At 43.6% G+C, this 72,089-nt stretch overlaps 1 protein-coding gene across 1 annotated transcript; it reads left to right on the top strand.

The window, feature by feature from the left end:
* The first annotated feature begins 32,564 nt into the window (after positions 1–32,564).
* Olfm4 (olfactomedin 4) lies at positions 32,565–54,386 on the top strand. The gene is made up of 5 exons (XM_057786415.1): positions 32,565–32,739; positions 38,004–38,156; positions 43,416–43,628; positions 45,613–45,772; positions 52,434–54,386. The coding sequence occupies exons 1-5, from the start codon at positions 32,572–32,574 to the stop codon at positions 53,243–53,245; spliced, it is 1,506 nt and encodes a 501-aa protein (XP_057642398.1). The 5' UTR covers positions 32,565–32,571; the 3' UTR covers positions 53,246–54,386.
* Positions 54,387–72,089: the final 17,703 nt, after the last annotated feature.

The raw sequence follows: 72,089 nt of genomic DNA, 5'->3' as shown, positions 1-72,089 counted from the left end.
TACTCTGAAAATTTAGATGACTTCCAAGGGGTCTGAGCTGGTAGGTATAGGAAACCTGCCCTGGTATAAAGAAATGTTGATGAACACAGTAGGCAGTATAATGGAGCGCTCAGAAAATAACATTTGGGGAGAGTGTCAGGAGTTAGAGAGGTTTGTTGGCTAGTTTTTATGTCAACGTGACATAGGTTAGGGTCTTCTGGGAAGAGGGGCCCTCAACTGAGAAAATGCCTATGTCAAATTGCCTGTAGGCAACAATGTAAGTTATTTTGTTGATTAATGACTGATGCGGGTGGGGGTGGGGAACAGCTCACTGTAGGGTGTGCCTCCCTGGCCAGGTGGTCCTGGGTTATATGAGAAAGAAGGTTGAGGAAGTCATGATGAACAAGCCAGTAAGCAGACCCCTCCATGGTCTCTGCTTCAGTTCCTGCCTCCAGGTTCCTGCCTTGAATTCCTGTCCTGACTTCCCTCAGTGACGGAGCCTGTGACCTAAAAGTTACAAGATGAAACAAACCCTTCCCTCCCCAAGTTGCTTTTTTATATCACAGCAGTAGGAAACTCTGATTTCTAAAATATATAAAGAACTCAAGAAACTAAACATCAAAATTCCAAATAATCCAACTAAAAAACAGAGTACAGTTCTAAACAGAGAATTCTCAACAGAAGAATCAGCGGTAAAATACAATGACATCATGAAATTTGCAGGCAGATGGATGGAACTAGAAGAAATCATCCGGAGTGATGTAACTCATACCCAGAAAGACAAACATGGTATGAACTCACTCATAAGTGGATACTAGATATAAAAGCAAAGGATAGCCAGGCTACAATCCACAAGTCCCAGAGAAGCTAAGTAACAAGGAGGACCATAAAACAGACAAACATGGATTGTCCTAGGAAGGGGAAATAGATAAGGTCTTCTGGGTAAACTGAGGGCGGGGGGGGGCGGAGAAACGGGGAGAAGATAGGGGGATGGGAACATGAGGGAATGGGATGAATGAGGAGGGGGAGGGATGGAGAGGAAGAGCAATGAAAGAAATACCTTGATAGTGAGAGCCATTATGGGGTTAGGGAGAAACTTGGTGCAAGGGAAATTCCCAGGAATCCACAAGGATGACCCCAGCTAAGTCTTCTAGCAGGAGTGGAGCTGGTACCTGAATCCTGTAACAATTTGTAACTACCCTTATTGCCATCATAGAACCTTCATCTAGTAACCTATGGAAGCAGTTGCAAGCCCCAGGCTAAGTTCCTGGAATCCAGCCGAAGAGCGGGAGGAGGGATTATATGAGCAAAGAGGTCAAGAACATGATGGGGAAACCCTCAGAGCAGCTGACCTGAGCTCATGGGGGTTCATGGATACTAAACCAACAGTTAGGGAGCCTGGACTGGACTCTTTACATGTGGATGGTAGTTGTGTGGCAAAGTCTGTTTGTGGAACACCTGGCAGTGGGACCAAGATTTACCACTGAGCTGGGCGGTGGTGGCGCACGCCTTTAATCCCAGCACTTGGGAGGCAGAGGCAGGTGAATCTCTGTGAGTTCGAGACCAGCCTGGTCTACAAGAGCTAGTTCCAGGACAGGCTCCAAAGCCACAGAGAAACCCTGTCTCAAAAAACCAAAAAAAAAAAAAAAAAGATTTACCACTGGTGAATGCACTGCTTTTTTGGAGCCCATTCCCTATGGTGGGATACCTCACTCAGCCCTGACACAGGGGAAATGGATTTGGTACTGCCTCAACTTGATATACCAGGCCTAGTTGACTCCCCATGGGAGGCCTTACCCTCTCTGAGGAGTGGATGGATAGGGGTGGGAGGTGGGGGTGAACAGGAAGAGGGGAGGAAGGGGGAAGCTGCGGTTGGTGTGTAAAATGAATAATAATAAGAAAGAAACCCTAACTAAGGCAAAAGGGTTCTACTTACAATTTCTAAGTCACTGAGTTCCACAACCAAACTCATGTTCCAGATGTTAGTGAGGTGAAAGACAGAAATTCAGGAGCAGTCATAGCAACCCACGACTTGTCTTCCTGTGAACTACCTAACTTTTATCAGAAGTGGGAGATAAGATTTCATGGTGTTCCTGTTGGGGTAGGCAAGGAGACCTCAGTCTCTAAAAATAAAATATCCCTGCTTCGTGATACCTTCTGGGACCATCCTTGGGCCGCCTACGTCACACCAGCTGGACACGAAAGCCACGTTGTGTTCATTTGTTCTGTTCGTTCCTATTTCTAACAGAGCATTGCATCAGCTGGCTTCTGCTTGGCAATCATGCCATGCAGTGATCAAAAATACTTTTCTCTCTTTCACGCTACTATCAGCTAAATTGTTGTACATACTGCCATTCACTCTGAGCTGGAGCACAGGGTTTACGTTTGTCCATCTCACTTCTAATTTTGTTTATGTGTGCTTATAGATGTTGGTAAGCTGGCGCTTCATGCGGTACTTGGTGTTGCTCCTCAGCTGGAACAATCTTCATTTTTGATAAACATGTCTTCTATTTCTTCCACAGTGGTTTTGAACATACCCATCAGGGCCGGCCAATGGGAGGGTTCTGTCGAGTGGTACTGGAAAGTTTGCTTGAACAAGACCTCAGCATTTAATTGTTTCTGTGAATAACTGTCCAGTCAGCTGGGTTTCAGTCACAGACTAGGACTATTTTCCAACATAGTATTTTGCTTTCTTGGTTTTGGAGGAAAAGTGGCTCACTAAAAGTCGGGATCATTATTTAATGGCTGAATTATTCTTTTTCTACCAGATAGTCATATGAATCTGGGGGCTATAAAATCAGAAGTATTTCGATACAGAATCTAGAAGCATGTTGTACATGATGAAGATTTAGCTGTCTTTTTCCATCCTATTGATCTTGACCTTCCAGTCACAGATATGTTCAGTAGTCCATTGTGTAACTCAAACTCTTTATTCAGTTACCAGACTGAATTAGCTAACTTAACTTTTAATTTTTCTCTCTCTCTCTGTCTCTCTCTTTCTCTCTCTGTATGTGTGTGTGTATGTATGTGTGAGTGAGTATGTTTTCCTTAGTAGGCTACAGCCTATGAGTCTTGGCTCCCCATTTCCACTCCTTGGATACTTTGCTCCCTTCATTTGGTCTGACCAGTGTCTACTCTGCTATTGCCTGAAAGCTCACTTCCTTCAGGAAGTCCCACCCACAGAGTCCCTCTGATCTGGGTTTTCTTCTGTGGTGTCACCTGCCACTCAAGTGACCTTGCCCATGGACCATATTCTCTGGACTTGGTTGTAAACTCCTTGAGAGCTGAGGCTGTTCCTGGGTGTATCAGATTCTCAGTGAGCCAGTTCAAGAACAGCAGACCGTGGGCTCACCAAACGGGGACTTTGAAAGTTCTTAAGTTCCTCTGTTAATGTTTGGAGTGTGTTTCTGAGCAAGCATTTGCCTTTGGGGGGTGGGGTGGGACTTCAGATGATTCTGGGGTGCTAGGCTAATACAAAGAGCACCTCACTAGGAACAAGTGGCCCGATCCATATTTGCCAAAAGCCCTGGGAAGTGTGCCTTGCCAGCCCACTTACTTCTCCCAGTCTCCGTGTCTGTATCAGATAAAGAACTGGGACTCTGTAGGGAATAAGCATGGAGTTGGATACACACAGCTTTTGAAGACACTTCATGGCTCAGTATCCTCATTTACAAATTCCCCATTGCTTGGCAACACTCTGATCTGGACTAGGTAAGCCCAGCTCAGTACCAAGGAGGAAAGGTATCAATATATTGAATGTAAGTACACGTCAAGTCATTGATGATGGTGTGTAGCACATTATCCTCTCAACACATCCTACAGAAGGGGGAAGTGGGTCAAGGTTATTTTGCTTGCCCAGTTTTCAAATCAGCTTCCCACAGTGACTCCAAGTTCATGCTTCTCCCATTCACTTTGTAGTTCAGTTGTCCATTGTCTGGCTGGGACCCTTGCACAGAAGCCCTCTGTCCCTCTCCAGGGTTGAGTCTGGCCCTCGGATGTCCTCGGCCTCAGGACAGACACTGGTGCTGATGGAAGGCTCTCTGGCCTGCAGGAGAGAGGTCTGGCAGGGGCTGACTGGCACTGCCAGTGTGGCTGGCTCACAGCCCTGTGCAGCCCTGCTTTCACGTTCTCTCCAGAGTAGGAGGAGCAGGCACAGAGGCATCCGGGCGGTGTGCATGGTTTATAAAAAGCCATCAGGAGCACCATCTTGGGACTGCAGTCATTTATCCGTACTTTTTCCTTGTAAAATGTTACTGACTGTTTTACACAAAGGGCAGTTTATCCTGAATGGGATGTACAGGCATTCAATTCACCTCTACTTTTTGCCAAGTCTGCTTTTTCACCCCCCCCCCCCGCTCTCTTGCTCCTGAAGTTATATATGGTTCTGAGAGAGGAAGCCATTTTCTATCTGAAGGGAAAAAAGGGCTGACGGCTTTAAAGAGAAACCTTCCATCATAGGAAAGAACATTTGGTTGAAGAGATAGTGCCTTTGTTTTTAAAAAATGGAGCCCTGCTTTAGTGGTCTTGTGGTTCTCCGAATCTGACCTGGTTTCTGGTCAGATGTTAGGAATTACTGAGATGATCTCTATCAGCATACCTTGTGAGGGTAAATGGAAGACAGATATGATCAGACCTATTTTTCTAATGGGAAAATTGAAGCCCAAGGAGGTTAAATCACTTGTTTAAGACCACAATGGAAGGGTGCTGGTATAAGCAATTGCCTTAGCAGCTGGGTTAATAACAGGGAAAGGGGAGAAAGCAAAAAAGACTCCTTTTGGCTCATACCCCTCTTCTCCCACCCCGACTCTCTCATGAGCTTCTCCCCAGTCTTTGAAACTGCTCTTTTCGTATGCAATTTGACGGCGAGTTTTGAATTTCCGTGACATTAAGCAGTTGGCTGAAAGTCACAGTTATTGCAAAGTAGGTTTCCAACCCAAACCCTTGTGAGTCCGAACTTGTCTTCTCCCCAGACCCTCCAGCCGCCTTCATTTGTATCCGCTACTCGCCTGCCCTGGCTTTTGCAGAGAATCTAAATATAATAGATTGCTGCTGCAGAATGCCAGGGTATTTTAATTTATAGAAAAGAATAATGGGGTTCAGGTGAATGCCCTCCTCGGTATATTCTCTTTGGAACGAGGCTTAGCTTTATTGGCCTTTCACTTCCCGTTAGTTCTAGCTAAAGTGATTCCGTAATGACATATAAACCCAAACATGAGTAATTGATGGCAGCCTCAGGAGCTGGAGCAGGATAAAACCAGACCGACTCAAGTCTCCAGGGTGAAGAATTAACATTTATTGGTTTAGTGAAATGAATTTATGTTCCAATAAAGCCAGTTACGGACTAGACAGTGATTTAATGAGGTGCCTTTTATAAAAAGAACAACTATGAACTTCTGGGCCTGGGTTAGATTATAACTAATGTGTCACTTGCTAAACCACTATATAGATATATTTGGGAAAAAATTTCCGTGATATTTCCTTAATCCATGAAATTTGGGTTTAACCCATTCTGTCTATAGAATTAGAAACTGAAAGGGAACGCCATCCACATCTCTGATCTCCTGAGCAGCACTTTTGTCCGCCAGTTCCATAAGATCAGGGCTCCAAGTGTATCTGGAAGACTGAAGAAGAAGAGTGGAGACAAGCACCACCATAAAGGAAAAGGAAAGAAATACGGAAACTAGGTAGGCCTGGCGTCCTTTGAGTCTTGGATGTCCTGGTCTACAGAAAGTGGGTGAGGTCAAAGGGCAGAGAAGAAATGCCTTTGGGGTGAGGCTGCAGGCAGAAAAGGATACAGGGGCTTCTGTCTTTTGTCATCGGACAGTCCCTGCTGCCATCATAGGCCAAGGATATTTCTTCTTCCCACTCCTTTCCTTTCTTCTTCGTACAGAGGTAATCGGCTGTGCAGGTTCCAAAGCCCAGTCATTCCAGATTCTTTCATTTGGTGTCCTAGATCTAATCCATCAAGAAATTTCATAGTCTCTCCTTTCAAAATGATATTCAGAGTCTGGCCACATCCCACTGTCTCCACAGTTCCTCCCACGTTCAATTGACCCTTTCTTTGCCCAAGTGACTCAGTAGCATCTTATAATCGATCTGCTCTTGTTTCTGATTCTGCCCTAAACTGTTTCATATATACCTGATCTTCATGCAGTAGCCAAAAGTGGGGATCCTTTTAACAGAATGCATCTGTTAGATTTTCATCAGCATGGCCACATACCTAAGAAAAGCAACTTTTTTTTTTTTTTTTTTTTTTTCGGGAAAGGGTTTCTCTGTAGCTTTGGAGCCTGTCCTGGAACTAGCTCTTGTAGACCAGGCTGGCCTCGAACTCAGAGAGATCAGCCTGCCTCTGCCTCCCAAGTGCTGAGATTAAAGGCGTGCACCACCACAGCCTGACTTGAGAAAAGCAACTTAAAGAATAAATATTTGTTTTGGCTCATGGTCTCAGAGGTGTCAGTCCATCACAACTGAGAATATGTAGCAGAACATAGGAGCTCACTTCATGGCAGCCAGGAAGCAGAAAGATGACAAAGGCCTGCATTAGTTGGTCCTCTCGTTTTAATTACATCCAGGCCTTCAGTTTCTGGATGGTGCCACCCAAATTTTGGATGGCTCTTCACCCTTTAGATAATCCTCCCTGGAAATGCCCAGGTGCCTCTCAATCCAGTCAAGTCAATAGTCCCATTAACCATCACCTCCTTCTTGATTCCAACATGACAGTGACTTCCCATCTCCCGCAGGTGAAAACAGAAACCTACAGGAGAGCCTACCAGCCCTATGTGGCCAGGCCCCTCCCAAACTCCCCACGCTCTGATCTCATACTCTGTCACTACATCCCTGGCTCATTTATACTGCCTCCCTGCTCTTCCAAGGCAGGTTGCACTTCTTCCTCCCCATCGCGTCTGCCTCCTGCATCCCTCTTTTTTCAGATATCATTGTCTCCCACCCTCTCCCCGCTCCGTGTTTTTCCTCACGCCCACCTTCTTAGGGAAGACCTCTCTGTCTTATGTAGAGTGGAAATTCCTCAGCCTCCCAGTTGTCTTGACCTTCTCGCTGCTAGGCTGTCTGCAGAGTAGTGATTACCTTCTAACTGACTTTCTAATCTACACTTGTCACCGTGAATTTTGTCTATCTGTTGGCTGATACGTGCAAACTCTCCAGGGATTGGGATCTGCCTCTTTTGCTTATAGATGCAGCTGCGAAGTCTAGGACAGGGCCTGTCACATAGGAAGTGCTCAGAAGATGTTTGTTGAGTGAATAAATGAACAAAATAGACCAGTCAGCTGAAAGCAATCCTGAGTTTTAATACTAAGGAATAAAAAAGCAGGCATAATTCATTTTTGTTCCCATAGTCTAATCTTTTTTAGCTCAATTTTCATCACAGGTTTCATTTGCTCTTAACTCTGGAAAAGAAGACTTATCAAATTGGCTGGAAGATACATTTTTCTACATCTAGGGAGTTTTGAGATCTTGTAAAAATAATGCCTTCAATGAGATGAAGAGGATTTTCATTGGGATAATTATGACTGAAACCCCTGACTTGATCAGATTGGACACTTTGAATTTGAAATGAGGTCTAACATTATTAGGAGAAATGCAACCTCTCATGATGTCACCATCGATCCTGACAAAATATTTGAGCACCCACTGGCTGCAGAGCCCTGGGGGAAAATTCCTGAACACTTTGAATGCAGAGTGCACACATCTGTGCTGCTACGTGGCCAGATGTGCTAGTTGGGGGAATTTTATGTTCCCAGTGCTTGGAAGCAAGGGTGTCGTATTTCATGCATTTAAATATACTTTGTGAGGAATGCCTCCTAAGTGTAAAACGCGGTCACCAGCGAATAAAGCAAAAAGTGTATTGGTTCAACTAGAAATGTCCTGCAGCGCTTGGGATGATTTAAAGAACATTACCCTCTCAGGCACCGTGTAGACCGCAGTTGTCATCCTAACTCACATCTGTACTGCACCGTGCAGCTTAGAAAGCACTTGCTTGAAATAGACCATCTCGTGCCTGGTTTCTGGGGAAGGTTCGCCAAAAGCCTGGTCTCTGTGGTGCGTAGAGCATGTGGGGTGCAGGCTGTCTGGGGAAGAAGAGGTAGAGGGAGGAGCCTTTAGTTGTGAGGATGCTGTGGTCAAGAGTAGAGATTCCACAGCCAGGCTCTCTGGCGACAGGTCCAGGTCTGCGTTTTGCTTGATGGTGTCTTGACTTTATCAACTGTAGAATGGGCTGAGTCACATTAGGTTTTCACACGCTGTGAGGAGGGGTTGGGAAGTTTATAAATGGAGGGGGCTCCAAAACCCCTCTGGCACCTGGGAAGTTCCCATGCACAGCAGCTGTCTGAGTTAAGAATCAGAGGAGGGCTTGCTTGCCCTTCTTGTCTGATTTTCTTGTCTAATTGTTGGGGGAAAAATTGTCCCTAGCAGTCATTCAGTTGGTTATGTACTTCTTAATATTATAAATGAACAAGACAATATGAAAATCCAGAGCACTTTAATAATAGATACATTTATGTGTCTGTACAGTTTTACCTGCACAGGGTTTTGGAGTTGACAGATTTTGAAGTCCTCATTAAGAATATTTGTGTAGGAGGGAGGCCGCCCCTCCACCAACATATTTGGGTTAGGATACATCAAAGAGCCCAGTTTGAATCATTGCTTATTGGATACTAAGTCTTAGAGACCTCTATCCACACTGGAATGAGTTATTTGATTTTTCATGTCCAGAATATAGGACTCCTGATTTTTCATGTCCAGAATATAGGACTCTAGATGGGCAGAACTCAAGGTAGCCTTGGCATATCCTTCGAGGGACATTTGAGAAGTAACTTCACGCAGGCAGAGAATAGGCAAGCAGTGGAATGGGTGTTTCCAGATGCAGAAATTTGGATGTAATTGACTTTTGGGGGTTACCCGCCCTCCTCATTTCCATGATTCTCCCTTTCTGCCTCCTACCAGGCTCAGTCAGCATCCTTTCTCCTTGGGGACAGTAAGCTGCTGAGAAGCACTGAGAGGGAAAGAGACTTCCCAGGGAAAAAGAAGCAGCTATGAGCAGATCACAGTCGGAACTGGGAAGCCACCTGACAAAGGCAAAGGCACCACAGAGAGAGAGCTATGTAATTGGTTGTCAATATATGTATTTCAAAACACAGTCTCCCGGTATCCAACTTCCCCGGGAGATAAAAAGGAATCTTTCAGTGTGCAAGCTTGTTACGTCTTAAAGAAAACACACGACACATACAAGGACAGAGCAAGAAGGCAGCGTCCCGAGAGCTGCACAGCACACACAGGCTTTCTCTGACACCTTGTCCTGTCACAGATGGGGTGGGGGGTCTTTAGATTTCTGTTTTCTGTCTCTTCCTCTCTTCCAGCTTCCCAAGGTGATGCAACCAGGTCCAGTACTCGGGGCTTTCTGTGGAGACAGCAGCTGTGCAGTTTGGTTATATCCATGTTGCAGAGGAAAATGCTGATTCTCCATGCTTCCTCTGCTGCTGAAAGAGGATAATAATAACAAGAAACATGTCTTCCTTCATCTTAGGGACTCAGCGAGATTAATTAGTTGTTGCCTATGAGGTGTTTGAGACTCTGGCTGAAGGAGATGCTAAGCACCATTTCCAAAGTTAGCTTCTTAACCCATTCTGTAAGAATGAACACTCCCCTCATCTGCCAGGGATTGAGTGGGGTGCTTCCACTCTTCAAAAGCATTGAAAAAGGCTTCAGGATTTGATGATGGAAACAGCTTCATTAGCTCATTTTCTAAAGACATTGAAAAGGGAGAGAAGATGCCTCCCTGATCAAAGTCAAAAGAGCCTCCTCTAGGATTCTTAGCCTAGGGACTGGTGAGAATATATGGGGATATCAAGGCTGAGACCAGGCAGCAAGATACTTGAAACAGGAATTTCTACCCAACACCAAGACAGATGGTGTACCCAATGCTTGGAAGAGTAACTTTCTTTCTTACCTAATCTTTCTAGCTCAGAAGCGGGAAACATTTGGACTCCAGGTTTCCCAATGTGGGGTGAAGACAGATGAGCACGTGGTAATGACTTCCTCCATGGGTGGGTAGCCCTTTGTACAGAGCAGAGTGAGAGTGGATATTCTGGGAAGAACACAGAATAGTCCTGACTCAAGAATCTCTCACCTATTAATTCATTAAATAAGTATTGATTGGTCACCAGCAATTAGCCATAGTCCTGAGGAGGGGGAAACGGATCGAGATGGTGAAAGTCCTTGTCCCCAAGGAATGAGGAAAGACAAGCAATCATCAAGGGAGTAATATGCTCTCCTCACCCTTACCAGAATATGACCTCTACAAACGCGGTTTTGTCTATCTTTTTTTTATTATTTATTTTTTATTTATTTTTTATTAATTAATTTATTTAATTATTAAAGATTTCTGCCTCTTCCCCGCCACCACCTCCCATTCCCTCCCCCTCCCCCAATCAAGTCTTCCTTCCTCCTCAGCCCAAAGAGCAAGCAGGTTTCTCTGCCCTGTGGGAGGTCCAAGGACCACCCACCTCCATCCAGGTCTATTAAGGTGAAAATCAATCATTGTCTACCTTTTTTAAAATCTGTTTTGTTCACTGCTATTTTCCTAGGACCTGAACTACATCCTGAATGCCTGTTACCCATTGCCCAGCAGGTATTTGCTAAATACATGAATAGAGAAGGCAATTTCAGGTGAGGTCAGTGGAAGAAATGAGTCTGAGGTGGTTAAAAGAAGATGAAGTCAGGGTGGATGATCGGACCCCTTGGTCTCTGTTCCTCAGAGCTGCTCACAGCAAACTTTGCAACAAACGGGCAAGAGTTTGGATGAGAGGAATAGATTCTGAGCACAGAAAACCTGTTTAGTAAATACTTCTAATTTACTGAATTGCTTACTTACTTTATTTACTTGTTATTCTCTTTGTGTATAGGCTTGTGTGTGCCACAATATGCATGTTGAAAGTCAGTGAGAAAAGCTTTAAGGAGACATTCTCCCCTTTCCCTTCCATCATGTTCTGGGTATTGAACCCAAATTGTCAGGCAAAGGTCATCCCTCGCTGAGCTGTCTGAGTGATCCCTCTCAATTTATATTTTAAAATCCCTACTGTAGCAACTTGGGGAGAAGAGCTGGAAAGGCAAGCGAAACAGGGTAGGAACTTTTCCTGTGGTCCAAACCAGAGTTCATAAAGGTTGTTGCAGGGAGGCTGGGAAGGTCAGGTTCCAGATGTGTTCCCAAGACAGAACCGGTGGAATTTATTAATGGAAGTAATGTGGAAAGCAAGGAGAGAAGAGGGGAGCCCAACAAGACTCTGGACCATTGGTCTGAGCCCTTAGGTAGATATCAGTGTCTTTGAATTGAGAGGTGAGGATTAGGCTTCTGGAATGCTGGCTTAGAGGTGGGTGGGACTGGCTAACCAGGCAGGGTGAAAGCCTAAAGTTAACTTTTAGGGTCATGTCTTGAGTAATTATCAGGGCATTTTGGTGAGACTTGAGGAGGGATTTCCATATGACAAGGATGGGTGGGGCCCAATCTTTGAAATCAAATATTTAAATGAAAAATTTAAAGCACTTTTTTTTTTGTTGTTGTTCCTTATTATTCTGCATCTGTGTGGCTGTGCGTACGGACTCCAGAGGATGACTTGCAGAAGCTGTTTTATGTTGGTCCTGGGGACCAAACTCAAGTTGTCAGGCATGGCACCAGGCACTTTCTCTCCCTGAGCCATCTCATGCCGGCCTATGGACTCAAAGAATTTGTCGTACTTAGAACCTAAAATATCTTGTCTTAGAGATATTCAAACCATGATTTTAATTGTCTTGTACTTAAAAGGGAAGCAATATTTTCTCTAAATGAAAGCTTAATAGAAGCCCAATATGCGAGATAATTTAATTGTTCTGAGAAGCTCAGGTCTTCTGTATTTGTCTTCCATTTTTTTCCCTTCACGTCTCTCCAGGTGTTCTCACAATAGCAACAAAGACATCTCCCTCCCACTTCCTGCTGGATTGATGCTAGAGAGCCTCTGGGTAGAGATTCATTCTGTTCACTTAAAATATCTCATTTTCCTAAAACGCAAAGCTCACATAGGAAAGCACAGGAGGGCTTTACCGAGCCCCACGCATCTTTAAGACTCCAGTGGAACTCTGTTCACAGGCTTGCTTTGGAGTCAGCTTCTGTGCTGGATCATGATGTTCTGGAATAGGAGGAGCAGAAACCCCGCTGAAAATGGAGGTCATACAGCGGGCCTGCTGTGTTTGCTGGAGCACGCATTGTGTTCATTTTTGCCTTCTAGATTTGCTCCTTGTACCTCATCTTCGGGCAATTCTCAGTACTTTACTCTGCTTTGATGAATCTAGCCGAGATCTTGTATCTTTCCCCATGTTCCTGGGCAATAATTTCATGTCTCTGTTTGTGACAGATACTTTCAAAAGGGCATGGATCCTCTTCCATGTGAGAGGCATATCCTGATGAACAACTGGACTTCGACTCTCCCCTCATTTACTGAGGGAGTACAGGGGGTACCACCTGTCAACAACAGACAGTGAGTCTCTTAGCCTGTTAACATTAGATTCCCAGGCACTGTGATTTTACCCAGGTGGGAAGAGGAAGGCTCCGGGAAATAACTGCTGACTAGGTGGATAGAAGTCATGGCATTTACCCAGCATGTAATCCATTTAAGATTGTGTGCAAGGAGCCAAGGGACCCTGGGGGTTGCACCTGCAGGACTCTGATATGCCTGGAGACCAGCTAAGAGGCCTCCAGAGGAGCCAGAACCCCAGCAGCCATCACCACTGTGACAGCGCTCACTGGAGATCGACACCCACCTGGGTTTAAAACTCTGGCAAACAGGTTGATACCCCAAACCAAGTGACCCCCTCAAACCAGCTGCCCCGAGCTTTAGACTGCTCAGCTAAGAAATAGGATAACAGCAGTCTCATTTATCCCTCGCTGACTTTAAGGATCTCAAACAACTTTCAAACTGTTGCGTAGCGGTCTCGAATAAACAAATCTAAATGTTCCTAGAGGAAGAGTAGCCAGGCAGCTCATAACCATGCTGCTTGGGGAAAGGTGAGGAGGAACAGAATGGTGAGGCCAGTGACAAACTGAAGCGCACACTTCATAAAATTTGGATTTTGCACAACAACATTGGGCCATAGGAAACCTCTGTGGGTTAAAATTTGCCTTTGCATGTAAGTTTTAGATTTTTGGATGCTGTAGAGTAGGGGGCGGGGGAGAAGGGTTAGGCAAGGAGTTTTATAGGATCAATGGTCAATGGTTTTCATTAAGGTGTAAGTATATTATCTGCGATGGAAAACCTATTGATTCTCTTTTGGCCACTGGTGCTAAGTACTTGAAGATAGCAATAAACCCGCCGTGACTGTGATTATGTACTCCTTAGCTTTGATATTGCTGCATGACTTGTACCCTGTCCCAGGCACCTCGCTAGAGACTAGAATTTCAGAGACAGTACAGCCAGGGCTCTTCCCTCAAAAACATTGGAACCTAGGGAGAAAATGTAAGGGCAGGATGGCGTTTATTTGCCCACCTCCTTATACTCAGCGCCCCCAGTGCCCACAGTACACTGGAAACAATAAATAGAAGGGAAGGACAGATGTTGCCACATCCCTCTGCAAGGCAGAAATGCTGACAGTGAGGTGTAGCAGGGACTGTGAGCTTGCTAGAATACTCTAGAAGAGGAAAGAAACCCGGAGGATGAACACATGGCGGGGTGAGATAAGGATGGGGTTTGATGAGGAACAAACAGGTGTTGTTGCGGATCCTTTCTTATCTTCAGAAGGTCTGGGAGACTTGCGGTGTTCAGTCCCCAGCTTGTCCAAGCATCAGGGAAGCTGATAGAGGTCAAGCATCCCCTGAATCAGGGGAGGCACAGCAGGTGGCAGGGCATCTCTTAGGACCCCATGGGACTCTTAGGAACCAACTGGGAAAACTTGGGCTATCTGCCAGCAGGCTAGTGGTTCTCATCAAAGGATGGGGTGGGGGCGTGGGAGATTGCTCCTCGGTTTTACTTGGCTGGTGGAAGGCAGGTGTTCCTGAGCAGGTGTTCCGGAGCTCTGTGAGGTCTGCCGCCACCCGCTTCCTGAGAATCTTGCTTGGTGCGAGTCTCAGACCAAACTTCCTGAGCTTCGCACCCCAATTCCTGACCTGGCACCTGCTGAAGTGAGTTGTTTCATTATCAGCGATAATTTTAATAACCTCGGGATTTTCTGTGGGTAGATTTGCCCCCAGCATCAGTACTGTTCATTGCAGCTCCTATCAATAGCTGTTGGAGCAAGCTGCTTTGCAAAGAAAACAAGGCTTCAATGCTGGGCTCACATCAAGGTCAGAATGTCCCTTGAGAGTCTGGAGGCAAGAATTTCAGCTTGACTTTCATGTGTGTTGGCGACTTTAGTGTTTTTTTTTTTCTTCCTGATTTCCACAGGTTTGCCTCCCATACTTCAGCCTCAGCCAGCACACAGTACATGGGGCCTGGTTTTGTAGGCACTGAGCATGCCCAGTGGCTCCACACCTGGTACTTCTGAGTTCTACAGCTTCTCCCTTAAGCATGCAGGCCTAGACTGGCTAATTTTAAAAGCAGGGAACAACCAGAGTTGACCTTGGGGTTGCTGTGAGGAACTACGGGCTAGCTGAAAGAACACAGGTCTGGAGGCAGGCGGTAATTCCCTTAGTTTCTTCTCTTCTGTTTATCGCGGTGCTATGTGGTCTTGAGTTCCTAACAACATTCTCAAGAGTCTCAGCTTCTCAACTGTTCATTGTATTTAACCGTGCAGACTTCCATTTGGTACAGCAACACCAGTCTTCAGTTCAATTGCTCGAAAATACAATGGTCCATGCAGAGTCTGCACAACCATTTTAACAACAGTCTAGATTGTAGCCTTCAGATTCCATTTTCTCATTCTCTTCTTGTGCTTGGCCCATCCTTAAAGTGTACTATACCTTCGTGAGTATGTAATGGGGCTTTATATGGAATTTTTTTTAGATTACTTAATTTATATTTTTTATAATATTTTATTTATATTTTCACTAATACCTAAAAGTGTCAAACTGTATATATTTATAAGTATTAGGGACTATTGCAATACATATATACTTTGTATAATATTTAAATCATATTAAACACACCTGTCTCCTCCAACACATTATTTCTTTATGGTGAAAACGTTCAAAATCTTCTTGTCTTCGCGATATACATGTTTAGTATCTGTCCTTCCAATGGACCCTAGTACCCATTGATCCATCCTCGGCTCTCTCTCCCCAGCCTCCGGAAACCATTCTGCTCTCTAGCATATAAGGTCACACCAACATTCTAGATGCACTCCAAGTGGTAGTGAGATTATGCAGTGCTGGATGTTGCTGGGCTCTAACGTCTTCCTCGGTGCCACGCCAGTGACATACTCTGGGAGGAAGACGCTAGGGCCCAGTGACACTGGTCTTTCTGTGTGTGGCTTATTTCAGGGAGCACGGTGAGTTGTCACAAAGGGCCCAGCTCCATTCCTTTAATGGCTGAGTAGTCTTCATTGTGTCTGTGTACCCCACTTCTTTGCCTAGTCACCGGGTGATGAGCACCGGGTGGAGCCTTAGGCACTGAGCTACATCCAGACTCTCTACTGTTCTCTGCCTGCTATTACCGTTAGCTGCAAAATGATCATCCTTCTCCCCCAGTCCTCTCTGCCAAAGATGCTTGCCTCAATGGAGTATTGGGAAGAAAGCAATTAAATCGGAGAGAGACAGACCAAAGTGTTAATGACAACCACCCTTTGCCCTTTGCACCTTTGAATGGGAATCCTAAACAATGATAGAGTCACCCTGGTGGCACTTCCGACTGGAGAACAAAGGGAAGCCAGGATTTTAGGCATTGTGAGGAAGGCAATGTTGATAAGGTTGGAGAAGTTGGGTGGTGTTCAGTTGGTCCATCATGTTTGACTGAGTGTAGGTTCCTAAAGTTCCTCTGGTGAACATATGAGTGGAAACCACAACCCTTCCAGGTTTACATGCAAAGAGAAAGGCTTCAGTGCCTACACACTGTTCTTTCAGAGACCTGCGGGATAGAGACCTAGCCTGTTCAAATTATCGTATAGGATTTGCATGGCCCATTGTATTTCCGAAGTTCTTTTTATCCATTAATTAGTTATTCATTTATTTAATGCAGTCTTTAATTGTGTACTTATTCCATCTTGCAAAGGTGGAATTATTCAGAGGAACATCTAAAAGAAATTAACAGTATGACAGAACTTATGATTGTGCTTTAATCTTAAATTAATATCCCCCTTGTTTTCACGTTACCAGGACAATTATCCCAAACGGTAGAAGAAGCAGGAAATTATGTATTGTCCTATGTATGACATTCCCTCCTGGAGTGCGTGCCATTTATCATGGCTTTTTAATCTCCTCCGTGTGCAAGAGAAGATAAAACATCTCAATATTTCAGTGTTTGGAGAAGATTAAAGCAGCAGCAAGCATTCTTGTTTGTTTTGTCCACTCCTTGTGCTGCATCTGAGTGGGTCAGAGTGACCTAGGTGACTTGAATACACTTTCAGAAATGCGGCTGTTGACTTTGTTTCTAGGGACCCTGAAAAACGTGCGTAAGGACCCCTAGCAGGTTTCTATCGATATTTCTTTCTTCCAGTACTTGTTTTTATAGACGGATGTCAGTGTGTGTGACTTAGCTGACCTGAGAGTAAAGACAAAGACGGCCCTTAGACCCCGGCACTGACAGGGGATTTCTTTTATCTTACAAGAGAACTACTGAGATTAGGCCTCAGCCCCCAAACTGAAGTACTGTGCTGCTTTATCTGCTCTCAGAGGAGGTTAGAGGAAGATGCTCTGGGCTCCTGAAACATCCTACTGGACATGTGTCACTCGGGCTTCTCCAGCAAAAGAGGAGAGAGAGAGAGAGAGAGAGAGAGAGAGAGAGAGAGAGAGAGAGAGAGAGAGAATTGTGTGCATATAAAAATATATACACTATTATATATATTTCTCCTCGCTAAAATGTGGTTTCATGTAGCCCAGGCTGTCCTCAAGCATATTGTGTAGCTGAGGCTGGCTTTAAATTCCTAATCTTTCTACTTCTTTTTGGGATAACAAGTGTATACCACCATGTCCTGATAACACACACACACACACACACTCACACACACACACTTATACACTCACACCCACACACTCACACACCCACACATTCACATCTACCCTCCTCTCCCATACTATCCATATCATCTATCTATCTATCTATCTATCTATCTATCTATCTATCTATCTATCATTTATTATCATATCTACTAAAGAAATTTGCTACTGTGACTGGGGCTGGAATAGTCATGATAGTGGGGGCTTCCAACTCATATAATTTGGTGTTATAATCTCGGGTCCAAACATTGCACAATCTAGAGGCAGTGTTCTTTTTTTGGGGAGGTGGGGCTAGGTTTTGCTTTTAATGATTTCAGTTGTGTCGATAATACCTACCTGCATGATGAAGAGGAGTCTGTTAAGTGACCAGAAATTCTAATCATATCTAGGAAGAATCTTACAGCAACATCTTTGACCACACAAATGGGCATTATATCTATCTATGTTGACATATAAACTTGATTTTTGAAGAGACTAAGCACACTTCTGACTGTAGGGTCTTTTTCAGATGACAGGCAGTGAGCCATGAGGTGTGCCTCCTGCTTCAAGTATGCCCTGGGAGCTTGGTTGATTGATAATTTCCTCTGTTGATTGATTCCTTCTTTTGGAGAAAAGCTAAGTGTAGTTTTCATAGGGGTTTTAAGGTCAGTCAAGGTCATTCTCTCCCCCCTGTGTTCCTTCCCCTCGTCTATTACAGCTCTAGCCTCTCACACTTAAGCAGATAGGCTCTTTTCTACAGGAGCGCTCTCTTCTCTGTCTGTCTGTCTGTCTGTCTGTCTGTCTGTCTGTCTCTCTGAGTGTGTGTGAATGTGTGTGTGTGTGTGTGTGTGTAGGCTAGAGGACAACCTTGGGAGTTACCCATAGATGCCCTAACCTTTCCTTTTGTTTTTGTGTTCATTTGAGACAAGGTCTTTCACTGATCTGATGCTTGTTGATTCAGCTAGGCTGGCTGAGTAGCAAGGCCCAGGGATAAGTCTATGTCTACCTTCCCGGTGCTGGGATTGCAAGTATTACTACTATGACTTACCAACTGGGCTATCTCATAGCCTCTACATTCTACATTTTAAAAAGGAAGCTCTTTGAATACTAGTAGAACATACATGCAGGAAGAATGCACACTCATCAGCAAATTCATCACCAGCCTTTTCATGTAACAAGTCCAGATCGTGAAACCACATTGCCCCCTCTATTCTGGCTTGAAGCACCAGATACTTGCTTTACCCTTTAAACATTTTTCATTTTTCTTTTTTCTCCTTCCTTCCTTCCTTCCTTCCTTCCTTCCTTCCTTCCTTCCTTCCTTCCTCCCTCCCTCCCTCCCTCCCTCCCTCCCTCCCTCCCTCCCTCTCTCTCTCTCTCTCTCTCTCTCTCTCTCTCTCTCTCTCTCTCTCTCTCTCTCATAATAAACTAGGCTAGCACGATGTGTTTCTTTCCCCATAGTGTAGTTTTATGTGGAGGAAGACCATGCTGGTGGGTGTCCTGAGTAGGTCTGTCCTTTCCTTCCACTGATTCTTGTAAAGAATAGGAGCTGTTGATTTCTTACACATGGGGCATTGCTCCATATCCAGTTACCCAAGAGATGTTGCAGATCTGCAACTGTGGCTCTGTGGGGAAACTGGGAAGGGGCCCTACTTGATCCTGTGGGCTCAGGGTTTGCAGGAGAGCTGTGGCCTCTGAGCCAGCTGGCTTCAGCCTCCTTCCAGTCCTTTTGGAAGCTCCTCTTATTAATAAGAGAGAGCAATATTACCAATTTATCCTGTAGAGGGATAACTTTGCTTGAATTCTAGCTCCTTGGCAGACTCCCGGGTTTTGGTAATCAGCAACTAGACCCACCTGTCATAGCATCTCAGGGACTGCTTTGTTCTGAGCTATGGCTTTGGGAATCTAGTAGCTGTTTAGTAGGTGTGGTAGATAATCAGTATGTTCCTGATAAGGCAGGATGTTTCCGTGCCAGGGCTCCTATCTGCCCCAGACCCTAAGCGGGCTATTCCCCAAGGTACTAGCCTTGTTGCTCCAGTCCTGTTCAACACTACTCGTGATCACAGATACTAGTTCCCCTTGGACTTCCTGACAATATTCCAGGCCAGCCTGTGTTTCCTCTGCCAGCTGGACCATTTCTCCCTGGGAGCCAGCCGAAACATGTCCCTTGCTTTGTGCTGTCTCCCTCCTGTCATTGTGTGTCTCTTTGCTCAGCTTTTCCAAGCCATCTTTCACCAGTCCCCTCTGTTCTGCTGGCAGAGGCATGTGCTCTGTGCTCTTCCCCTGCCCAGAGACCCTACCCTCCCTCCCTCTGTCTACCTTTGTATTGTTAAAAGCACTCTTTTCTCTCATCCCCTTGTCATTCTCTTCCCCACGGTTGTTTCTGCATCGTCACCCGATATATTTTGGGGTTCATTTTCATTGCTACTAAGAGACCAAGATACAAAGTTTCATCAGTGGGTGTGGCAGCCAGACCCATCTGTGACCCATCCATGACTTCTCACCTCTGCAGAGGCGACGGTTTCTTCAGCTAGACCTATGGGAAACAACCCGTGTCTTGTTTATCTTGTACCCGATGCACGTTACACAACCCATTGTCCTGCCAGGTCTTTCCATTGACCCCAGCAGAAAGTGACATTTGTTCTTCAACTCTACTGTCCTTATGATCCACATAGTTCCTATGTTATGATATGGGTCCTATTCCTTAGAACATGCGATATTATACAAAAAAATGAAAGGAACACTGAAGGTGGTATGAAGGCCAATTGAACCCCTGACTTTGAGATGAGGCGATCCCAAATTATGTTCTTGTGCTTGATGTAATCAATCATAAAGGTCTCTGAACACAGAAAGAAAAGCAGAGGAGTTGGTGTCAGAGTAATACCATAGACAGGAGCCCCCTCCACACAGGCAGGAGACAGAGTCACAAGCTAAGGAAGGCAGTTGGCCTCTAGAAGCTGGGAAATGCAAGACAACAGGTTTCCTTGTCAAGAGACTTCAGAAGGGAATACAGGTGTGACCACATCTTGATTTCTTTTTAACTCAGAGAGACAGGTGTGGAACGTCTGACCTCCAAAGTGGTAAGCCAATATCTCGTATAGTATCTCTTTGTTACAGGGCAATGGGAAAACTAACTAATAAACGCTTCAGATAGCGGCTAGTGCCTACTGTACAATTAGGCACTAAGTATATATTTGCTTTATGGCCTCAGGCCTGGTTCCAAGAAATTTGATAAGAGGGACAAAGCTGACACTTGTGTGTTCTGCTTCCTTGGTCCCCTTTTTCACTGGTGTCTGTGATTGGGGAATGGCTGGAGGGTGCGAGTTTGCATTCTGGCTCCTGACCATTAACTTTTCCTGGAACCAGGAGCCAATTCCTGATTTATTTCAATTACTCTCTGTTAATGATTGGTATTTTAAGACTAGAACCTTCCTGGAGGTATTTGTATTTGAAAGGGGAATAGTGGAGTTAAGACCTCACTGACACAGAGAAGGAAGCCAAAATAGTGGAACATCTGAGTAACAAAGAGCTCTGATTCCAACCAGTTTTTACACCAACAAGGAGCCAGGAGACATTGGTTCCAGATTCACCTTCTTCTGGGCGACATTGGAGAAAGGACATTCATTCTTGGCCCACCTTACAGCTGACTGTACTGAGCCACTGAGCGCCTTGTCTCTGGTGGGTTAGGGGACAGGACAACTGTGACTCTCTTTCTAGTTGTGCCTGTCTTACATGTTTCCTTCATATTCCAACACTCCGGCCTTCCAGACTCCTTGTCTCACTGGCTGAATATCTGGGATGCTCCCATCCTTACTTTCCAAGATGGCCTGAGTTATGGCCAACGACTCCCAAGGCTGTTGGCCATAACCATCTCTGCACCTTCTCTCCTTATCAGAGCTGAGGCTTCTCTTCTCGTGCTTGCCTGGCTTCAGGCAGGCGAGCAGTGCTGGTCCTTGGCCACTGATTTCTGTTCTGGACAATTGTAACACTCCCTTTTCCTCTGCAGGGGGTTAGTTCTTAATCTTCTTGCTTCATCTGCTCCTGTGATTCACTCTGTGACCCGCATCCGATGTGTGGAACAATGGCACACCTCCTCCCTTTTCTGCTCTGACACACCTATGTTCTAAGTGGGCAGTGGGAGGGCCTTGTGGGATCAGGGTCATGATCGGAGCTCTTAGCTCTGCTGCCAGCCAGTAGGTGATCTTAAAGCCCCTCATTCTTTTGCAGTTTCTTTGTTCCCCACTTAAGCAGAAGGGTTTAGAAAATGGGCAATTGAGAAGCCCTATTCAAAATTCCGTAAGAACTCTCATCACCATCGGGAGGTAGCCTCCTCTCTTCACTATGGCTTGCAAAGCCCTTCATGGTTTGGTCCCTCTTCACTCTGAGGTCTTGGTTTTCAGTCTTCTTTAGACTCTGTGGTTTAACAATAACAAGCAAGCAAAGGTCCCAGAGCAGATTGTTTTCTTTCTCAGATATTGCAGACACTGTCCCTTTGTCCTCACCGCTTTCCTGTCCCTCTTTCCGTGTCCAAGTTCTTATGATTGCCGCTTCCTTTGGGGGGGGGCGGGGCTAAGACTTCACTTCCTCAAGTACCTTTCTGACTCCTACTGATCAGAGTTAGTGGGTGTTACTTTCTTACATTCATTCCACTGACATGTTCATTTGACTTAAACTGGCTCCTAATGGTCTGTTTCCTTATCTGAGTCCTCTTTTTAAAAATATTACTTTCATTCTCTGAGAGTTAATATCATTATATCAGTTCTCCCTTTCCTTCCCCCCCTTTCATATACAAATAGAACCTGTTGTATCTATATGATGTTACTTGTATTATGTTGATCATTTGGTATTGGATAATGAATTGGAGTGTTCTTCCCTGGGGGCCTGGTTACCTTTCCCCCATCCACACTAGCGTGTGTATTGTTGTTCCTGCTCAGGTCACGTTTCAGGTCATTTTTAGGCAGTTTTGTTGGTGAGACATTATGGGCATAGCTGCTGACATTCTAGAGGACAGAATCTCATTGGCACTCCCTGTTCCTCTTCTGCTTCCCTCTCCTGCCATGACTCTGGAGTCTTAGGTGCAGTTCTCGTGTGAATGCATATGGACACTCGTACCCGTAGATAAGCATAGTCCTCACTCCTTACTAAGGAAATTTCTCTTTGCTGTGGACAGAGACTGTTACAGGTGGCCACAAGCAATCAACATGCAGAGCTGTGGAGCTCAGCTCCACCTGCGTCCTTTTTATCCCTCAAAGTCCACACGTTTCTTGCTCTGCAAGTAGTGTGTGCCTAGAGCTGCACTGTCTGCTTCAGCCACCACTAGCCAGTGATGACTGCTGGACACTTGCTAGGGCACCGCTAGGCTGAGACCAGCAGGAAGCGCAAAACCTACCCTGGATCTCAAAGACTTGGTAGTGAAAATAAAGTCATTGAATAACCTTATGTTTGCTCTTGAATTTTGACAACTTATTGAAATACGTCTTAGGATATGTGGTTTTAAATAAGACGTATTAGTGACTTTAATCACCTGTTTCATGTGGCCACTTGGAAGTTTAAGACATGTGCAGCTTGCATTTGTGGGTCACATTAGTTTTCTTGATCTCTGCTGGCCTGGAACATACCGTCAGCCATGTCTGCTGAATGAACAGATTAGTGGACGGATCCATGATGTCTGTTCTCCTCCCTCAGCCTCAGCTCAAGTCCTCTGCTCCGTGTGCAACCCCACAGCTCTCTCAGTTGCGCAGTCTGGCTGCTACGGGGTCTGTGGAGCCTCAGGAATGGAGTAACCTTAGATAGAGTGCCCTGTTTTAAGATGAAGGATTCTTTCTTGCAGGCACACTGTACACCCATGTTCACATTTCCACCAAAGTTTAACACGGACTCTGGAGCAGAACTGAACAAACTCCATTCTGAACAGTTACCACATCCTCTGTTGCCACCGGGGTGTTTGTTCTTCCAAGCAGCACAGAAGGACGCTTTGGTGCTGGGAATTCCTCCTTGTGTTTGAACACGAAATCAAACATGATGTACTGATTAGCTTCAGAATCTCCCCACAAATCTTTAACAAACCTCAGGAACAAAGGGCCATCCCCATTTTTCCTCCTCAGGGAGATTGGTCGTAGCTTTCCTTTGTGTATAGAAGTCTCCCCTTTTCTTCATCCTGCCCTTTGTGGGCTGAGTGCATAACTAAGTGGGGTGGGGAAACTTAGCAGACCCTGCCTAATTGTCACCGTAATTCTGATTTCTTGAGGATTTAGTGGTTGCTTTGAATAGGCATGGGTGTAGTAAGGACATGGTATTTGAAGGGTAATAAAGCTCTAATCGAATTCAATAATTCTTTAGCCTAGCTGACATTTTAAAGCCATGTTTTTAGTACACGATAGGTTTTAGTTCTTAAAATCGTACCCAGTATTTATGTAGTGCTCATAAATCCCAATTCTTTTATACAGTATCTCACTTGGTCCTTTTAGCTGGTGCTCTTTTTAAACAAACGTCTTGCCTATCCTTGATGTCCATGGCTTCTTTCACTATTAAGCCCCTCTTTATGTTTCCAGGTCCATCAGACTCTGTTGGCACTGGGCTCGAGAAGGTCACTATGACCGACACGCAACCCCTTCAGGTGTCAATTCTTCCTCCGCAGCTCACTTGACCCAGCTGAGTCATTTGACACAGCTGATTGCTCTCTCCTCCTTGAAATCCTTTCCTCATTTGGCTCCAAGGACGTCACACCTGCCTGGTTTTCTTCTGACCTCACGGGCAACTCCTTTCCGTGCCCTAAGAAGAGAGCTCTGCCCTGCCTGGATTTTTACTCTTGGATTTTCCCGGATTTGAGATATCATGTGTCTTTTCTTTGCTACTGATGCTCATTACTGCTTTCATTGAGTTTTTATCCATGAAATGTCAAAAATTCTTCAATCTTTGTTATAGGCGTAAGTCTCTTATTTCCAGAACCATAGGCAGCACTTACATATTATCTGTGCTTGGATATCTAAATGCCGTGTCCAACCTCACACTCCCAAACAGAGCCTCTGGCCCTCCTCTCTGAACACGCTCCTTTTGTGGCCCCCATTTCAGTTGCCAACTTCCTCCTTCTGTTTGCTGAGTGCAAGTACCTCAGAGTCTCCCTGAATCTTCCCCACCCAGATTACAGTTTTCATCAAGTGTCCCAGCTAGAATAGGACCACGCCCCAGGGTTGTCTCCAGAGCTGATCACCAGGTGCCTGGTCTGAAATCCAATCATCCCTTACCAGGATTAGCTCAGGGGTCCCCACCCCAGTTTCCCACTTTGCTTTCTGCTCAAGACTCTCTCTGATCTCAATGGAGCAGATCCAGCCAAAATGTTAATCAAACTTGCTTCTCTGCTGGAACAGCTTCCACATGCCCAGAACAAGAACCCAAATCCCCACAATGGCGTTAAAGATGGCTGCTGACCTCAGGCCACTCCCCTCCACCTCATTTCATGACCTTGCTGGGCCATTCAGTCCAGGGACACGCCTCTCATGGGTCAGTCCAGGGAGGTGCCTCTCACGGGTGTTGCACTTACTCTTTTGGGAGTACTGTCTCTTCAGACAGCCCCATGTCTTTCTGCTTTTTTCCTCCCTACCACCACTCCAATATCTCCTATTTGTGAAGATGTTCCCTGAGCAGCCTACTTGGACATGTAGCCCCTGCTTACTGCTTTTCCTATCTCCTTCCCCTGTTTTTTTTTTTTTTTTCATTTCCTTTGGTATTTATTTTACTTCCTTAACACGTCTACCAGTGAAGAAGGACGCTAAAAAGAAATCCCACACTAGCTCAGAATTGAGTACAATAAAGGATTATTTATTTAGGGGTGGAATCACAGATCACAGTCCTCTGCATGAATGGGGAACAGGAACTGAATCTAGCAGCTAGAAGAGAGAGGAATTGATGCTTTACATCAGCATTTATAGTATAAGAGGCCACGCCCAAGTGGGCAGGTAACTTAAAGGCTACTGGTTGTAGGATTTCCTACAGCATACCAGATCCATGAAAGCAGAGCTCTTTAGTTCCGTTACCTCTATCCCCCAGAACCTAGAATAACCCCTGGTGTATAGAATACCAAATATTTGTAAGTAAATGATTTTTTAAAAATCAAATCTGCATATTCATATTCTTTTCTCTATTTTATGAATGAAGGGACTGGGAACTCAATAAAATTCAAAACCCATATACATATAAAATGAAACATAGCCAAGCAGAGGCCCATAAAAGTGGAAGCATTTGTCCCAGAGAGAGGAGACAAGGTGTCAGGTCAAGGTGGGATGTAGATGTGAGATGTTGTATTTGGTAATGGTTAATCTAATCACAAGCGAGTTGGAACAAAGCAATATGCTTAAAAATTCAGGTTAGTGTTGTACAAATGCACTTATTTAAAAATAATCTTATAAAATTTTCATGATGACATCAAAGCCGCAGCCATTCTAAGTACAGTAGCAAGATTTGCATACACCAAGAAAATATGAAAGTATGTAATATCATTATAAAGCAACTGAAATGCAAAAATTTTTGCAGTGTGATTAAACCAAAGGAGCCTCGGGCCCAACATCACAGAATTTCTGGGTCATTGAGGTCCTAACAGTGAGTTGTCAATTGTTGCTTGATGGGCACGGATGCCAGTTCCATGTCTCCCTTCTGTCTGATGCTGCTCAATCTGGGTTTTGATGATATGGATTAGAAAATGTTTCAAGTCGAATTTGGAGATTTTTTACTCCTGTAGGAACTTTCTTAATCCTTTCAGAATGAATTAGATTTACCTCAGTCCATTCATATTCCCTTCATGGGCAGGAGGCCTCCAAGTCACCCAGGGCTCCACATCCCAAGGGCTCTCACTTGGTTTAAAGCATCGCTGTCACTGACCTAAATTTCTTAATCATTTTAGGATAGAGGGTTTATATTTTTGATTTTGCTTTGTGTCCTGCCAGAGCCAAGTCATCTCAGTAAATGTTGACTGGGTGAGTGCACGGTGAGAACCAGGATGGAGGAGCCAATATCCTCCAACATAGCCAGAGAGTTCTTAGATAGTTTCGTGAAATTTATTTGTGAAAATTTCCTGCAAATGTTTGGACATTGTTTCATTTAATGATTCATTAACTTTTGCTCCATTTAAATAACAGCTTTAAAACCGACTTCCTGGTGGTGTGGTTTCCCAGAATTTACAAATCTGAAGTTCGGTTATAGACCCTGTTATACCTGGAAGCATGTTTTCACAATATGCTGTTCTCCTGAGGGTAAAGGGGGAAATGCATACACAGATTATTACATTCTTTTTTTTTATAAAAGAAAAATATCTAGTTCAAATCTTAAAGTAATGATTGAATACCCAAGGGCAGATATATTGCTGCACCAAGGGAAGAAATTGAGCTCAGGCTAGCAGCAACTGTGCCTGTCTGGGTGTGTGCTAGCCAGAAAGGCTGAAGTCACATAGCTTAGCTCACCGTGACCATGAGGAGCACTATGTCTGGGGTCCTGAGTTCTTCCTTTCCTCCCCAAAGAAGCCCCAAGCATAGACATGTATGTGAAATCTCTTAATCTTCAGGGAAACAAATAAATTGCGTGTGATTATGTTTGGAGAAATAATTCTTAACCTGATACATTTCCTTGTTCTCACATATCATTGGCATGTTTTACCCTTTTCTCTGACGATAGCCTTTTTGAGAAAAAGGAAAATGTCTGGTGTCATCTTGAGTCTCTTTAGAGATAACTCCCATAGCTTTTAACACTAGTGAAGAAGTTTTAGTTTGAAGCCCAGTGACAGCAAGCCGGCTGGTTAGCTAACTTTCTGTGGGGAGGACATCGGTACAACTCTGGCTCTCTGGTAGCCTCCAGTATCCTGTCCATCATGGTGCATCACCAAGTTTGCTCTTGAGTAGCATTGCCATGGAAATGCAATGTGAACCACACATGCGATAACAAGTTCTTAACAGCTGAGTAAAAAGTAGAGATAGAGGAAACAAATTTTAATAAAACATTTTATTTCACTCCGTGTATCAAACTTATCATTTCAGTATAAGGTCAATGTACAAATATTAATAAGGTAATTTTAGTCCTTTTTCATGCTTGATACTTGAAATTCAATACGTATTTTTATGTCCCCATTTTGCTATCATGTTCAGGTGTTCAAACACCATATACTGCTAGTGGTTACCCTTTTGTGAGGCCCAGGACTGAGATGCTATTTTGCAATTTTCCCTTTTCACCACATTGTCTCGCTTCTAAGCAAATCAAATGCAGGATTTTGACATCTCGATTGGGTTTAGTATTTGTAGACTGTCTGAGTTTTACTAGATAAACCTAAGTGCTGCAGAGTTAGTGGCATATTAACAACAGACCTTCACTCCTCATTTTGGCTGAGATTAGACAACATTTCAAGTTGCATTTGGGGATTTTTTCCTCCTGTAGGAACTTGCCTCACAGAATGAAATAGATTCACCCCAGCACACTCAGATCACCTTCGGGGGCAGGAGGCCTCCCAGTCACACAAGGCCTCACATCTAGAGGCCTCTCGCACTTGGTTGATATCAGGTCAGATTGTGTGGAGGCCTCTTCTGTGTTCTTCAAGGTTTTGATGCATTTTTACATGGTGGAAATGTAAATGTAAATGACCTGTTTGGGCCATTTTTCTTTCTCAATAATGGTATTACTCTCATCATGAAGGCTCCATGCTTATGACTGACTTACCTCTCCAATACCCGCTTCCTAATATCATTATAATTGGGGTTAGAATTTGAACATAAGAGTTTGGGGGGGAACATAAACATTCGGTCCATAGCACAGCTCTTGAGAAGATTTTGCTAGGGAAATGATGGAGACAGAAAAGCTAAAGGCATGCCTTCTAGTTCAGATGTGGAAGGTCTTCCAAAAGTGTAGTGTTCAATGCTCATTCTTCAGCTTGGAGTTATTGGAAGGTGCTTGAAACCTTAAAAGATGAAGCCCAATGGAAACTTTATTGCAGGTTATCCTCAAAGAGTATTGTGAGACAACCGTCTCCTCTATTGCTCTCTAGTGGCAAGGGAGGTGAGCAGCTTCCTCTCCTGTAGGATCCTGCCACAATGTGTTGCCTTCCAACAAGTCCCAAAGCAATGGTGCCCAATGGCTGTGGACTGACACGCTTGAAATCATGAATCTAAAGAATGCTTTCCCCTTTTCAACATGACTATCCCAAGTATTTTGTTATAGCAATGGATATTTGACTAAATCTGGAGACGCTAAAGAGGCTAAATTCTGCATCTCTTGGTGGCTGCATCCCGTGGACCCAGCAAGAATTTGTATCTTTCTCACAGTGAGAAGTATGTATGGTTAGGCATGTGCCATCAACTATGAAGAAAGCAGGTCTTGCTAAGAACTCAGCTGGCTTGGATGTGTGACAAGCAGACCTTTAGCAATGGGGCAAATAAGAATCGAAAACATTTTATTTCTGGTTGGAGAAGTCAATTTACCTGGTCTTTGAGGAAAAAACAGTTCACAGTATTGAAAATGTATGTCAAACTTTAGAACGTAGAGGAACGGAAGTGAAGAAGTATCTCAAGGCAGTCTGAAGGTGGCAAGATGAACTTCAGATCCTTGGGTCCAGATCTCTGGGCAGAGCCCATCCCAGGGTACAGAAATGTGATGTCTCCTTAGTGAGGCGACAGAGTCGTTTCTTGGCTGAAGAAATTCTCCTGAACATCATTGTATCTCATTAGATACACTGAAATATCTCAGTGGAGGATGTGAAGTTCCCCTTTCTCTTAAAGAATAATGAGTAAATGCTGTCAAATCATTTGTGCTTTTACACTTGGTTATTGATATTGCTAAAATTGGATGATTTCTAGGGATGTAATCTATGTCAATCTGTAGTCCAAACCTTGTCTCTGTTGTCTTTGTATGCATGGCACTGTATAGGCATTCTTTTCTGAAATCATCTGATGGTGTGTTTGGTATTTTTTTTTGTTATTTTGTTAAGTTTTTTATGATGGGAGAATTAAATTAAGGTGATATCAATTCAGGTCTTTCTCGTATGTTGCACCTGCGCAGGAAGTACAGCTTTGATGAGAGTTACCCACCGAGTGCATAATAAATAGCAACTCCCAAGCTGTTAGTGCGGTACGCCGTGTTACTGATGTGACTTTCAGTGACCCCACACCGAGTGCATAATAAATAGCAACTTCCAAGCTGTTAGTGCCGTACGCTGTGTTACTGATGTGAATTTCAGTGACCCCACACTATAAGGGAAGTCCAGGTTGGGCTCCATTTTTATAAATAAAACAATGCTCACTTTGCCTCCCTGATAGTTTTCTTGCATTTTTTTTTGGGGGGGGGTGGCTGTCAAATAACAAGAGGCCTGTTGTTTCTTACAACAAAGGTGTGTTCAGAGGAACTGATCAAACTATTGTTACATTGTGGAGGCATCGCAGGCGCTTTTGTGTATTTGAGGTTTCCAAGTAAGTTTGAAAACACGGAGGCATCCAGGAGCAAAGTGGCTTCTAAGCACAATGGGGTGTTGGTTCTTTTGGCTAAGTCACCCCTCTGCTGGGGAGAACTGCTGCCCCTGTTCTGTAGGCTACAACCTCTCTGGCAAGGGGTCTTCCAGAGGACTCACTATAGAAGCTTTCAAAGGTAACCATGGCAACAGGCAACCATTGTTAATGAGATTTTTTTTTTTCCTGACAAGGGACCCAACATGTGTTTTGAAAAAGGGATAAGGAAGGCTCATTATAGGCACAGGCAGAGGCTACCAGCAAAGGAGAGCAGATTTCACCCTTTGTTGTGGTGGAGTCAGGAGGAAGAGGGGACTTGAGGTGGGAGGTGGAGGAATGCCCTCCTCCCTGCACCCATATTGATTGCATTTAATCTGAGTATAGTGAATTGAGAGCACTGGTTTTCTTTCTCACAAATGTCCTATGCTTTCTCTGTCTTGGGCAAAGCACTGAAGAGACTAGACCACTTTGTCAAAAAAGACCAAGGTTGAATTACTTCCAAAAGGGAATAATGAATTTCACAGTCCACATCCTGCTTCAATAGCTCCAGAAAAAAAAATATAGGCTATCTAGTTCAATTTGAATATTAAACTGGCAACATTTATTTTATTATAAATATATCCCAAGTATGCACAGGGCCTACTTATGTTAAAACTAATGCGTTGCTTATTGAATTTTTAACATGAAATTGCGTATAGGGAACAATAAGAGATATGAGCTTAAAAATACATTTCTTATTCTTTGAACAGCTAAGCGTGGGCCATCTGTCTCTGACCCTGATCTTTACCATAGATTTCCACTGAATGGATGCTAGCTGGTTGATGTTTTCGGAAAGCATCTGGTGGTGAATCCCTCTCCTTTCTATGTCTCCCCAGCTGCTTCCAATCCAGTGTCCCATGGAATAGGTGTACGTTGGTCTGAGCAGATACCCGCAGGGGACCCAACAACTGTGTTCCAATGTGGATAGTGGATGGAGACAGCATCATCAGCCTGTGTGATGTGGCAATGTGGACTCTGGACCCGTGGATTGTTCATTCAGTCCTCCTGAGTCAGGGACAGTGTGGCGCTCTGGACCAGGGGAATGGTTTAAGGGGGCTTTGCGGGGCTTTTAATACTTAAAAGAATTAGACTTGCTTTTATTTTGCCCTTTCCTTCTTTCCTCTTTCTTCTCTCTACTGTCGATTCTCCTGCTTATATTCTCCTTGCTGACCCGCTGCCCCTGAGGATGTGAACCGTGTACCAAGGGTTTAAGAATTGATGGCTCACATCAGCACCGTGTTGATTTGGAGAGTATGTGACGCTTGTGAAGGTAAGCTATGAAAGAGCCCCGTAAACCAGGTCTTCCAAATCCTCCTGGGACGAAATTCGGCAGAGTATAGATTCTACCTGGTTTTCCTGTTATAAACTCAATAACCTTACATAATGATCCAGGCTCTGGGGAATTAAACCCCAAACCAGAAGAACCTTGACATTTGTAGAGTACTTTAAAACATAAAGTACCATTCCAGTGAGTTCTAACAATTTAGGAATTGTTAGAACTACAGAGAGGCTAAATGACATGCCCAAGGCCACCAGCTCCTGAGCGAGAGAACTAAGTTTTAATACCTTTATTACATTTAATACATCTAGTGAGCTGCCCGGAGATACAAGTGCCCCCTCACCACCACGACAAATTTTAACTCATGCAAGTTTCCTCAAACCTATATCTGGTTTCCAACTTGATAGTTTCGTGAAGGAAATGGAATCAAAGTGGTCGTTGTGGATGAGACAGTGTGGAGGCTTCAAGAAAACGAAACAAAACAAAACTGCTTTAGGCCTTCTGCCTAGAAGTGACTTCTGGGTGTTCACCCCCATTCTGCTGAATTCAGAGAGAGAGAGAGAGAGAGAGAGAGAGAGAGAGAGAGAGAGCAAAAGAGAGAGCACAAGAGAGAGAGCAGTGCATCTTTCCTTCAGCAGGGAGCAAAGCCGAGGGCACAAAGTTGTGTGTGAAATTGGAGAGATGCAAAGGTAGCTGGAAGCTCAGGGCCAGGTCAGCTGGCTGGCAGAGAAAGCACCCTAGCAGTCTTTATTTATTTATTTTTTTTAAAGATTTATTTATTATGTATACAACATTCTACCTTGATGTACGCCCACACGCCAGAGGAGGGCGCCAGATCTCAGTACAGATGGTTGTGAGCCACCATGTGGTTGCTGGGAATTGAACTCAGGACCTCTGGAAGAGCAGCCAGTGCTCTTAACCTCTGAGCCATCTCTCCAGCCCCCTAGCAGTCTTTACTAGCGTGAAGAGCGACCTGTGAGTTCCAACTACCCAGCTAGCCCACACAGAGTGGGGGCAATGGAAGCCAGAGAAACACTGGGACACTATGGTTGTGCTAGCAGCAATACCCTTTTCCTTTAGAAGGACAGAGTGCAGACTCCTTTGTGGACTTCTGGAGAACCAATTCTTGTGTTGTTGAAAGAACTTGGTACAAGAACAGACAAGACAAGGGGCAGGTCAGATGGCTCTGGGCAGCAGATTCTGGAGAGAAAGGCTTCAGACATCATAGAGGAGAGGCAGTCTCTAAAGTGAGCCCATACCTCACTCACTTCTCTCCTTTCTCTCCTCTTCTCTCTCTCTCTCTGGACTGGGAGTTAACACTCAGAAGTCATTTCTAGGCAGAAGGCCAAGGGTTGCTTTATTTTCTTGGAGCCTCCAAATTGTCTCATCTCAAAGACTACTTTGATTCCATTTCCTTCAAGGAAGTATCAAGTTGAAAACCAGATACTGGTTTGAGGAAATTTGGGTGAGTTAATTTTTGTTGCGGGGGTGTGTGATCTGTATCTTAGGGCAGGTCACAGAGTTGGGTTTGGTGACAAGGTGTAGACAGGATTCAGGTGGCAGATGTCCTGGTCCTCCTAGGGTGGGTCACCTGTTCCCTGGCTGCTTCCTCTTTCTTCACACATGGGGAAATCCCCACTGGGCACTATAAGAAGCCCTGGGCTGTGGGAAGAAGCCAGTATCTTAGGAAAGAAGGCAAGATGAGCTACCGACTTGACTTTCTGCTGGTCCTTTTGCTCTGCCTTGGCGCTGCCGCCACGACTTCAGAGATTCTGAACTCCACCTCTTCCCTGAAGTTGACTACAATAACGCCCCAGGCTATGCTTCCTGGAGCCACATCTTGGGCAGAAGGTGGTACTGTGTCACAGGTGAGGAAGCTGCTGAGTCTGGGTGAGCTATGTTCAGTTCCCTTCCTCTCGCTTTTTGGGGACCTGAATACAATTTCATGGATGACTAGACCTGAGTACTTTCAAGGATTTATGACCCTTTCTGTTCACTGTAGATGCCTGGGAAATGAATTAAAACCCGGGCGAAGTAATTAAATTGTTAGCAGGAGAGACAACATCACACTTTTTCTAGCTAATGCATTTGGGGGAAAGGCGTGTTCTAAAGAGGTTCTCCACTCGGGTCAACCAGTAGGATGGGTAGTGAGGAGAATCTTAAACATCCAGATGCCTTGGTGCTAGCCGGCACAGCTGTTTACAACTCAGACGTTTGCAAAGTCCAGTTGATTCTAATATGTAGCCTGGGATGGGAGCTTTTAGGAATGAAATCCCACGAGAAGCCACTCCAGCAAAATCTGTTCACCTGATTTGGTGCCTAGAGGGAGCCTTTTGGGGGTAAATAATAAACTCCGACATAGCGAGAGTCTCCATGAGGCAGCTGGAGCCCTCTCAGGTCCTCTGCACCTCATTTATAAGGAAGATGGGTCATGGGTCTAAGGACACAGTAAGGTCAGTAAAATGCTTTCTGCAATAGCATGAGGACCTGTGTCTGTGTCTCTACCACCCGCATGAGAAGCCCGGCGAGGCAGCACCCGTCTGCAGCCCCATCACGGGTTGGAGGAGGCAGCACCCATCTGCAACTCCATTACTGATTGGAGGAGGCAAGGACAGGAGGCTTACTTGCTAAGCATTCTAGCCAATCGGTGAGCTCCAGGTTCAGTGACGGGTCTTATCTCAAGAAAACTAGGGTGGCAGGTAGTGGAGAAAGACATCCATACCTCCTCGCCCACGTGCATGGGCACACGCTCACACAAGCACATACACATGTCCGCACACACAGAGAACATGGGCTACAAGAAGAGCAATTATTAGTCTTAGGGAAAAACCATTACATATGGAAATGTTCCAAGGGACCACTAACTTTTTTCAATCTCTTTTTCTATGAGGAATGACTGGGGCTATCTCCAGTGCCAACAACTGCCACCCTGAAATGAGCCGACAAAGGCTCCATGTACTCCGGGGATGGGCCTGGAGAAGCTCCCTGTGTAGAGTGCACAGACTGCCTGATTCTTTGGGGGATGGGGCCTCTTTGGCTTTCCTTTAAGAAAAAAAAAAAAAAAAGAGAGGCATGGAGAAGCAGGTGCCCTCTTCACCTCGGGCCCTTTCTGCAGAAGTGTTCCTCCCAGGCTAGCCTTGTTGCAGTGTGACTTTGCTTGAGGGCTCCTAACTCCATCCAGTGTTCCTCCTGTAGAGCTACCGAAATCATTTCAAGATCCTCTAGCCAGCCACTTTCATGAACTTGAGTGGAAGGATAAATAGGCAAAGGGGAGGGGGAGCCTTCTTTCTGAGTGTTACATTAGCATCATTAAAATGTGCAGACAATGGAAATGTGATGAGCTAATGATTAGGATGGGGCCTAGATGGCTATGACGTCAGAGATATCCAGTGTGTGCTTAACGAATGCTGAGACTAGGTTAATGCATATACAGCTTCTTTAACGGCCGTTCTAGAGATGTTGAATCTGAGGTTTACTATGGGGAGGTCACTAGCTTGAAGTTATTGAACGGAGAGGACTCATCGCCCCAGTTTAGCCTGCTCCTGCTAGTGCAGCTGTTCCAGTTTAACTCATTTCAAAGAAACCTGTTGCGAAAATCATCTCTTTGTATGCTGCTTTCTGTATTTCTGAGGTACAGGAGAAAATTGCTTTTAAAAGGAGAAAGTTCAGAGAGTCACCATCACACACCAGCCCCTCAGTGCCAGAAATCCCATATCGACTCTTATCTTAGGGTACTAAACAATTTCTGGGAGCAATTAGGATGGGTTACCTTTTTCTGTTTTTTTTGGCGAAGTGAGGTCAACAATATCAATTTATTATAAAGCTTCACAACCAATTAAAATTCAGCAGTTGAAGTATTAGACAATAAAATACCAGTGAAGGGACAGAGGAATTTAAAGTGCCCACCCTCTGGTAAGAAGACAAATATTTAAAAGTAAGAACCAGCAGTTAAATTGTACTTACAAGGTTCAATTTCTTTCATCATTTGCTTATCTGCCTGTGGTGAGTGAGAGTCAGCATCACAATTCCAACTTCTTTTTTTACAGTGCACCAGGTGTCAATTCCACTATCAACCTAATTTTCTAGGGCTGGCTGTCAGCTTGATGAGCTTATTGGGAAGAAGTGGAAAACCCTTTTATAACCGTCATTGAGCAAGTTCCAAACGTATCATTTTCTGTACTTTCGGAACGCCGAGTACCATGATTTTATGTCGTGAATCTTTGTGGGCGCTTAGACTTGGCTGCTAATTAGAGCCAATTGCGACCTTACATCACAAATGTGAGTCCCACCGTCTGCTGGCGGGCTCAGAACACCCTGCATGCCTCCAAAGAATCGGCCACTTCCTTTCACAGATCTTGGGAAGGCTTCTCGTGGTCACAGGCAAAGTTGGAGCCACAGTGATCTGTGTGCTCTTGTCATCAGAGTCTGAGTCTGCTGGAAAAGCCCCTAGGGCATTCAGAAAGAAAGCGAGTCTGATTGGGCCAGAATTGGTTTTAATCAGCTTCTAATTCCAGATCACGGGGTATTGTAGACCTTAGTAAATGTTAATTGAACATTATGCCAGGTGAGAACTTAACAGTATAGTCACTTTTGTGGGGGGCACGCCGGGTTCTCCTTGCCCTCCACAAGGGGACTACACATCCCTCCAAAGGCCAAGGGGACAAGCACTTGTCTTTGTGTCTCATTCCCCACATTTCATTCATGTACTTTAAGCGTTCACCGCAGAGAGACTCATCACCATTAGCTTCATTGTCTTTGAATTCCAGGAGCAGAAATATCTCTAATGGGAGACACTGATCAAACTTATGGACCATTTTGATGTCAGCTGAGCACGCTGGGCTGATGATAAGCAGGATGGAGTCCAGAGCACTGGGACAGAGACGTTCAATAGAAGCCGGTGGAATGGCTGGCAGCCGGGCTCATAATTATTTGCTTGTCTTTCAGGTGAACTTCAGGACTGAAAGTTGTTAGCTAGTGGTTCCTAGTTGGTTGTCTAGAGAGTTCTTGGCGATATCTGCTGTTTCCGGAATTGACAGAGCTTCTCTGAGAACCCCGAGAATGGTCCCCCATGTCTTGTGATGCTAATTAACCTCCCCTTGTCAATGCAGTGCAAAATTTTTTTCTTTGCTAGACGGTTATTATGATAAGGTATTTCTTTAAAAGCCTGTAAAAAAAAATCTTGGCATGCCTGTACTAAAATCTATCTTAGATGGAGTAGTAGATCTCAGTTTAGTAGAATCCAACTTTCCAACCACATCTCCGACAGGTTCCTGGTGTATATTGTCAAGTCCTTATTCACTCTTTGCAAAGACCCTTCGCATCTCCACTCTAACCCCTTGCTTGCATGTGCAACATAAACCTGCTGGCTCCTACCCCTCACTCCCTAATTCCTACAGATAGAGGGATCTGATTGGATGAGAAAGGACAGTATCAAGATTTCTCTTGGCATGGAGGGTTGGGAAGGCAGCACAGTGGGTAAAGTACTTGCAAACACAAGGCCTTGAGTTTAGTCCCCCAGGACTCCCAGTTTAAAAGCCAAGTGTGGTAGTGTGGGGTTGTTGGCACAGCGCTGGGGAGCAGGATGAGAAGGATCTCTTAGGCTCACTGGCCAGCATCCTAGCCTATTTGGTGAGTCCAGGCCAATGAGAGACTGTCTCAAAGAAAAAAAAGGCAAATATTGCCCAAGGAATAACAGTTGGTGTTGTCCTCTGGCTTCTAAGTCTTATACACACACACACACACACACACACACACACACACACACACACACACACACAGAGAGAGAGAGAGAGAGAGAGAGAGAGAGTTCATTCTTATAATCTTAGAGAAGCTTAGATTCATTTAAAAAACCATCCACAACCATCACCCTTTGCAAGAGCCTTAATTAGCCCAGAGGTCACTGCCGGACTAAATCGTAATTACAGGAGCATCTGGGCCACGTGTGTTCAGGGGTCATGGAGATCAGTGGAAGGGGCCTGTGTGTGGAGCAGCTCCGCTCAGCGGCAGCCAGCTGATGTGAACTTTGAGACGAGGCTGGAGTCTCTCCAGACTCCGAAAACCCTCTCCTCCTCAGTGTCACAGAGTCCCTTCAGGCTGCTGCTCCATAGGTGAGCTCTGGGCTGGCCTTCAGATGAGATCATTAAAAGGCACAGCCAGTTGGCTGGCAAGGCTCACTCTGCAAGGCAACAGTACTAATGAAAAATGTTAATTGTGCCAGAATCCCCTTGGGGTAGTTCAAAGGGGACAAAAGAAAAACAGAATCTTTCAAACCTGTCATTTTAAAATATGCAGTGGCATCGAAGTGTGAGCCTGAATATCTTACAGAAACTTCAAATATTTTAAAATGACTTTTTTTCCCCTTGCAAGTGTAAGCTGGAGAACTTCTATTTGAGAAATTTGCAAGAAACCTCTAAACTTATACACCATTCAATTTTTGAGCAAGTAGATGACTTGTTTCCATTTGGAGAAATGTGAGTTTTTGTAATTTCCCAGCTGAAAAGAGGATTTGAATTCTCACTGGAATCTTTACCACGGTCCACAAACCTTCACGGTTTCTTTATTCTAATTGGGATGAACTGGGCTGGGAAAAGTGTGTGTGTGTGTATGCATGCATGCCATGCGTGCATGTATGTGCACGTGTGTGTGCACTTGTGAAGTCTAGTAGAAGGAAGGATAAAGTGACCTCACCCAATTACCTGTCACGTGGCAGAAACTCAGCGCTCATCACTTGCCTTCTTCAGTGAGGATATCCAAATTTCATAGAGGAGAAAACAGACTTAAGGGGGTGTCACATCCAGCAAATGGAGGAACAGAAAGATCTTCCAATTTAGGAGTCTCTCAAACTTAGTCCTCTTGGCCCCTTTTTAGTTCCCTTTCTTTGCACAAAGATAATGGTGATTTCTTTAAGACTCCTCAAGCACGGAGAATCTTGCTTTGGATGTAAGCTGCGGACAGAGGCTTAGCCAGCAGGTGGAGATGGGGTTGGCTCGTCTCTGTGACATTGTTTATTGATGTGTGGGACTATACTCGTTGCTTCCAGCCACTGTTTTGCCAACCCAGTTTCTGTCATTCCTGTTGCCTAAAAGGTTCTTTTCCTAGCTTATCACTGACATTCGTTGTTTATTATTTACAGCCATTTTCCAGTTTCCTGGGCTCTGTGGACAAGCATGGGACCTGCCAGTGTTCCGTTTCCCTGCCGGACACCACCTTTCCCGCTGACAGAGTGGAGCGCTTAGAGTTCACGGCTCACAACCTTTCTCAGAAGTTTGAGAGAGAGTTTTCAAAGGTAAGGGTTTTCTTTTCAAACAGTACCTTGATTTGTAGTAAATCTCTGAGCTCCTCTTAGTAGAGGGTGAGAACCCAGGAAGACTGGGATGGAAGTTTGGCACACTGTGGAAGAAGTTAGTGCAGGACTCTGGTCCCCATACAGTGGGAAAGCTGGAAACCCTCTGGCCCTATTACTTGGATTGCTTCGTGGTTTCTTCTCGTCGGTTCTCATGTATCCTTCGGGCTTTGCCTAGTTTCCTCTCCCCTCTCCTTCACCCTCTTCAGTTCTATTTTCTTTCCCTGTCACTCTTTTCTTCAATTCTTGTTCATTCTTGTTTCTATTGGTTTCCTGTTCACTTTGGCGTAATCCTTCCTCTTGTTCATCCTTCTGAATTTTTCTTTCTCTTACTTTTTGATTCTTTTTATTGTTCTGTTGTATTGGTTTTCTCTCACCTTTAGATAGCTCTTTCCTCCCCCTCTTTCTTTTCTCCTTCGAATATTCTGTTTCCTGTTCTCCATTTTCCTTCCCTCTCTTACTTTCTTTCCCTAATTTAATGATACATATATTTAAATCTGTATAATTTCCTCCCCACTCTCACTTGATGTTATTTTTGGTTGTTAGAGCAGGAGCATTTCATTCCACGCCATTCCATTCCATGTGTCTCCCATAAGACTCAAAGTTGAAGGCTTCTTTGGCAATTTGAATGAAGATTAATGGGTCTCTCCGGCTTGGGGGAAACCCTGGCTTGAACCTTCTGGTCTCTGCTCTGCGTAGCCAGAGGAATTCATTCTAAAGGAGTTGTCTTTCTCGGAGCCTGCTGGAGTCAAGTGACTTGCCATTCCAATTTCAACCCCTTCCAGCTTTTTAGCCAAGCTACAAATCAATTAGAAAGGCTCCTGTTTTATGCCCAGGTGAAGTCCAGGCTAGAATATAATCACATTATGCATTATTTAATACAACCCCATTAATTTACAAGGAGTTCTGACTTTACGGCAGCCTTCCAAATAAGTTTTCCTGAGCAATTTAAGCATAGCCACCTCAACCTCCAATGTAGTTATCCTTTCAGACAAAAAATATATGCTGAACCTGAGACCCTGCTTTCGATCTGAATTGGTAGATAAATAATCTAAGTTAAAATGAGTGGCCAGTGAAAATGTGTTTGACTACTCCAGGAACCTGGCTTCTTAAGGAATAAAATGTCCTTGAATTAATCAGCAGAAAAGGCATAGCACTAAATTATAAATTCCAGTCATTAATATTCATAGCCTTATTCCCGCATAATCAAGTAGAGATAAGAAGTTATGCATAAAAACATAACAAGTAGTGGAAAATCCTAGGTAAAGGTCTTTTTCAGTTGGAGTCATTTGCTTTGAAATCGTGGAAACCACTGATTTGCGAGTCAACTTTGTTGGTAGGAGCGTGAAGGGCAGTTTGAAACCTCAAGCTGCCCCAGAGAAAGCACATGGCTTGCCAGGTTTGTGAGTGGGGCATTTAGGACAGTGGCAGAGTGGGTGGGAAATTTTTCAGTTTTGAAGGTATAAGTAGTTTGTCCCTCCCTGCAACAGAAAGAAAAAAATAAAGAAAAGAAATGAAGGTGTAACAAAGGAGTTTACCATGAGCTGAGGTTTGCATGGCTGAGTTGTCAGGGCAGATGACACCAGTGATAATAGTGACAGCCTTCATTTGTTTTTGTGCAAATGCTTTCAGTATTCCTGTTCTTTCAAACACGCCTTTAAAGGAATAGGCCGCTTCCCCTCACTTCCACTTTCATGACAGAAAACTCAAGGTTTACACAGACAAAGGGACTTTCCTGAGGTCATTCTTCTCTTGGCTGCTATAGGAAGGTCAGAGATTTGAGTTTTCAGAATCAAGCTGGATCTTTTTCCTCTGTCCAGGCTGTTACTACTCTTCTGAGAAGACTCAAGATAAAGAGAGTAGGTCACTTATGCCTTCAAATCCCAAGTTATCTCTTTAGCTGAGGGCTTCTGGATTTCTGGGTGAATTATTATAGCTGTCTCCAGGCTGTCTTAGAAATCACCATTTATCTAGGGACCTGGGCAAGTGCCCGTTCTGAGCAGGTGAAAGGCTGGAGACTGCCTTCCATTAATCCCCTATCTGTCAGTACACAGGAAGTCAGGAAGCTGCCTCTGCAGGAAACACTGAAAGCCTTTTAGACTTTTCTCTTGCTTCTGAGACATCCTGTGTGATCATACTTAGGAAGGAGATGCCACAAAAGGCAGCTCAGGTTGCTTTTTTTCCCTCTCTTTCTCTCAAGGTTCTTGGTCTTTAGGGCAAGTTATTTAATAGGATGCATTGCTAATAGTTGTGCCATGCATGAGAAGGCTATTTGAGCAACCCATAAACAAACAATATTGACTGAGCGAGGCTTTGTACAGTGGAATAAAAGAAAATGAAAGGGTCAGATTGAAAAACACTGAAATAACCATTTCTCTATTAATTTCTAGAATTTCTAGAGCGTCCATTAGCGAGGCCCTTAATGTACCTCATCTCCAGTCTCTACAATAATCTTACAGTCTTGATGTCATTACCCACGGTGTGGGAAGTGGAGTAAAGCTTGGAGAAATGAAGTGATTTGCCCACTGGGTACTGAAGTTGTATTTGAGCCCAGGCAGTTATTGTACCAAATTCTGCATGTTTTGATGATATTTTCAGGGTCAATTAACCTAATTGCATTTGCTTTTTAAGGGTATGTTGAAAAATAACCATATGTTTCAAAGTCCATTTACTTATTTCAAGTAATCTGGCTATAGTTATAATCCTGGGTTTTAAGGAAATGACAGAACTATGAACCAGACTAATTATTTAGCTGAATAACTGACACATTATCTCCTTATTTATGACAAGACCACCTTTTTTATTGGGAAGAAACAACAGCAGTCACCCAAAACCAAACAAACTTTGATTATTTTTTAAATCCATGACATGGCTAAGTACATACCAAACAGAATAAAGCGGAAGCTGTAAGTGCTACCCTGGCGATCTGAAGGCGAGCATGCTAATGTCCTCAGCCTCCCACTTGCTGCAGTGGCGAAATTGGGACAAAGGTGCTGTTACAGCTGTGTGTCCTCTCCATCTTAGACCCTTCCTTATTCTAGCCAACATGTTTGTACAGCATCCCTGGCCTCCAAATGCCTGTAGCACACACTCAATTCTCCAGTTGGGGCAAACAAAATATCTCTGATATTACTACTGAACATCCCCTCGAGACAAACTCCCTGCTTGAATCTCCTCTCTCTGTTTAGAACAAGTATTCTATCCGGGAGGAAAAAAATGTGCTGAAGGTACCAAATGCCAGTGGTGTGGGCAAGCACTTGGGTATGCTAGTCTGCCATAGTCAGGCTGAATCTACCGAGGGCAAGCCTTAAGATCTCGGAGCCGTCTGTGTTATCTCTGGGCACAGAATCTACACAACTGTATATTTCACATGAGAAGCCATTCTGGCCCATCTTCAAATTTTCTCCTGCCCACCGTGACTGTGGATAATTCCGTTTTTCCTTAAAACCACCCAGCTTTCCTCTAAATGTCAGCAGAAAGGATCACCCTTCAAAGTTTCATGCCGGATTTAGAGAGAGACCTTTTGTTTTATAACTGAACTTGAGGCAGACCCAGCGCAAATTCCCACAGGCTACAAACTCCAGGCCATGCCTTGGTTTTCTGTGAGAGTGAGGGGGACCTCATTTTGTTTAGCAGGGATGACAGTCACATCACTCATTTGCACAGAACAGTAGCTATAATGCGCCATCGAAGTGTTCCAGGAAAGCTGAGGGTGTCTCATTTGTTCCAAGAGCTGGTAAGGCCAAATGCCAAGAAGCACACTCATTCCTCAAACCTCCATTTCTGTAACGGATTGTGCAGTATTACTATGATTTCACCAGAGGCAAGGCTTTATGGCCAATTTTTAAAAATGAAAATGGAACCTGAGTACCTTATGTCTATGTTCATTTTTTTGAGGGTTGGGGACTTGCTATATGCACCTCCTGTACTCGTTTTTTAAACCTATATCCACCAAAATATCATGATCCCTATCAGCCTCCAAGTAATGGGGCATCTGATGGCAATGAACACCGCTTGCCTGAGGAGATACAGTGGCGGTGCCAAGGGCTGTAGTTCCAACATTTGTTAGAATTCTCTTCTGCTGATGTCCTAGCTCTGAAGGTCTGGGGCCCATGCGTCTATTCTAATTTGCATGGTGGGGTTAAGTGGAAGGGCTACAGTGACAGGAGTTAGGACAGCCTTTGTCATTAGAAAGACCACAGGTCAACATCTGTCTGAATTCAGCCAGGCTCTTGACATTAGGGCAGTTTGGGGAGAAGAATTACTTATGCTCACATTTAAGAGAGAAACTGAAAGCAGCAACTTTTTAATGAGCAGGTCTTTGAAAAAGCCATGACATTTCTTTTAGAGATCAGATACAAAAATGTGTCGCCGACTGTTTATTGAAATATCCTTTCGGAGATTCCAATTATACACTCAACCACCAAGGGAATTTTTGGAAGTATTTTCACTTAATGATCAGACATTCAAATATATGCAACAAATGTGCAGTTTAAAGGTCTGATTGCAATAATCAGTTCTTGGAATAAATGTGAAGTCACTTAATGAAATGTGTGCTTTACAGTTGTGCCTACATGCACACTTTGTATAGTAAGTTGGGTCCTTATGCCTCTTTGTAAAAGGCAGAGGGCCTCAGCCTTCTTGGCACATGACTCACGAGGAGAGGAGTCTACTCAATGTATTTCTCCTCTTCTAGGACGCACCAAGATTTAGAGAGAGTAATGGCTCTAAACAAAAGGATGGTAGAAGCAGTGATTTGTCTCCAGAGAATGTTTAATAATATCTTGAGTTATTTTTGGTTGTCATAACTAAATACCCTACAATTCACTGTATAACCCCCCCCCCAAGAAAGAGACTTGCTTAAAATGTCAATAGCACTGAGGCCGAGAGACTCTGATTTAGAGCAAATGATCTGAGAAGATAGATGACCCCAAGCAGTTCATTCTAGTGAACTAGCATCCACAGACTTTAAAAACGGAGTAAAGTATACATACATGCTATTTCCAGTGTAGGTAAGCGTGGCTCCAAGCCACAGTAACATGCTATTTTTAGTTGGCATTTGGATAAAAAAGGGTAGCTATATTTTGACACACTCCTTTGCAGCGATGATGAGGATCAAATGATCTCCACACATTTCGTAGTGGAGGAAGGTTCTTCGCCATCACTCTGTGAGTTGACGTAAGATTTTTGCCTCTCCTCCAGGTGAAGGAGTATGTCCAGCTCATCAGTGTGTATGAAAAGAAGCTCCTGAACCTGACTGTCCGAGTAGAGGTCATGGAGAAGGACAGTATTGGTTACACAGAGCTGGACTTCGAGCTTATCAAACTAGAAGTGAAGGAGATGCACAAACTGGTCATACAGCTGAAGGAGAACTTTGTGGGAAGCTCAGAAATTATTGACAAGCTGGAAGTGGAGGTAAGGAATGACTCACTTCTTAGTATATCTGTGTCTTTTGTTCAGGGACTGAATGAGTGCTATGATGAGGGATGCTCTCTTTCCTCACCCCTAATTCTGCTCCTGTCTCAGGACCATGAGGCACATCTGCGTTCTGTTTTGGATAAATGTCTATAGTTGTTAATGAATTGAGTGTATTGGGAACGTGTTGACTGAGAAGCAGATGCTGGACACTAAGAATTCTGCCCCAGAACTGAAAGATCTTTACGTTCTTTAGAAAGTGACAAAAATAAATTAGAATTGGCCATGTTAAATGAGGTGTCTTCTCTCTCTTGGATTTTTTTCTCATGAGACTAGAAATATAATTTGCCTGATTGTGGATACCTTCCTTTTTTTGAATGACCACTAATTTCTCTTAGAATTGTTCTCCACATACTTAAATTACTTGTATATCAGGCCTTATATAGATCTGTTTGAAATTGTTTTGTACAAACGTGATAAATATCAATCATCTTTTAGTCTTCCACATGCAGCTGTTCAGTTTGACCATCACAGTTTGTTGAAGATGTTGTCTTTCCTTCAGTGGGCATTTTCTGTTTATCAAAAATCAGTTGTCTCTTGTGTGGCATTATATCCGGTCTTCAGCTCTATTACATTGCTCAATAAGTCTGTATTTATGCCAATGCCATACTGTTTTCTTATTACTGTGGCCCTGCAGTACATTCTGAAATATGGCGTGGCAGTGTGTCCATCATAGCAATGAAACAAGTCCTGATGACATATTGCTACACCCTAGACCAGTGCATCACTCAACACTCAGCAGAGAAGCTTCTTCTTGAAATAGATGGGAATCAACACAGAGGCTGACAGCTGGACAATGTGCAGAAATTGAAAGACTTTGGGGGTGTTCAGGTCTGAATGAGATGTGTTTGCGACACCAGTGCCCTCGCTGCTCAGGGATCTGTGGAGAAAGAGGGGGTGGAAAGATTGTAAAAGGCAGAGGTGGCAGACAGTTTTAAGGAAATAAGAAGTTTCCAGAAATAAGGTAGAGCTGCTCATATGAGCTCATGGAGACTGACAGCATGCAGAAGACCTATGCAATCTAAAACTGTTTAAAAATCTAAGCATGACGGGGGGGGGGGAGCGGGCACAATGTCTCACCTCTAGCTAAGACGCTGTTTGTAAATTATAGCTGCAGAGAGAGGAAAATTCAGTTAAAGCTTTCTTTAACTGAATGGTACTAGGCACATCAACCACACTCCAGAACAGTCCCATGCTCAGGAGTGGATTACCAACACAAATTGGACTCCATGTTTTCAAGTTGCTTTTTTCTTTTTCTTTTGTTCTTTAAAGAGAGAGAAAGAGCATGAAGTTGAATGAGTGGGGAGGGGGAAGAATATTATAAAAATATACTATGCAAAATTCTCAAAGGATGAATTGAAAAATAAAAACATGCACGAATTAAGCAAAAAAAAATAGATTGCTTGTGAATATGTTTCTGCAAAGTCTTTAAAGATCTATGGATAAGATTACCATATTAATGTTATGGTTGGGTAATTTAACATCAACCAGAATTTACCAGCACAGTCATGACATGGGCTATAATTGAGAATTCTAGTTACATATTTTAGGATTTACATTTTCTCGAGCTTTCACCATTCATTAGAAACTTAATTATAATACAACATGAGTAAACACGAGTTTATAGGGTAAGGTTGTTAGAAATGAACTTTAATGGACATTTGTGAATGCCTAGAGTGAGCCTGTGCTCTATTATTAAAGCTGTTAAAATCTTTGCCATTTTCTTCTTGTCACACACATTGCCTGAGATGTGACAGGCATTCAGTCTAAACCATAAAATGTATTCTTCCAAATGAAACCATTCAGAAGAATCTCTGGTGTATTCTGTAGCAATGTTTCACTAAATGACAAATTCAGCCCCAGAATGTTTATGAAAGAAATTGCACAATAATATGAAGTCACTCTGAATTTTTTATTTCCTTAGATAAGGAATATGACTCTCCTGGTAGAGAAGCTGGAGACGCTCGACCAAAACAACGTCCTTAGCATTCGCCGGCAAATCTTGGCTCTGAAGAACAAACTAAAAGAATGTGAGGCCTCTAAAAGTGAGCTTGTACCTGCCACGCCCCCTCCTCCTGCTCCTGGTAAGCCTGCTATATATGTTTTTACCACTTGAGTGAGACCCCAAAATGAGCCTTGTGTTGGGTGGGGAAAGAGCGAGATTGTAGTGACGGAGGAGTGAGTTGTGGCACTTTGGCAGTTCTGAGTTCGCTTTCCACATTTGAAATATTCCCACCTTCGATTAGTTCTATTATCATATGCTGGGGTTCACAGCGGAAAAGAGAGTTCTTAAGAGCAAAATCCACTAGTTACACACATTCCCATTGCATTTACCTATCAGGTAAAACCCGTCTGAAGGCGAGAAGAGTTGTGGGACCAGGGATGGCAGAGCACATAGGATCTGTCTTTCTGTGGCATTGCCCTCCAGTAGATGGAAAGGGCTGATTGGCTTGTTTATGTTATAGGCTGGGTGTGCGCCTTTGTTTTCCTGCCTTCCCTTTTTCTTGCCCTCTCTTTCACACTGCACTTCACCTTTATTCCTCCCTCAAGTGCATGCTGGGTACCCGCTGCAATCTGAGTGCTGGGACTCACTGAGAATTATAGGATGGTGGTATCATGCACCATGGACATGTCTTGCTACCTACCCATCTAGCAGGATGGCATCTCACTCTCCCCCCAGGTTAACTACAGAACAGTGTGTGTTAGGGGAAGAATAGCAGGTGCTTGAATTCATCCCTGAATGGAAACAGCGGAGCGATGGCTTGGAGAGAATAGCTTTGGAATCCCTGACTTCGCCAGCTATGTGGCTGCAGAGAAAAGATCCTCATCTTATTTGTAAAATGGGAGAATAATTGCACGCACCTTATAGGGTTGCTATGGGGATTAATGAGGCAGTGCTTGGGAAGCTCGGGGCTCTGTAATCAGCACCCATACACCGGCAATGGATATTATTAGTAATCATGATAATTGAAGTGAAAGCCTAGCTGTGAACAGAGATAAGGCTAAATCCTGCTGCACTGAAGTACCTCCCTCCGGCCTCTCAGTCACAGAATTCAGCCCCATCCTTTAGAGATTCCACACCGAAGAAACTTCTCTCATGGTATTGAGCATCTTCTCTGAATGGGAACTGTGGCTTGTCATCAAATTGGGAAACCTTCATTGTTTTTTATAAATTTCAGTTCTCACCAGTCTTTTCCTTGGGACTGTATAAATATATAGAATCTCACCAATGTAACTGATTTCTTTAAGGCTTCAATTCTGGCTCGGGCTATAGGTATAAGCCTCTTGGTCTTGTTCAGGGGACATGGTCCCTATAGTTGTAGTCAGAGGTCTGTTCTAATATGACTGACAGGGGGGTGTCTAGACCAAAGATCATGGTCTGTCTTCAGAGACAGACTCAAGCTGAATTGGTCCAGATCGGTAGTGTTATAATCACGCTCAAAGTGGGAGCTGGTCCTGATGGACCGTGGCAGCCTTCTGAGGCAAGAGTCAGAGCGGTGTCACAAGTGCTGGCCAGGATGAGCAAGCAGCCCCCCGCAAATGGATTTTTCCTGGCACGGGTCTCCAATCTCCATTTGGAAATCCAGCACCTCTTAAAGCAAGAAGGAATATCCAGGGCCGTCTTACTTAGTTCTGTGATATTTTAATAGACGGGCCTGAATCTGAAGCATGTTGCTTTTTTATTGAGGGCACACCGGCCCTCAGTGACAGAGTTTATGTTGTCATGTGTTTGTGATCTCTCGTCATCTCAGGACCCCCTGATAACCTGAGTGCCAGGTGGCAGTCACCTAACAGTGATGGTGGGGGAGGAAAAGCCATTGCTCAGTATTTAGGGAAGAAAGCGAGTGAGTCTTTTGAGTTATTCTTTTGCAATATTTGCAAACCTTTCCCCCAGGCCTTCACATTTCGACTGGTGTGGACTCTCTCAGCCCAGCTGTGTGGTTTAAGCAAACTGAACCCAGACTCCCACTCACTTTCTCACAACCTTGGCTGCGCCTGGAGCCCCGCCAAACCACTTGGCCCTCCTCCAGCTTTGTTCATATTATATTTATGATGTTTATATTAAACTGATTTCTGTCATGTTTTTAAATCAATTTCTTTCACTTGCTCTCTTTATGTTTGGATTGCTTGATAATACAGAACTGGAAAATTCCCAGGCACCACCAAGTTGGGAGCCTGTGGAGGCTTTAATTAAAGTTCCTCACTATTATGGGACTTTAAAATCTGGCCTGTCTGCCTTTTTGCACTGCAGAGTTGCAGAGAACCAAAAAAAAAAAGACCGTATGTGAGTCTCAGCTCTAAAATAATCCTGCACCCTCTGGGCTCCACCCTTACAGCTGCAGTTCGCTAACCTAGTAGTCAGCTTGAACTTAGATGTAATATATTTTGTCTTTAATAAAATGCTATGCATGTTTGTGTGTACTATGTATGTGCATATGTGTGTATGAATGCATGTATATGTATATTCCTGCAAAAATTCTCTTCCTGCTTCATTTTGCACAGCTTTCTAACTTAAAGTAATTGGTCTTCTGTTTATTAACTCCCCCTCCCTCAAACAATTGACTCCAGTCTGTTTTTTTCCCTCTGAATCTAAATGGCAGAAGCATACTGGAAAATACATGATGAGAATTCCCAGGGGTCACTGTTTTGATTGAGGAAGTTAGACTTGACAGGTACATAGAAAGTATTCTGTAAAGGGTGGGCAATAAAAGACATGGGAGACACACTAAACTCCTAAGACATGGGGGACACTCTAAAATTTTAAGCTTAGAGATACAGAGTCCTGAGAGCACAACCAATGATTCAGAATCCATTTGTTTGAGTACAGTCATTCTGCTTACCTAATTCTTTGGTTGTTTTGGATGTTCTGGAAACAGGATTACATTTTGCAGTCCAGGGTGGCCTGACATGCACACCAAGCCTATATCCTAAGGCTTCCTAGTAGTGGGCTAAAAAGTATGAGCCACTACAACCTGGCTTAATTGCCTAATTCTTACAAGTTAATCATATTTTTTTTTCTAGTCTTGGTACACAGACAGCTTAGTTGTCCAGGTGAGAATCTGCACTGACAGACCCATAATTAAGTGTTCTCTGAAGGTATACCATTTTGGCATTAAAAAAATCTACTCCATTAGCTTAAAAAGTGAACATAGCCACACTATGAGACTGCCAGGGAAGGAGCTAATGGATTTCATGATGAAGAAAGTATCTTTGCATAGAGAATCCCCTGCCCCGCATTCTATAAATAAATCAGACGTGTAACATGGGTCTCTGGTGCTTTGCCAATGAGGGCTGGGTTTAATGATTTGCTTAGTCCTTTATTTCTTTATTCCCTTGTGTGATCATCCCTCTGTCCGCTAGATTGCTAGAGACTACCAGAATGGGTGAAGAAATACCCAGATGCCATAACCCAGGAAACAATCATGTAAACCAGAACCCATATGCTGTGATTATGATGGTGTTTACTACTGATTGAGTTGTATTTACAAGCCTGTCTCTGTTCTTTCCAACAGTCCTGTGGGGTAGGCATTGCTCATTTAACATAAAGAAAGTGAGTCTGGAATGTCTAAGCTACTAGCTCCATGATAAACAGTAACCGAAGAGTAGAGTCAGGATTTGGACTGGAACCTATCTGGTAACACCATCTCTATGCCAGGCCGGTGTATGTCTGTAGCTGCTCTAACAAAAGGGGTGTCCCTGTGATTTCCAGAATGACAAGGTAGTTCCAGCAAGGAACACAACTGATTAACTCCCAGTTACCTTTGCTTCCTTGTTTATGGAGTTGCCGTAAGGACACCCTGGCTCCTGAAAATTTGGTGCTCTGTTCTCTCCCACCAGCAGAGGTGAAATGATTCACTGGCCCCTGAAAGTTCTTGAGTTATGGGCTGGACAACTGGTCGTTGCCCAAGGGTGCTGGTGGAGTTGGGATGGGAAATGGGTAAGAAATGGAGTGTATCTAAGACCTTGACATGAAGGCAGGGGCTAGGCAGGGCATGAAATAAAGATGAGTGGGGGTGGGACCCTTGTAAAAGGGATGGGAGGAGGGGATCACTCTGCTGAGCAGTGGGCACACAGATGGCTGTCAGTCTGGGTAGTTGCAGCCATTGGAGAAACCCACCACCCCACCACAGCCCTTTACCTGACTTGTCACTTGTCACCACTGTACTGGAGCCACAGTCTGCGATGCTGACAATAATGCTTTTGTGTGTGTGTGTGTGTGTGTGTGTGTGTGTGTGTCGTGGGGTCCCCTATTTCTACTTCATTTTGACCAGGTCCAGAGCACTAGAAATATCCAAAGGAGGTAGAAGATACAAGGAAAGTAACAAGATGGATAGCAGAGTATTTAGAAAGGGAAAGGAAGTTTAGAGTGTTGTTTGATTTTAATACTTCTGTTTCTGGTCAGCATAAGAAAACATAAACCTTCGTTATTATTAGTAGGAACACTGTTAATACTGCATTTGAAGTAGTATTATTGTTTTAATGCTGGGGCCAGTGGCGTAATGTTAGCAGTATTAATCGTGTATTTTGGTTCCTTCTTGTCTAAAGATTTTGCATCGAAGACAGAAGAGTCTATCTTTAACCCCCTGCTAATGTGAGGATAAGTTATGTGCTCCATCAGCTTGTCTGAAATATTGTGTTACTGTTGGTTTGGGATATTTTCTTTGCAGGAAAGTCAGGTTCAATGAAGCAGGCAGCCCTAAAGTCTTCCATCCTGAAACAAGAGAAGTGACTTTCATTTCCTCATAGTGAAATGTAGCTGCATAAATAAGCTTTCTGCTAGGGATTTTAACCGAAAAATCCTGTTTTAGCATATGGAAACCGTTCCAGTTTTTGTTATCATTAAACCGAACACACTGCTAACTTTATTTTAATAATTCATGCATTGTTTCATAAACAAAGACAAACAAGCATTCATCTGAGAGATCACTTTTAGGGGAAGAAATAATAATTTATAATTTTATTTATTATTTCTTTAGCAGAGAGCAGTCTCTTGGCTGAACACACGTTGCTTTTTTTATTTATGAAATGGTGCATGCATTATTAAAATAAACCTGTGACTGTGTTCTGTTTAATGATATGCAAAATTATTTGAGGTTGGGTGTAGTGTGGTTTTATTTCTCTACCTGTTGTATGGTTGGCTGACTTTCCCACTGACTGTGGATTTATGAGAGCATTTAAAGAGCACGTATTTAATTCTGGGACTGAAAAGTCCCAGCAGATTGGAAAAATAAAAGCAGGATTTCTAGTAATGGTTTCACCTCCCAGAAGTCCTTGAGTAAGGAAGGGAGAGGTGAAGCATTTAGCAAGGAGGGGACCCAGCCAGTCGCTTGGCTTCCCTTACTTCCCAGATCAATCTCAGGCAGTTCTGTGGAGCTCACTTTTGTCTCTAGTTTAGGCTTGTGCCCTCCATGGCTCCTTGATTCTGTCCAGGCACTTAGAGCCAGAGATAATGTTCATATTCTGCCTCTTTCTTTTTTCCTTCCTTCCTTCCTTCTTCCTTCCTTCCTTCCTTCCTTCCTTCCTTCCTTCCTTCCTTCCTTCCTTCCTCCCTCCCTCCCTCCCTCCCTCCCTCCCTCCCTCCCTTACTTTCTTCTTCTTCCATAATCCGAGTAACAAGGAAAAATAACCTCAAATGTGCTTGAAGTTGGATTTTTCTTTGTTATCCAATATAGTAGCTTACTATTTTTTTAAAGGAGGATATTTGTTGTAATACCAGAGAATATGTGTTTCAGTTCTTTGGATAGATGTCATAAAAATGCTAGAGGAATTTTATTTTTATTTTTTAGTTTTTTCCCCTAGTTTACAAACCCTTTTGGTTGGCAGGCATTTCAGAGGGTATGCAATCAAAGGGCCAGTTGCTCAGTTTGAGTCATTTAGCCATGGGTTACATGGAATGAAGAAGATTCAATGGATGAACACATCTGATCCCACTTGATTGTACACATTTTGGCAATGTCTGTGTCAGAATGGGAAGGATGAAATACTTGCCTGCCCTCCTATGGTGCCGTTGCATAGGGAGTATGAAGAACAGGACTCCCCTCAAAGCTCTGAGGCAAGATGGTCACCGGGGGATTGATGTGAACGGGTGTGTTCTGGGAACAGATTAGTCAAGTCCATTGCAAAATGACTGTAGATCCTCAAGACTGAGAAAGTTGAGAATCCTATCATTAAAGGACTTTTTGTCTGACCTGGCAGATGCTGTTTTTATTACTTCTTTTCTGAGATTAGCTCAGAGCAGCATTGGTACCTGCTATGGATTTATACTTGGGGTCCCAGGGAAGGCAAGGAGACTCCCCCAGGGTCTATCCCAGATTTTCCTAGGGCGGACCCTGCGAAGTAGTACCTTTGGCTTTATGAGGAAAGGACATGTTTCTAGAATGATATTACTGTCTCAGTTTTGCTCCTAAAATGAAGATACTTGCAAAATGCTTTCTGGGAGAAGAAAATATATGGAATATCAACTCTCTCTCTGGGATCTCAAAATTTAAAATATGGCTTTATGTAGTTATATCATATCCATTTTCTAATTTGAAAGCTTACTGATGAAAACATGAGGCAATTCTCTAGATCTGGCAGTGGTCTCAGTGAAGCAGAAACAAAGGGTGCTCTTCTCCTTCAGAGCTACCACTGAGGTTGAGCCGTGATGGAGAAAATGGTGAGGGTTGATTTTGGTTCTTAGGATGTTAAATTGTTTAAGCGTGCATTTTCTCTAAGAAAGTCTTCTTTTTTTTTCTCCTCTTTTAGGAAGCTGCAGTCACGGTGGTGTGGTGAACATCAGTGCTCCCTCTGTGGTTCAGCTGAACTGGCTAGGGTTCAATTATAAATATGGTGCTTGGGGTCGAGATTACTCTCCGCAGCATCCAGAGCAAACTCTCTATTGGGTGGCTCCTCTGAATACAGATGCGAGGGTTCTAGAATATTACAGACTTTATGACTCACTGGATAATTTGTTAATCTATTCACATTCTCGAGACTATCGCATGCGCTACGGCCAAGGGGGTGGTCTGGTTGCATACAATAACAACATGTATGTAAATTGGTATAATGGGAGGAACATTGCCAAAATTAACCTGACTACCAATGTGGTTACTGTTAATCAACCTCTCCCCATGGCTGCCTACAATAACCGCTTCTCGTATGCTAATGTGAATTGGCAAGACATTGACTTAGCTGTGGATGAGCAAGCACTGTGGGTGATCTATGCCACCGAGGCCAGCACTGGGAACATAGTCATCAGTAAACTCAATGATACCTCTCTTGAGGTGCTAAACACATGGGTTACCAAGCAGTACAAACCATCTGTTTCTAACGCCTTCATGGTCTGTGGAGTTCTCTATGCTACCCGTACTTTGAACACCAAAACAGAAGAGATTTTTTACTACTATGACACAAACACAGGGCGGGAAGGCAATCTAGCCATTCCAATGAGGAAGATGCAGGAAAGGATTCAGAGCATTAATTATCATCCCTTTGACCAAAAGCTTTATGTCTACAATGATGGTTATCTTCTGAATTATGATCTTGTCTTCTCACGAGAGTCCAGGCAACCTGTTTAGGTGTTAGGATGAAGGAGAAATAAAAGTTGGTTGAAAACCGCCTTCTCCACATATTTAGACATCTGCAAAAGGAAATCCTGGAGTGTATTTCTTTGGAGTGCTCTTTAGTAGAGATATAGTTCTAGCACAATAGAGACTTAGCGTATTTCTCTCAATTTGACTTCTCTTGGGAACTATCATCCTCTTTGGATGGATTTCACAACTGAAATAAGGTCCTTCTGGGTGAAGCTCTCAGAGGTTAGGGGTACTAACTGTCTAATGAAGTCTCCAGTGAGGTGAAATCTGGAAATTAAGGAACTTAAGGAGAACTTAGTATGCTCTCTGGGGATTCTTTCTCGAGGAAAATTTGCATAGTCATCTATCATGTAGCCCATGGACTTGTCCACAGGGGAAAGAAAACTGGGCCTTAACTAGATAGATTAACATCGGAAGGTGAACAAGGGGCCAAATACCTATCTTTGATTTTTTTCATTAGCTCCTGGGACCTGCTCTGTGCTTCCAGGATAGGTAAATGTGGCGCCTTACATGATGTCTGTTAGACATTTTGAGTTTTCTGGATTAAGGAAGAAACCTTTTGTACATTAAGTTAACCAGTCCTGGAGGGGTTTTCAAATGATAGACTTGGCTCTTGTTTTCCCTCACTTTTCACCTACATAACACAGTAGAACCCTTTACCTCGTAATTCAGTTCCCAAGGCAGCCATAATATTAGAAGCAAAGTTAGAATCAGTTGCCTTTATCTACTGCTTATGTGTTTTTCTTAACCATTGACTAGCTTTCTACAGGATAGATATAAGATAAAATTAGCTTTACTTTGTCTTACTATGCAATTTCGGTTTGCATAGCATGAAGACTGTAAAATTCAGTTGACAGTGGCAAAAGGCTGACATTTCTAGTTACATGATAAAGACCTTGGAGTAAGTTGGATCACTTCTATCTTTAAGTCTGGAATTTGTAAGGAAGTGAAATTTTGTTTTTCTACAAAGTGCTATAGCAAAGCTCCTTGAAGTATCTGGTTAATCAGTGTAGAGTGCAGTGGTTGAGAGCCCGGCGGGTACAGATGTTCCAGCTGCTTCAGATGGCTCCTTCATATGGTCCTGGCTATTTTGAATTGATGTTCAAATCCTAATTTTTAAACGCTGTACTCCTATTTTTTAAAATAAATGATTAAAGTGTGCATTGAACCAAAGACTTTGTTTTAATTTCTGTTTTTAATTTTAAAAAGACAGACAGACAAACACCCAACTTAAGGCAGTGACCACATCCTGCTATGCAGTAAGGACAATGTATTTCTCCCAAACATCTGCATGCATGCCAATATAAAATATCAATAACTTTTAGAAGAGCCAAAAACGGATGGGTCTCCCTGTCCATTTCCCCTTAAAAGTTTTTTTTTTTTTTTCTGGCAGCTCTTATCATCCGAGTCCATTCCATCATTTTCAGAGATGTGACCTTATGCACATTTTAATTTGCATGGCTGACCAGTTACTTTCCATGATAGCCTATATTTGGGTGACTTATTTTCCTTTCACAATTGTGCTCTTAACATTGGTCTGAAAACCTCCAGATCCTTCTCCAATAGTAGGTGTTGGAGAGAAAACAAAAGGACTAAGAGGCTTCATCAAAAAGAGAAACCTTTACCAAAGAGGTGCATGAGAACACGTGACCCAAGTGGAAAGACAGAGAAACTAGGCTATTTATTCTTACCAAATTCTCACTTTAAATACAGGCCAAGCTATTGTAACCAACCAGAAGCTCTACTATTTGGTATTTTTAGCAAGACTTTTTTTTTTTCTGTCTGTCTGTTCAGGGCTCATCACAGAGACAGGTATGGCTTTCCAATTGCAGCAGGATATGAAGGTAAAGACACACATGCCATCTGAAATATAGGTTAAAAACAGTGACATTATATTTAATCTGTCTTAAAGCAATTTTCCAGATGAGTGTTTCTATTAAGTACACAGAATGACCTCTGAAAATTCTGGAAAGGAGGCAGGGAGCCAAGGTAACCCTAGCAATCAGCTTCTCATTCAAACTGCTACAGAAGTGTTTGCCTGAAAATTCCCTTCAGACCCTCCTTCCTACTGGCCATGGTGTGTTAGCTTGCAATGACTGCTGGCAGAAAATCTCTCCGTGGGGAAGGCTGCATGATGGAGGGGTTTGCACTCAGGGGTTTATGCAGTGCAGTTCCACAACAGAAATTTTAGTCCACGCTTTATCAGCCATTGTCTGTTTGAATCATGTATTTGTATACATGACTTTGAGATTTCTATTTTAGGTGTCCTCGTGTGTGCAGGTGCTTGCACGTGGGTAGATGGGCATGCGTGTGTGCGTGGAGGCCAGAGGTCTTTGGGCATTGTTCATAAGGAGCTGTTCACTTTGTTGTTTGAGACAGGGTCTCCTACTGGGCCTGGGGCTTGCTGATTAGCTAGCTGGCCAGCAAGCCCCAGGGATCTTCCTGTCTCTGCCTTTCCAGTTCTGGGGTGACGAGGGTGCCCCACCACACTTACCTTTTCCCGTAAGTGCTAGGAATCAAACTGAGGTCTCCATGCTTGCATGGCAAACAATTATTGATTAAGCCATCATTTCAGAGCTTTCTGTATGATGCATACATACTTAAATAAGGGTTACTGCCATATAGTTTATATGTGCACCATAGTTAGGAAAGAAAACATTTCTCTCATACTTTAAAAATGCGTCTCAAACCACATTTCAGCCTCCCTACCACTAATTGCTGTGGTACACTGGCACAGTGACAGAAGGTCACTGAGATGGAAGAACACAGAGAGTAGCCTTTTGAGCTGGATCCTGTTGAGGAGAACTAATGGGTTTGAGTTACCCTAGGGCTTTATCAGAGCTCTTGAGGCTTTGGCATCTTTCATTTTCCATCATTTTTCTTGGGGCTGCATAGGGGCCTGTGGGGACCCTAAACGTATCCTAGTGGCTTGGAGCAGCCAAGAGAAAGGGTTCTAGCTCTCAGCTGTACCTCTAAAGCATGAAAATTCCCTTGCTCCCAGCCATGCAGAGGCTTTTCCTCAACTCTCCTCCCCTCCCATGCCTTGAGCATCTCTTACTCAAGTGAGATTTGATGCTAATTCATGACACCTGGAGTGTTTCTGACTGCAGAGTCAAACAAAGCTGGTTTGATTCTTCCTACTGGTTTATTAGCCTTATGACTGTGGGCAGGTGTCTTTCACATTCCTGCGACTCAGTGTCATTTTCTATATGACCATTCTGCATGAACACCCAGATCAGAGTCCTTTTAGGTAAATTAAATGATGCTAAGCATATAAACTCTTCTCCGGTCTGTGCTCTGTCCTTCACAAACAGTTACTTCCGTTTCTCACGTTAGATTTTCGCTTTGGAGTACTCATTGTGTTGACAAGGTAAGCAGCTAAGTTCGACTAGAGGTTACATTTCTATCTGTGATAACTGTTCCAAGCAGTTTCCTTTTGAGCAGGTACATTTTGGCCTGGAAAAGTTACAAGAACATTCTCTCTTTGTCCTTGCATCCAAGATTGGTCCTTAGACTCGATACTTCCTGTGCTTTGACTCGAAAAGACAGACCAACAAGAGCAGTAGCAACTAAGCCCACTGCCATTTTCTTTTTCATTTAGCTGAAGGCTGGCTTCATCATGCTCGGTGGATCAGCTTAAAATAGATGCATATGTTTTCCACTTGCCTTGCTCTCATCAACAGGGATATCTGTCTTCAGCCCAGGGGTGGGTATTATTTTGCATGTCACCTTTAGTTAATTATAGCTACCCTTTAAGGATTTGTTAAATTACTAACCACGGTGGTGGGCCTTTTCTTTTTAAGCTGTGAACCACTGCAAAGGGAAAGCCCCACAAAAGAGGGACAGGGGACAGTGCGTGGCGACCTTCAGGATGACGTAGTTAGGATCTGGGTCTGAGCCTATCCTCTTCTCAAACAGATGTCGTATCATGAAGAGTGATTAGCCTCCTGTGTTCCTGACTACAACATAAAACAAAAGGGTGAATTGCAACATACGAGAAACTAAAAGGCAAGCACATTTCTAAGGCATAGTCCCAACCAGTAAAACAGACCAGCTGGTCTGGCTCATGGGGAAGGCACACTATTTAAGTTGTCATCTCATTGCCAGGCTCCACATTGGCTGCATGGGATGTGCCCATTTGTCTCTGAAATTTGCATCTGTTCCTGGAGCTCATTCAGAGGAAACCACTCTCGGAACTGAGGTCCATGGAGGGGAAGGACGACTTTCAGTCCACCAAGAGAGAATCCTTTTCATAGCGTGTCACCCCAGGATTTCCTAGAGGCAGGACTCCCATTATAAGGATGAGTTTGCAAACCTCAGTTCCCATGAGAATTACTAAAGGAAGACCTGTGTGATTGGGGACTTTCAGGTGCCTTGGATCTCAGTGGATGTAAAGGTAACTGAGGATAAGATGGAATGATGGATAGGTCAGGGTTCACATGCTGCCAAAGGATGGACTGACTGACTGACTGACTGACTTCCTTCCTTCCTTCCTTCCTTCCTTCCTTCCTTCCTTCCTTCCTTCCTTCCTTCCTTCCTCCTTCCTTCCTTCCTTCCTTCCTTCTTCCTTCCTTCCTTTCCCCTTCCTTCCTTTCTTTCCCCTTCCTTCCTTTCTTTCCCCTTCCTTCCCTTCCTTCCTTCCTTCCTTCCTTCCTTCCTTCCTTCCTTCCTTCCTTCCTTCCTTCTTCCTTCCTTCCTTTCCCCTTCCTTCCTTTCTTTCTCCTTCCTTCCTTTCCTTTCTCCTTCCTTCCTTCTTTCCTTCCTTCCTTCTTCCTTCCTTCCTTTCGCCTTCCTTCCTTCCTTCCTTTCTCCTTCCTTCCTTCCTTCCTTCCTTCCTTCCTTCCTTCCTTCCTTCCTTCCTTTCTTCCTTTCTTCTTTCCTTTTTCTTCCTTCCTTCCATTCACATTTAACTTTCTTGAAAACAATAAACAAACATTAGGCATACAACTTTGATTGTATTTCCATTGTGGTGCACTGTGAAATGGTTGCTGCTTTTGAGCTAAATTAGAATGCCCATTGCCCCACATAAAGAGTAAATTTCTTTCTGTCAGCCAACTCTATGTGCTTTTGAACTGTAGCCAGCAATCAATCCTTTCTCTGTGCTTGGGTTACTGGGATTGGTCTCGGGGCCTCAAACATGCTAGGCAGTGGGTGTTCTACAATTGAGTTACACACCCAACCCTCAATATTGTTTTTATATAGGAATTGTTGGTGACTTCCTCCAACTTTTACCTTAGTGGCTATTATCAGATAAGTTTCATCGTATGGATAGAAACAGTGTCTGGAGTTCTACTACCTTTATGAATCTAGCCTGATTAATTTAGTGGAGCTATGACCAAATCCTAGGCAAGACAGCTTAAGGGAGAAAAAGTTAATTTTCGTTCATGGTTTGGGAAGGTTTAGCAATATGACAGCAAGGACCTGAGAGTGACTTTCGTGGCAGTAGTGCCTGAACACTGCTAGCTTGTGTCTCATCAGGTCAAAATGCAGGGAGAGGCCACTAGAAACTGGGACCCAGCTATAATCTCTGTTCTAGTGTGGTTTCTGTTGCTTCAATAAATACCATGACTAAACCAACCTGGGATTATTTCAGTTTACAAGTGGTAGGCAGTCATCGAAGGAAGCCAAGGCAGAAATACAAGGCAGGAGCTTGAGGCAGAAACCATGGAGGGACATTGATTACTGGTATGCTTTTATTTAATGCTTGGCCAGGTCATATGTGTCCCAGGGCTCATTAAATGGGGATGGTGATGCCCATGGTGGGCAGGGTCCCTCGTACATCAATTAGCAACGAGAAAAATTCCCCATAGATACTACACGGGCCAATATGATGGAGGCAATCTCCCAGATTCCCTCGGATAACCCTAGACTGTGTCAGTTTAACCAATGAAACTAACTAGGAGAACCCCTAAGGCCTGCCCCCTGGTGACCCACTTTCTCTATTGTGCAGCACTTACTAAAGGTTTCATGACCTTCCAATTCAGTGCAATTATCCGGGGACCAAGTATTCAAACACATGAGCCTGTAGGGACCATTTTACATTCAAACCGCCTCAAATGGTTTGGCACAGCAGCCTGCTTTTTCTCCTTCAGTTCTGTGGTGTTCGTTTCACCAGTTTATTCTCACTAGTATTTCTTTTAACTTCTTTCTTCTCTGTTTTATGTCCCAGTTGTGTGTTTTTCTGGTGCCACCGGGACTTATTTTCTGTTCCAAAATGATTCTCTCCTAAGTAGTGACTCCAGGACTCAGGCTTGTTCCATCTAGCTTCTAAGATCACTGGAAACTGTCTAAACAACACAGCCAGATAGGACAAGAATATGAAGGATCTTATGTGGAAGGTTGACTCAGCTCTGATCTGAAAGCAATGTTCATCATTCCTGTCTGAATCTGTTAGCCCAGGGCCACAGCCACTTGCAAGGCAGGGTGGGAAATCTACAGTTTACTGCATACAGAACAGAAAGAAATGGCTTTTGAGTTATCAGTTTGCTTTACCACTGTAGGTATTATAAGGAATGGATTTGATTTAAAGAATTGCTTTGGAAATTATACGGTAGGCAGAGGTCAAGCAACCAGAGACTACCATTTAACATTCGACTTTGGGGTCATGCTGCTGCTACAACCCAGAACCCAAGAACTTGGCATCTGCTACCATCCTAGCTGTCATCCTTGTATCCCTCCAAACTGGTACCAGACAATGCATCTCAGAGTTCGCCTGCTACAGACACTCAGCTCTGTGACACTCTTCTCCTCGGCCCTGAAAAATCTTTTACTTTTCCAAATCTGACATGGATGGATTTTGTTGACTAAGTCGAAAGTACACACAGAACATTATCTCCAAAGAACACACAAGCTAACAGGTATACTTACGGCAATGTCATGTATACTTCGCTTCCGTTGCTGCCTCTTTCCCCTCCTTCTCTCTGCCCAACCCTGTCCCCGTTGTGCTGGAAACCATCCTTTCCCCGGGCTGCAGTGAAGATGACAGGAGAGGCTGGAATCGGTGTCAGTGTCACCATTGCTTTTGTCATTCCTGATGCGCCCATTTTGCCTTAGGTGAATGTTCTTCTCAGCACCTATAATTTATCTTCTGGGCATGCTTGACTTTAGATGCTTCTCAATTTGTGCCAGGGCTTGTTTCAGGCAGGCTTACTGTTAATTTTAAAATATCAAATAAAAAAATGCACCAAATCGCTCCAGCCTACTCAACAACCTCACAGCCAAGCAACTTGGTACACTTTGGAATATTGTCTCCCCTCATGATTTTCTGGCTGACTTGGAGCTGTATCTGGCTGCTCCTGCCCAGCGTCTCACGAGGATGGTACTGAATATAGCTGGCCTGGGAAAAGGTCCAAATTCAAAATGCGAAATACGATTTCTGCGGAATTTGTATTGCTTTTGCACCACCGTAAAGTTGAACCATTTAAAATCAAAGCCATCTGTGTATGTGTGTATAAATAAAGGTTTAAATATCTATATTACACAAATATATGTTTTTATATATTTAATCATCGAACTCCAGGGATAGCTTTGTTTGAGACCAACAACAGCGAGGAGAGGAGGGTCTTTTTCAATAGTGATGATTCTGAGTGAGCCTTGAAAGGGGAATTGGTGTTGACAACTTTATAGCCCTCTGTTAGACTTCATCAGAGACAAGCTTTTCCATGTAGCACAACATTCTTATGCCACCCTGTCCATCCTTAGAGGTGACCAGATACTCCAGTCTTCTCTGCCTTCAGATAACAATATTTTCCTTTTCTTTCTTTCTTTCTTTCTTTCTTTCTTTCTTTCTTTCTTTCTTTCTTTCTTTCTTTCTTCCTTCCTTCCTTCCTTCCTTCCTTCCTTCCTTCCTTCCTTCCTTCCTTCCTTCCTCTTTCTTTCCTTTCTTTCTTTCTTTCTTTCTTTCTTTCTTTCTTTCTTTCTTTTTTCTTTTTTGGTTTTTTTGAGACAAGGTTTCTCTGTAGCTTTAGAGCCTATCCTGGAACAAGCTTTGGTAGACCAGGCTGGCCTTGAACTCACATAGATCCTCCTGCCTCTGCCTCCCCTCCCAAGTGCTGGGATTAAAGGCGTGCGCCACCACCACCTGGCACAATATTTTCTTTATTTAAAATCACACAGAATCTTCCAGAATTTGGGGGTATCCCACATCCTTTCTACCATTTCTTCCCTTGCCTGTCCAATGGAAACATTTAGCTGGCAAGAGCTGCTTGCGTTAGTTTTCTCAGAATCCTGAGGTGAGAACACAAATGGCGAACATCCAGGTTTTCAGCCCTCTCTACCTCCACCCAGGTGAGTCATGGGTACACTATACCTTTTCGATTTTATTTCCACAAGGAACCCTTCACTGGAACTCAGGTGGCAGGTTTCCTAGCCAGAGCTGAGAAGTCAGAGAGGGAGGGCAGAACTGTTCAAGAGAAGGAGGAATTCTATCAGTCTATGCTCAGGGACTTCGTGTAAGAAGAAAATATCTAATGATACTGATCTAGTCCTGCTGAATGTAAAACACCCAGGGAGCTTTTTCTCTCTCAATAGCAAAATAAAGTACAAGGTTCTGCTAGCAAGAGCACGGTTGTTCTTCTTAATTTTTATTATTATTTATTTATTTATTTATTTACAAAAATTGGATTGTCACCTGACCTTGACATTGCCTTCCTTCCTGATGGAGTACTGGCCCTTCTGTGTGTGCCTCTGAGATGGCATGCCCATGGGTTGTACCACATTTCTCTCATTTAACAGATGGGAAAACAGCTATTTGAACGGATGGGGCACAGGGCCAAAGAAGGTACAACCAGCTGCAAACAGACCAGTAAATACGGTTGTTATACATCTGGTAGGTTGTTCAACAGCGGAGTGGCTAATGGTGCTGGTATTTGAATGGCCATTAGTAGACTCTGGATTCTGTGCACCCAATTAAGAAGTATCCCAGAAACCCCTTCCTGGTGGTGTCTGCTGTCATTTGTCTGTAGCCCGGGCCAGCAGCTGATCTCAGGTCTGCACGACTGTCACTGCCTCCAGGGGAAAAAAATCATTTTGTCAACAGGAGACGGAGGTGGTAGAGGAGGCTCCAGTGTCTGTGGGGTGTTTGCAGAGGTGTGTCCGGCATGTCAAGCATCCCCGGCATGAACTGCTCATTAACCTTGTATTGACAAAACCTAGAGTTAGTTAATCCCAGGGATTCAGTAGACGTGGGGGTCAGATTATTCCCTCATGCCCTCTGGCAAACTTAAGAAAGGGGCGGTACTTTTCCTTATGAAGGGACCTTGTGAGAGGAAGAATAGGCTGTTTTCATATCTGGTATAGATTGCCACTGCTTGGCCTTAGGGATCTATTCACAGTTAAAGAGGAAATATCTTTGGGAGAGATAATTTATTCATAATAATTTGGTTTTCAAAACCTTGTCTGAAAATTTTAAAGCATGTAACACATAAAGCCATTGAGGGAGGTGGGGGCTCAATGCAGATGAGGAAAATCAGGACGGTTCAAGGCGTACAGAGGAAACAGTGCAGATGAGAACAAACAAAAACACACAGCCCCCAAGCATTTCCTACTGTTTCCCATTCTTTCAGCTCCGTCCCTGGGGAAGAAAACTCTTGGTGTTTTTTTTATTGTATTATATAGATATTAAAAACTATAACAGCAACCACAATTTGTCTTGGTGTGCTACAGGCTAGAGTCAAAACCAGGGAAACAGATCCTGCTTCCTTAAGTTACATCCTGTTTTAGGGGCATGACATCTCCGCTCCCGCGAGCAGTCTGATTTATGTGTTGCCATGTTGTTTGTTTATTTGTTTGTTTCTGTTTGAGATCAGTTCTCAATATGTCATCCAGGCTGCTTTCTTTCTTTTCTTTTTTTTTTTTCTTTTATTTATTTTTTATTCTTTTTTAATTAAAATTTCCACCTGCTCCCCGTTTCCCATTTCCCTCCCCTCCTCCCAAATATTGCCCCCTCCCCCCACTCCCCTCCCCCTATCCCCACTCCTCTTCTCCTCCCCCCACACCATTCCCCCTCCCTCTCGATACTGAAGAGCAGTCCAAATTCTCTGCCCTGCGGGAAGACGAAGGTCTTCTATCTACGTCCAGGAAGGTGAGCTTCTAAACAGGCTAAGCTCCCACAAAGCCAGTTCATGTATTAGGATTGAAACCTAGTGCCATTGTCCTTGGCTTCTCATCAGTCTTCATTGACCGCCATGCTCAGAGAGTCCGGAATCAACCCATGCTTATTCAGTCCCAGACCAGCTGGCCTTGGTGGGCTCCTAATAAATCAGTTCCACTGTCACAGTGGGTGGGTGCATCCCTCGTGGTCCTGATTTTTTGCTCTTGTTCTCCCTCCTTCTGCTCCTCATTTGGACCTTAAGAGCTCAGACCGTTGCTCCAAATTGAGAATCTGTCTCTACCTCGATCCATCGCCAGATGAAGGTTCTAAGGTGATATGCAAGATATTCATCAGTATAGGATAGGGTCATTTCAGGTTCCCTCTCCTTAGTTGCCCAAGGTACCAGCTGGGGACATATTCCTGGACACCTGCGAACCCCTCTAGAGTCAAGTCTCTTGCCAACCCTAAGATGGCTCCCTTAGATAGGATATATACTTCGCTGCTCCCGTATCCATCCTTCCTATATCCCAACCATCCCAATCCCCCGAGCTCCTCCCATCCTCCCCTTCTCATATTTCTCATCCCATTTCCCCTTTGCCCCATGCCACCTCACCCGCAAGTTCCCAGTTTTTGCCCTGCAATCTTGTCTACTTCCCCCTCTCCATGCGGATGACTATATGATTTTCTTTGGGTTCACTTTCTTATTTAACTTCTATAGGATCACACATTATATGCTTAATGTCTTTTATTTATGGCTAGAAACCGATTATGAGTGAGTACATCCCATGTTCCTCTTTTTGGGTCTGGGATACCTCACTCAGGATAGTGTTTTCTATTTCCATCCATTTGCACGCAAAATTCGAGAAGTCATTGTTTTTTACTGCTGAGTAGTACTCTAATATGTATATATTCCACACTTTCTTCATCCATTCCTCCATTGAAGGGCATCTAGGTTGTTTCCAGGTTTTGGCTATTACAAACAATGCTGCTATGAACATAGTTGAACAGATACTTTTGTCATTTGATGTGGCATCTCTTGGGTATATTCCCAATAGTGGTATTACTGGATCTTGGGGTAGGTTGATCCCAAATTTCCTGAGAAATCGCCACACTGATTTCCAAAGTGGTTGCACAAGTTTCAACAAATGGTGCTGGCAGAACTGGTTGTCAACGTGTAGAAGAATGAAAATAGATCCATATCTATCACCATGCACAAAACTCAAGTCCAAATGGATTAAAGACCTCAATATTAGTCTGAACACACTGAACCTGATAGAAGAAAAAGTTGGAAGTACTCTACAACATATGGGTACAGGAGATCACTTCCTACGTTTATCCCCAGCAGCACAGACATTAAGGGCAACATTGAATAAATGGGACCTCCTGAAACTGAGTAGCTTCTGTAAAGCAAAGGACACTGTCACTAAGACAAAAAGGCAACCCACTGACTGGGAGAAGATCTTCACCAACCCTGCAACAGACAAAGGTCTGATCACCAAAATATATAAAGAACTCAAGAAACTAAACTTTAAAATGCTAATGAACCCAATAAAAAAATGGGGCACTGATCTGAACAGAGAATTCTCAACAGAAGAAATTCAAATGGCCAAAAGACACCTAAGGTCATACTCAACCTCCTTAGCGATAAGGGAAATGCAAATTAAAACAACTTTGAGATACCATCTTACACCTGTCAGAATGGCTAAAATCAAAAACACCAATGATAGCCTTTGCTGGAGAGGTTGTGGAGAAAGAGGCACACTCATTCATTGCTGGTGGGAATGCAAACTTGTGCAACCACTTTGGGTATGAGATTTTTTTAGTGGGTTATGGAAGGGAAAGGAAAGGGAGAAGGAGAGAAGGGGGAAGAAAGAAGACAGAGAGGCAGAGAGAGAAGGGGAAGAACAGAAGTTACCTCTTCAGGAGAGAGGTGGAAAAGAGAGAGCTCCAGGCTGCTTTCTAACTCATCATCTTTCTAGCTTAGCTTGCCGAGTATCAGGTTTGCATGCATGCATCTCCACACCCGGCTCGGGGAGTAAATACCGATTGTGGACTTTCACTCTCAGGGGCATTCTAGCACTAACACTAGTTTATAAAGTCGCCCTGTCACAACCTCAAAGGAAAAAGTCATCTGTTGTATTTTTTTGTTTGTTTCTCTTCACTCTCTTTGTTATTGCTTTGGGTAAGCAGCAGGGAGACACGTGACCTCTACTTTGTGGAAACACGATTTCATTGGAGAAAAGACCAAGATTGGTCTCAAAGAAACAAGGCTCCCCCCACCCCCACACACACAAGAAAAGTGGTGTAGTGCAGTAGAACAGCAAGCCCCTGAGTTCCTGATTCCTCCTCAGGCCCTAGATGCTGGGAGGGATCACGGCACTGAAGCTACAGTGCCCTGAGAGAAAGGAAATGCCCCAGGAGCTTGAATGGATCTTTTGTGAAAGCTGAAGATGTGGATAAGTGATGGGGGCATCTGATGGCAGAGGTACTTAGCCACACCTGCTCTTAACTTCACTGAAGGCTGACAATGCATCTTGGATTCCTCTTTAGGAGACGGTAGTTTGCTCTGCTTGAAGGACTTGTGCTCAGATCTGAAGATATCCATGTGCAGAGACACACACCATAACAAGACACTCAACACATCAATATGATACCACGAGAAGCCCTACAGAAAAAGATTGGCTTGGGGAGGCTGGTACATCAGATCACTAGAACCTGAGTTCAAAGTCTCACACCCCCACAATTTACCAGCTATGTTGTCCTTATCAGGTTTCTAAAACCCTTTGCTCTGAAGTTGGGTAGCTATGAAGATGAAGATAATCTGACAAAATATGTTCCAAATTTTGGTAGCATGGCTGAGCTATCTGGTTAGTCATCAGCTGGTGCCTGAGCATGGAGCAGGGGGAGGCAAGCTGGAGAGAGAAATGGGCTCTCTTCTGGTGAGGAAGCCATCTTTGACTTCGTCTCAGTTTTCATGTTCTTTATGAGCAACATGCAGGTCCGGCTCAACTTCTCCAGCCTCATATATGTGAGTCAGTCTACAGTTCATTCCACTGTGGTTGTCGTACTGTGGCTGCCTGGAAGAGGGAAGCTGTCTAAGGCCCAGGACTGTTGGGTGCACCAGAAATTCGGGGTTGTTTTATTCTTTGAAGTTCCTGCAGATCCATCCTGGCGGGATTTGGTACCTTTAAAGACACACTGTTCTGCAGCTGGCATTTCCTTTGGGCTGCCACCCAGCTCCCAGATAAAGATACAGAGACTTATTATTAATTATGAATGCTCAGCTGTAGCATAGGCTTGCCTCAGTAGCGTTTTAAACTTAATTTATCCTGTTTCTATTCATCTACATTTGCCTTTCCTTCTTTTTCCTTCCTTCCTTCCTTCCTTCCTTCCTTCCTTCCTTCCTTCCTTCCTTCCTTCCTTCCTTCCTTCCTTCCTCCGTCCCTCCCTCCGTCCCTCCGTCCCTCCCTCCGTCCGTCCCTCCCTCCGTCCGTCCCTCCCTCCCTCCCTCCCTCCCCCGTCTCTCTTTCTTTTTGTATTTCCTACTTTCCTGCTTCGTCTGTGGTCCTTGGTGTCTGTCTCCCTATCATCTCCTTTTCTTTCTTCCTTGAGTCTAAACTCTTCCTCTTATTCACTCTCCCTGCATGGAAGTTCTGCCTATACCTCCTCCCTCACTATTGGCCATTCAGCTTTCTATTAGACCAATCAGGTGCCTTAGGAAGGCAAGGTAAAACAGCAGCACATCTATATATAATTAAATACACGCAACACATCTTTTCAGAGTTCAATAAATATTCCATAACATAAACAAATGCAACACATCTTCACAGAGTTAAACAAATGCAACACAACTTTGCATAGTTAAACCCATATTTCTCAACATGCTTCTTTTTCTTTGTTCCGCTACCCCTAAATGGTAAGAAGGTACTAGGGTCTTTCCCCATTAAAGCTTCATCTCAGCCCCTTTCAGTCACATAGCATCTGTGTTGGTCTTGATTTTCCTAGGCATTGTGTTATAAGCAGCATATCAACTGGTGAGAAGGAAAATTGATCCAGGTACCACCAGGCCAGTGTGTGCATTGCCAGGGGTGGTGGGGATGGGGTGGGGAAGAATCACATCAAGTGCACCGGAATTAACTTCTTATTATTATTTTAGATATGAGTTTAACAACCCTTAGGATTATGACTCCCTTGGAAAGCAGGAGGAGGATCAGAATGCAGTGTTCTTAGCAGTTCCCCCAAGGGAATCATGAGTAAAAATTTATCTGGTCACCCCAAGAGAGCCATGTTCTCCTTCCTGCACCATCCCACTTGGCCTTGTGAGGCAAACACTCATTTTGGACGCTTTGCTGCGGAAAGCCTTGGCTGCTCTCTGTGGTCTGTGAGCATAGCAGGGGCTTTTGGCTTGGGAAGGATGGTGGTGGTGGGGTCCTCCTTTTTCAGGAAGAACGGTCGTATAAAATGTTGGATTCCTCAACCTGAAAACCCCACTTCCTAGCTTTGTCAGATACTGTAAGACCGAGGTTTATCTTCCAAACTGACTGTCATAGGACAGACATCACCAGAGTTAGAAACATTACATGGACCCCTTTGTTTTATAGAAAAGGAAACAGACCCACGAAGGGTGAGTGATCCTCCAAGGCCCTTACAACAGCTTCAGGAGACTGAGCTGCATCAGAAGCCCAGGTGAGCTCTCTTGTGCTTCTCTATCACTCTGCCTACTGAAGAAACATAGTCAGGGGTCCCTGGGGAAATGGACTGACCTCTATAATTTCATTCTATTCCAAAGTAAAAACAACAACACAATGAAAAAACCCCAAACACATTCTTACTTGTTCTTAATCTATTTATAAACTCTAAGGACTGGCTTTAGTGTTGACTATCTAACATTATTTACTTAATTAGCTAATTGCCAACAATGGAAAGTAGTTTTCTTTGGCCTTTTGTAATGCATATGCCTTTGACTGCAAAGAAATTATCATTGGTACTGTAGTGACCTTGTCATTAAAAGGTAAATCGCGTGGCGGAAAACCAGATCCTAGCCCTGAAGGTCATGCTGTCCTCTACTGAATATCCTGTGCTCCCTCAAGAGTAAAAGGTAGAGGGAAAAGGACATTGTGAGTTAAAATGGGAGAGTTTATACAATAATTGAGTCTAGAGAGATTGGGGCCACTGGATCTGACTTTGGATTTGACCACTGTCCTTTCCCACCCAGGTGACATTGATCAATCAACCTCTGTAAGCCTCTGTTTCCTCGGCTGTAAAATTGGTTCAATAATTGTTTCTGTTTTGTGGTTATTACAAGGGTTGAATGGGACGACACACATGTGAGTTTCTAGCACTTTACCTGGAAACAGTCTTCCGTGAACGTCTACTACCGTTAATGCAAACTTGCAGATGTAAATTAGAGAGTTTGTAGGTGTCTGAAGAAGGAAATGAAATCTGCCTCAATTCAAGGCTCTCTGATACAGCCCTGGCGACATAGACTGGAGGGTAAAGCCACTTTCACTGTGCTAGCATGCTATTCTAATGTATATATATATATATACATATATATATATATAAAATTTAGTAGACTATTTCTTCTTGATTCAGCATTCTTTTGTGAACAACTTCCTCTCAGTTTTTAAAAATGTGATTAGGGGCAAGGTTGTGTAACCTTAATGTGCCCAGAGCTAAAGAACATGGTGTCTTCACATCTTTAGATTGAGAAAATATCTGAAGAATAGGATTTTGAATATGGAAAAGTATTCCATACACATAGAATGATCTAACCTTTTTACTATTGCTGAGATTTAATGTTTTCCTTATTTTCCCTTTCCCTTCCCTTCCCTTTTATTCTGTTTCCTCCCCTCTTCCCTCCCTCCATTCTTTTCCATGATCTCTTACCTTTCGTGCCTTTATAAACTTCCTAGAATATGAATCCTTGTCTGAGACTTTACTCATCTTTTATGACAGATTCCTAGACATAAGTTTTTAACTATAATTTTTCTTGATTCTTGAGGATTATGTATATGTATGCATAAAACATGATCATATCCACCCCCATTTCCCTCCTCCAGCTGCCTCCATATCTCCCCAACATGTTCACATCTTTATTTCAGCCCTCTGTGTGTCTTTCTGTCTCTCTCTCTATGTATACATTTATGTATATGTATATATATGGTCTGTATATAAAAATACATTTGATAACCCACTAAGTTCAGTTAGTGCTGCCTACATGTACATGGGTGTGGCGCCTTCTACCAAAGCATAGGAAACATACCAGTGGGAAGATCCCCCAAAAGAATGATTCTTCCTCACCCAGCAGCTACGGATAGCCAGGAGCTCTACATTGACACCTAGGAACTGGGAAACATCTCCCCAATCTGCTAGGCTGCCTTTCTGCATGCACCATGTAAAGCATACTCACTTCTCTGACCTTCCTGGTCTCAACTTCTTCCTCCAGCCTGTAGTCCACGTAGCTGCCAGCATAGCCTTCCTTCCATATTGTTCAGAGGTTTTTGTTCCCCCTGGCAAGCCCATTAAGCAGCCCTAACGGCCATCCATAGTGTGGATGCTGGTTATATCATCCCATTTGCAGCCAAACTGTTTTACTTGCTGCTCTCTCAATGAGCCTACTTGCCAGACTCATTGCTTTCTTGGTTGCTTCCCTGGATCTCTCTACTGAAGTTTATCTATCCATTAGTATCCCTATTAAGCCCTGTAATGCTCCTCCCCTTGCCACACTGGAATCTCACCCTTGATGGTCATCTAACACGTGTTCTTCCCCCTTTCCGACGTGCTTCATATTAAAATGATCTCTTTGGTTGTCTAACTCTCCCTTTGTCTAGTCTGTACAGAGAACACATTCCTGTCCTAGGCAGGACAGCAGTTGCCCAGCTATGTCTATAATCCCGGGCCCAGGGTACTTTGTATATGGTAAATGCTGCTTTGTTTCAAGACAGGCATCCTCAGACACAGCTCTCCTCTGGCTCCCAAGTGTGGGAGCAGCACAGCTGCTTGGATTTATTGCTTTTCCCAAGAGAGGCAATTATAAAGCTTTATCTTCCCTGGTTGGCTTTCAGCCAGTGGCTCTGCACCTAATCTCTAATTTTCTTTTTGTTTAAAGAGATGCTCATTTTATCCAGCTGAAGCAACATGATGACAGTGATGATGTAAGTTACAACTACTTATTGGGAGCCTACTATGTGCTAGGGAGTGTCCTTTACCTACAGGGTCTTATTTGTTAATCCTTATGAGAATTTTATAAACCAGGATGGGAACTTTTATGGAAGAAAAAAAATGAGGCCTCAGAAAGGTCAAAACAACCTGCTCCAGGGTCATGGAAAAAATCGGTTAGAAGCAGAATCAAGTTCGGTTATTTCCAAGCCCTCTCCACCGTACTGGGAATGAGGACTTCAAGGCACGGCACTAGTAGAGTCTGACTTGGTTTTCTTGGGACCCTGGGTGCCCAGGCTTTTGCAGTGTGGAGAAGTGCATGCCTCTGTTGCAGTTTAGGTAGACTTAGCCTCTGTTTCCCTTTTATCAGTGGCAGTACTTAGGAAAAGCCAGAGAACCTGAGTGAAGTCTCTGCTTGGGTCTCAGTACTCTTTGTAAAAAGCACGTAGTTTTTAAGTCTTTAAATCCTGTTGATTCTGCACAGTCTTTATGCTTGTTCCTGAAGTCTCCAAGATGTCAGATCTATAACTACTGATAACCAAAGAGTGCACTGGATATTAATTTATAGGAAGTCTGACTCTCTGCTATACTATAAGGTCATCTATTTGTTGGGTAAAGGCCATTAAAAAGTAAGTATAATATCTACCAAGGTTAACATAATCTTAAATAACTCACTTTAGATATTCTAACTGTTTATTTTGGGGGAACTCCATGGTGACATTTGTAAAGAATCCTAGAAAGCATCACTTTAGCATAGAGCTTGAGAAAAAGTAGTTAATAAGCATCAACTAAATAAAACAATGAATTCAGCAATACATGATTGAATAAGCAATGCATTGGACTTTTATCCATGGCAAGCAATGTAGAATAATGGAGTGAATGGGATTTATTAATTATTAACGGGGTCACCTTGAGCAGTGCTCTCTCTGAGGCTCAGTTTTATCAGTGCTAACAGGCAAGTCCAAGATTTTACCAATCACCAAATACAATTTCTTTTTTTTTTTTTTTTTTTGCCTGTTATAGTTTCAAAGATGCTGGCAGAAGACAGGCACGTTTGGGGGCAGCTACAAGGACTTTATTACTCATGGCAAGGTGGGCTATTGACGTCATCATATTTACATACATTTACCTTGCAAATAGCCCAGAGGGATGCCTGCATACACAGTGAACTGTATTAAATGAGAAGGACCCCAAGCATAGATTGAGTTTAAAATGGTCAGTAAGTGTGCTTTGCATTTCCTCTGGAAGAAGCCATTTATCCTATTTTTCCAGGCTGTTAGCTCTATCGATGTCCCTAAGAAGATACTCTGAAGCAATGTAGTTGGTGTCTTTCTTGCAAGGCTTGTAGGATGCATGAGAGCCCTTAAGAATTGCCTTCCAACACCAACCTCATAGAGGAAAGCACAAGTCATTAAAAGCTCCAACACACTCCATCATTTGGGTTAGGAACAGCAATGGCTGCCAGGTCTCAGTCCCTTAAACCATGGAAGGGATTTCTCCATAATGACACACTGTCATGTGGTATCAGCGAGGACTCTGGTCCAGATCATCCTCTTTCTGGACTGCAGGCTGAAGAAG

This window comes from Chionomys nivalis, chromosome 12 (genome assembly GCF_950005125.1).
Source record: "Chionomys nivalis chromosome 12, mChiNiv1.1, whole genome shotgun sequence".
NCBI classification, from domain to species: Eukaryota; Metazoa; Chordata; class Mammalia; order Rodentia; family Cricetidae; genus Chionomys; species Chionomys nivalis.
This window is presented reverse-complemented; position numbering and strand designations above follow the sequence as displayed.

Bases quoted from the DNA above. Each gene is read 5' to 3' on its own strand.
- Olfm4 (XM_057786415.1), top strand. From the start codon at position 32,572: ATGAGCTACCGACTTGACTTTCTGCTGGTCCTTTTGCTCTGCCTTGGC. The intron at 38,157-43,415 runs GTAAGGGTTTTC...CCTCTCCTCCAG, and splicing joins TTGAGAGAGAGTTTTCAAAG to GTGAAGGAGTATGTCCAGCT. The intron at 45,773-52,433 runs GTAAGCCTGCTA...CTCCTCTTTTAG, and splicing joins GCCCCCTCCTCCTGCTCCTG to GAAGCTGCAGTCACGGTGGT.